At 32.4% G+C, this 65,763-nt stretch overlaps 7 protein-coding genes and 1 long non-coding RNA gene across 18 annotated transcripts; 6 read left to right on the plus strand and 2 right to left on the minus strand.

Annotated features, from left to right (window-relative positions):
• Positions 1-25,661: 25,661 nt before the first annotated feature.
• LOC140884972 (uncharacterized) lies at positions 25,662-31,348 on the plus strand. The gene is made up of 13 exons (XM_073291881.1): positions 25,662-25,908; positions 26,069-26,255; positions 26,432-26,504; positions 26,746-26,884; positions 27,141-27,250; positions 27,586-27,726; positions 27,819-27,960; positions 28,039-28,182; positions 28,713-28,864; positions 29,434-29,508; positions 29,667-29,805; positions 30,228-30,497; positions 30,891-31,348. Exons 1-13 carry the CDS (start codon positions 25,678-25,680, stop codon positions 31,041-31,043), a joined length of 1,956 nt encoding a protein of 651 aa, XP_073147982.1. The 5' UTR covers positions 25,662-25,677; the 3' UTR covers positions 31,044-31,348.
• A 4,943-nt stretch (positions 31,349-36,291) lies between these two features.
• Positions 36,292-37,719, plus strand: LOC140877188 (uncharacterized). Its single transcript, XM_073280720.1, has one exon. The coding sequence runs from the start codon at positions 36,292-36,294 to the stop codon at positions 37,717-37,719; it is 1,428 nt and encodes a 475-aa protein (XP_073136821.1).
• A 1,539-nt stretch (positions 37,720-39,258) lies between these two features.
• Positions 39,259-41,727, plus strand: LOC140884134 (uncharacterized). The gene is made up of 2 exons (XM_073290807.1): positions 39,259-39,672; positions 41,112-41,727. Exons 1-2 carry the CDS (start codon positions 39,340-39,342, stop codon positions 41,628-41,630), a joined length of 852 nt encoding a protein of 283 aa, XP_073146908.1. The 5' UTR covers positions 39,259-39,339; the 3' UTR covers positions 41,631-41,727.
• A 2,730-nt stretch (positions 41,728-44,457) lies between these two features.
• LOC140881893 (membrane-anchored ubiquitin-fold protein 1) lies at positions 44,458-46,442 on the plus strand. Of its 3 annotated transcripts, none has more exons than XM_073287544.1 (3): positions 44,458-44,488; positions 45,699-45,896; positions 46,050-46,286. In XM_073287544.1, the coding sequence occupies exons 2-3, from the start codon at positions 45,761-45,763 to the stop codon at positions 46,277-46,279; spliced, it is 366 nt and encodes a 121-aa protein (XP_073143645.1). In that variant the 5' UTR covers positions 44,458-44,488; positions 45,699-45,760; the 3' UTR covers positions 46,280-46,286. The 3 variants fall into 3 exon arrangements, with proteins under 3 accessions (XP_073143645.1, XP_073143644.1, XP_073143646.1); XM_073287543.1 differs by lacking the exon at positions 44,458-44,488 and adding an exon at positions 45,009-45,259; XM_073287545.1 differs by lacking the exon at positions 44,458-44,488 and adding an exon at positions 46,305-46,442 and having other exon boundaries at positions 45,386-45,896; positions 46,050-46,214.
• LOC140881890 (pentatricopeptide repeat-containing protein At3g29290) lies at positions 46,292-49,227 on the minus strand. 7 transcript variants are annotated; one of them, XM_073287540.1, is made up of 5 exons: positions 49,098-49,227; positions 48,890-48,987; positions 47,185-48,802; positions 46,850-47,019; positions 46,330-46,466 (listed from the first exon to the last, which is right to left on the minus strand). In XM_073287540.1, exons 3-5 carry the CDS (start codon positions 48,709-48,711, stop codon positions 46,448-46,450), a joined length of 1,716 nt encoding a protein of 571 aa, XP_073143641.1. In that variant the 5' UTR covers positions 48,712-48,802; positions 48,890-48,987; positions 49,098-49,227; the 3' UTR covers positions 46,330-46,447. The 7 variants fall into 7 exon arrangements, with proteins under 7 accessions (XP_073143638.1, XP_073143637.1, XP_073143639.1 ...); XM_073287537.1 differs by adding an exon at positions 46,568-46,639 and having other exon boundaries at positions 46,292-46,466; positions 47,185-49,212; XM_073287536.1 differs by adding an exon at positions 46,568-46,639 and having other exon boundaries at positions 46,292-46,470; positions 47,185-49,212.
• An 807-nt stretch (positions 49,228-50,034) lies between these two features.
• On the plus strand, positions 50,035-52,650 carry LOC140881891 (uncharacterized). Its single transcript, XM_073287542.1, has 6 exons — positions 50,035-50,126; positions 50,228-50,347; positions 51,039-51,112; positions 51,215-51,294; positions 51,804-51,955; positions 52,306-52,650. The coding sequence occupies exons 1-6, from the start codon at positions 50,123-50,125 to the stop codon at positions 52,383-52,385; spliced, it is 510 nt and encodes a 169-aa protein (XP_073143643.1). The 5' UTR covers positions 50,035-50,122; the 3' UTR covers positions 52,386-52,650.
• A 248-nt stretch (positions 52,651-52,898) lies between these two features.
• On the minus strand, positions 52,899-55,804 carry LOC140883031 (uncharacterized). 3 transcript variants are annotated; one of them, XM_073289325.1, is made up of 2 exons: positions 55,554-55,804; positions 52,899-54,763 (listed from the first exon to the last, which is right to left on the minus strand). In XM_073289325.1, the coding sequence occupies exon 2, from the start codon at positions 54,734-54,736 to the stop codon at positions 53,264-53,266; it is 1,473 nt and encodes a 490-aa protein (XP_073145426.1). In that variant the 5' UTR covers positions 54,737-54,763; positions 55,554-55,804; the 3' UTR covers positions 52,899-53,263. The 3 variants fall into 3 exon arrangements, with proteins under 3 accessions (XP_073145426.1, XP_073145425.1, XP_073145427.1); XM_073289324.1 differs by having other exon boundaries at positions 55,543-55,803; XM_073289326.1 differs by lacking the exon at positions 55,554-55,804 and adding an exon at positions 55,410-55,548.
• LOC140883032 (uncharacterized) lies at positions 53,999-56,651 on the plus strand. Its single transcript, XR_012150313.1, has 3 exons — positions 53,999-54,092; positions 54,226-54,390; positions 56,560-56,651. It is a non-coding gene; the product is annotated as an uncharacterized lncRNA (long non-coding RNA).
• The last annotated feature ends 9,112 nt before the right edge of the window (positions 56,652-65,763 follow it).

The following is a 65,763-nucleotide window of genomic DNA, read 5'->3' on the forward strand; positions in this document are numbered from 1 at the left end:
ATTTAAAAATCATTAATTATTTAGAAAAAGTTCCAAAGATTTGAAAAAGGTTTTAAGATAAATGTAAACACATATATATATATATATAAACATCATTCCGAAATTTATATATCAATGTTTAATTACGTATGAATATTTACATATATTTGAGGACCCACATGGATTAACACAACGCCTAAATAAATCGTCATTTTATGCATGTTCTTGGACAAATCACTGGAATTTCCATATGCATTAATTTTAAATTACCCCCGGTATCCCAACTCCCTCGGTACTGACTTCAATATTCTGCAAGTAATTTACTACGGTTAATAAAAATATTAGGGATCCTCAAAATTTCAATATCCCACCATACAAGAAGAGTGCTATCCGAAAACACTCGTCCTGCTAACATGATTTTGAAATACCGGACCTTCAGTCGTTTCAAGGCATACAAGAAATCCATGTCTCAAGATATTAGCAAATAAATTACTGGAGGACGATTAATAATTCCCCACATCATATCAGTCACAATTTGCTTGTCTGCGGAGTCTTTCCATAAGTTAGAAAATAAATAAGAGACAATTCATTAATAATTCAAAATTGATTTATTTGATTTAGAAAATATTGGCATACTAGGAGACATGTGGATGAACACAATACCTGCAAAAATTAGCATATTATGCATGTTTTTGGAAAAATGACTGGAATTCTCATACACGTTAAATGAAATTCTTCCCCGGTATCACAACTCCCTCATTGACTTCACTATACTTCAAATAATTTTCTGTGAATCATTAAAACTTTTGGGGATCCCCAAATTTTTGCTATCCCACTTACAAGACAAGTGTAATAAGAAAACACTCGTCCCGCTAACATGATTTTAAACTCCCAATGCCTTCAGTTATTTCAAGGCATACAAGAAATTCATGTCTCCATATATTAGCAAATTAATAATTTTGTTGAGAACGGTTTCTATGTCCCCATATCATCGTATCAGTCACAATTTGCTTGCGTATTTCCTTATGTTAGAAAATAAATAAGAAACAATTCATTAATAAATCAAAATTAATTTATTTGATCTAGCAAATATAGGCATACGAGGAGTCACATGGATGAACACAACGTCTGAAGAAATCAACATGTTATGCATGTTCTTGGACAAATGACTTGATGTTAGCCGCACAAGTGTACTTTATTAGAATATTTAACGGATTAATTTATTCCATATAAAATATGGCTTCACGTGCTAAATACTAGTTTAGAAGGAAGATATCTAGAATATTTTAGGATTCTCTAATATATTATAGAATGTAGTGTGGAGGGAGTTTTAAAACACTCTATTGTATAAATTAGTGCAAAATATTTTGTAGAATGGATCTCATCATTTATCTGGATTATTTTAGCTATCGATTCTTAAAGAAAATTTGAATATATATATATATATATATATATATATATATATATATATATATATATATATATATATATATATGTATTCATTTGTGATACTCAACAACTTATTATTTTCTAAAAAAAATACATGTGATACGTTTTCTCTACAAAATCTCCAAGTCACTTGTGCATATTTGTAAAAAAATGAATATTGAGGAATGTAAGGACGCAGGAGTTCCGATTTGGTGGGACATGGAAACTTGTCCGCTCCCTAAAGGCTCCAAACCGGATGATATAAAACATAATATAGAATTTTCCTTGAGACAATTGAATTATAGCTGCACGATTTCAATTTATGCATACAGAAACTTTAATAGAATCACCAATGCGATTGTTTAAAAACTACAAAACCACAACATAGAAATTATTGATATCCCTTGTGATATGTCGAGCTTGATTTGAGAATGCATATTTCCTTTCAATTTACTATTTGTGCTATTTTATTTTTTTGTAATATACTTTAATTGCAATATTATTTGTGTTATTTGACAAGGTGGGAATGATTCTGTCATCAAAAGGATTCTTGTTGATATGTTAACTTTTGACATGATGACAATGATTTACCACATCATCATACACATTAAATAAAATTCCCTTCAAAGTATCCCAACTCCCTTAGTGACTTCAATATTCTGCAAGTAATTTTTTATGGATCATTAAAGCTTTTAGGGATCCGCAAATTTTCAATATCCAACCTTACAAGACGAGTGTAAAAAAAACACTCGTCCTGCTAACATTATTTTAAACTCCAGGGCCTTCACTCGTTTCAAGGCATACAAGAAATCCATGTCTCTAGATATTAGCAAATAACTTGCTGGAGGACGATTAATAAGTCCCCACATCATCATATTAATCACAATTTCTTGTCTGTGACGCCTTTTCGCATGTTAGAAAATAAATAAAAAAACAATTAATTAATAAATCAAAATTGATTTATTTGATCAAGCAAATAGAGGCATACCAAGAGCCTCATAGATGAACAATACCCTTTAAGAATTTGTCATTTTATGCATGTTCTTCGAAAAATGACTGGAATTCCCATATACATTAATTAAAATTTCCCCCCGGTATCCCAACTCCCTCAGTACTAACTAGACTATTCTACAAGTAATTTACTACGGTTAATAAAAATTTTAGAGATCCGTAAATTTTCAATATCCCACCATACAAGACGAGTGTCATCCGAAAACACTCGTCATGCTACCATGATTTTGAAATTCTGGGTCTTCAGTTGTTTCAAGACATACAAGAAATCCATTTCTCCACATATTAGCAAATAAATTGCTAGAGGATGATTAATAAGTTCTCACATCATCATATCAGTCACAATTTTCTTGTCCGCGAGAAAATAAATTAGAAACAATTCATTAATATATCAAAATTGATTAATCTGATCTAGAAAATATATGCATATCACGAGCCACATGGATGAACACAACGCCTGAAGAAATCAACATTTTATGCATGTTTGAGGAAAAACTGATTTAAATTCCCACACAAATTAATTGAAATTCCACCCCCGGTACCCAACACCCTCAGTACTGACTTAAATATTCTGCAAGTAATTTTCCGCGGATCATTAAACTTTTGGGGATCCGCAAATTTTTGATATCCCAACAAACAAGACGAGTGTCATAAGAAAGCACTCGTCCAACTAACATGATTTTGAAATCCTGGGCCTTCAGTTGTTTCAAGGCATACAAAAAATATGTGTCTTGAGATATTAGCAAATAACTTTCTTGAGGACAATTATTAAGTCTCCACATCATCATATCATTCACAATTTCTTGTCTGCAACGTCTTTCCCTGTGTTAGAAAATAAATATGTAACAATTCATTAATAAATCAAAATTGATTTATTTGATCTAACAAATATAAACATACTAGGAGTCACATGGATGAACACAGCGCCTGATAAAATTGTCATTTTATGCATGTTCTTGGAGTCACATGGATGAACACAATTTGCTTGTTCGCGGCGTCTTTCCTTATGTTAGAAAATAAATAAGAAACAATTCATTAATAAATCAAAATTGATTTATTTGATCTAGCAAATATAGGCATACCCAAGAGGCAAATGGATGAACACAATGCCTGAAAAAGTCAGCATATTATGCATGTTATTGGACAAATGACTTGATGTTAGCAAGACGAGTGTTCTTTATTAGAATATTTAACTTATTAATTTATGTCATATAAAATATGGCTTCACGTGCTATATACTAGTTTAGAAGGAAGATATCTAACATATTTCAGGACTCTCTTATATATTATAGTATGTAGTGTGTAGGGAGTTCTAAAGCCCTCTATTGTATAAATGAGCGAAGAATATTTTGTAGAATGGATCTCCATCATTTATCCAGATGATCTTACCTATCGATTTTTGAAGGAAACCTCAATATATATGGGTAGGGATTAATTTTTTATACTCAACAACTTATTTTTCTCTCAATAAATACATGTGATACGTTTTCTCTACAAAATCTCCAAGTCACTTGTGCATACTTGTAATAAAATGAATATTGTGAAATGTAAGGACGCATGAATTCCGATTTGGTGGGACATGGAAAATTGTCCGCTCCCTCAAGGCTCCAAACCGGTTGAGATAAAACATAATATAAAATTTTCCATGCGACAATTGAATTACAGCGGCCCGGTTTCTAATTATGCATATGGAAAATTTAATAAAATCACCAATGCAGTTGTTGAAAAACTACAAAACCACGACATAGAAATGATTAATATCCCTATAGGTATGTCGAAATTTATTTGAGAATGCATATTTCTTTTCAATTTACTATTTGTACTATGTTATTTTTTTGTGATATACATTAATTACATATTTGACAAGGTGGGAATGATTCCGTCATCTAAAGGATTAATGGTTATATGTTAAATTTGGGACATGATGGACATTATGACAATGATTTACCACATTATCATATCGGTCACAATTTTATTGTCCGCAATACAATAAATAAGAAACAATTCATTAATAAATCAAAATTGATTTATTTGATCAGGAAAAATATATGCATACCATGCGCCCCATGGATGAACACAACGCCAGCAGAAATCAGCATTTATGCATGTTTTTTGGAAAAATGACTGGAATTCCCATACACATTAATTGAAATTCCCCCGGTATCCCAACTCATTCAATACTGACTTGACTATTCAACAAGTAATTTTGTGCGTATCATTAAAAATTTTTGGGATCCGCAAATTTTTAATATCCCACCATACAAGACGAGTGTCATAAGAAAACACTCGTCTTGCTAAATGATTTTTAAATCACGGGCCTTCAGTCGTTTCAAGGCATACAAGAAATCCATGTTTCCAATTATTAGCAAATAACTTGCTGGAGGATGATTACTAAGTCCCCATATCATCATATCAATCACAATTTCTAGTCCGCGACGTCTTTCCCAATTTTAGAAGGATGAATATTTAACTGATTAATTTATGTCATATAAAAGATGGATTCACATTCTATATAATAGTTTAGAAGGAAGATATCTAAAATAATATGCGTACCAGGAGCCACATGGATGAACACAACACTTGAAGAAATCAGCATTTTATGCATGTTCTTTGAAAATAAAATTTAATTCGTATACATATTAATTGAAATCCCCCCGGTATCCGAACTCTCTCAGTACTGACTAGATTATTCTTCAAGTAATTTTATGCGGATCATTGAAGCTTTTGGGGATCCGCAAATTTTTATATCCCACCATACAAGACGAGTGTCATAATAAAACACTCGTCCTGTTAACATGATTTTGAAATCACGCGCCTTCAGTAGTTTAAAGGCATACTAGAAATCAATGTCTCCAGATATTAGCAAATAACTAGCTGAAGGACGATTACTAATTCTCCACATCATATCAGTCACAAATTCTTGTCCGCGACGTCTTTCCCTGTGTTAGAAAATAAATAAGAAACAATTTATTAATAAATCAAGATTGATTTATTTGATCTAGAAAATATAGGCATACCAGGAGCCACATGGATGAACACAGCGCCTGATGAAATCGTCATTTTATGCATGTTCTTGGACAAATTATTGGAATTCCTATATACATTAATTGAAATTCCCCCCGGTATCCCAACTCCCTCAGTACTGACTTGATTATTCTGCAAGTAATTTACTATTGTTAAAAAAAATTTGGGGATCCGCAAATTTTAAATATCCCAACATACAAGATGAGTGTCATCTGAAAACACTCGTCCTGCTAACATTATTTACGAATCTCGGCCTTCAGTCATTTAAAAGAATACAAGAAATCCATGTCTCCAGTTATTAGCAAATAAATTGTTGGAGGACGGTTACGAAGTCCTCACATCATCATATCAGTCACAATTTCTTGTCCTCGGCGTCTTTCCCTATGTTATAAAATACATAAGAAACAATTCATTAATAAATCAAAATTGATTTATTTGATCTAGCATACCAGGCATATTTGTGAAAGAGTGGGTGCCCGGTGAGCCAACTTGTGGCTAAGGGCTTTGATGACTCTTTGTATAAACAATCTTTTGTTTAAATATAATTTACACTTTTATTAATGGCAATGACTTTATCTTTCTTCATATTGTTATATTATGATATACTATTGTTGTTTTGATAAAGACCTTGAATATACTATAGTGTATGTAAGATGTGGTAGAACATGGAGATGTCTATCATGAAACACATCTTATAGTCACTGTATATTCTAAACTGTTCCTAGTCGATTGAGCCGTCTGATAATAAGGATAAGGATCGCTCGAGTTTGAGACTAGCATTTGCGATGCAGAGTACCACGTTTCATTGGTAAGGAACATAGAGATGTTCGGAGCATGCAAATGGATATTCATACGATGAATGATCGAACTACCCTATCCGGACTTTCCAAGTGGTTATCACTTATCGAGTGGATAAAGTCCGCGGTTTTGGTTGTACACCATTAGTCCTTACTACTTGAAACATCATTGAGACTCTATATGCTAGTACTGTTCTTTGACTCGTTTACCGACTCTATTGGGGTCATCAGGTGTCGGGATTGGGTACAGTTACAACACATATAGGAGTCGATGCTTTGTTGTCAAGGATTCACCACATACTTGTGAGTGTGGATATCCTATGCGATCTGAGTAGATATTAGTGTGACGAATCTCTGGCCAGAGTACATGATGTGTTTTAAGAAATGGTTTCTTAGTAACACATGCGATGTCACTATTTGATCTTCAAGATGTATTGCATAGTTATCGAATCTCGAACGACTCTCGATATACCAATGGTTGTTGATTCGATCGGGATATTTGGATGAAGGGACCGTACTGTACGCTAACCAAAATCTATTGGTTCTTGCAGGCACTATCAGTGATACCTAGGGAATCATGGGGCGATGTTGCTAGGCGCTCATACCATGATTCGATTGGCAAGTCGGAAATTGTTGTTCCGAGTCACAAGGAGTTGTGAGCCCACGGCTAGCTGTATCCCTGAACCATTGAGGGTCACACACAGTAATGGATTTTTAATCCCCGTTGAGATAGTTAAATTTAAAGAGTTAAATTTAATGAACAAAGAAGTTGGACTTCTTAATTATGAGTAGAGGAGTAAGATTTCCTAAAATGACATAGGGATGGGCATTTTTGGAAATCACTGAATTCGGATTCAGAAAAATTTATCTTGACTTTAAAAGGTGCAGAAATGGTTTCTGTGCACATTGGTGAAATCGGTTTATCAATCGGAGTCATGATGAATTTTATATTAATTTTTGAACATGCGGGCTTTGCTTGTCGGGCTTGAACTTATGACTAATGGGTCCTAAGCTGTTAGTGGCCTACATTATAAATAAGTTATTGCAGTACAGAAATTACACACAACAGGTCACAAATTTTTCGAAAACCTAGTGATTTTCTCTCAGTAGTGGCCGCCCCCTTCCCCCTCTGCTCGGCAAAATCCAGTCTGTGAATTTTGAATTACAGTCTGGTTTAACGGATCAAATTCGTTAATCTCTTCGTAGAAACTTCTGATAGATTTTCTAGTGCAATCTATCAGAGGGATTAAATATCCGTTCGTGGACCTGATTGAAGAACAGTTCGTCCATCAGTTCCAGGGATATACAACAAGAGCAGAGCAATCTGTTGGTGTCCAAAATCTCGATTCGAGATTGAAGGTAAAAATTTATAATCGTTATTTAATTTTTACACACACAATTTAATCGTTAAGTTTTGATACCCATTATGGAATCGTTCCATATAAAATTTTTAAACTTCCGCTGCACCGAGTATCAATTCTGATTGATCTGATCGCCGCGTTCTCCAACAATTTGGAGCCACATGGATGAATACAACGCATGAAGAACTCGTCATTTTATGCATGTTCATGGACAAATGACATGAATTCCCAAATACATTAATTGAAATTGCCCTCGGTATCCCAACTCCCTCAGTACTGACTTGACTATTCTAAAAATAATTTACTACGGTTAATAAAAATTTAGGGGATCCGTAAATTTTTGATATCCCACCCAATGTTATTAAAACCGGACCGGACCGGCTGGTTAGACCGGTTCGACCGGGAACCGATCGTCAGTCCGGTCCGGAACTTCACCGGGAATCGGAAAACCGGTCCAACCGGTCAGAACCGGTCAAAACCGGTCAAGAACCGGTTGGACCGGTCAATAACTGGAAAACCGGTTCAACCGGTTTTTCAATGTTTTTTTTATTGTTTTTTTGAAAATTTGAATTTTTTTATTTTAAAAACTTTAAATTTAATATATTTATATATAGAGTTTTGCTATCCTGCCCACCCACCGTGCCCACATAATGTGCCCACCATGAGGTGGCACTCAACTATTGGACGCACAATTCATCACATCCAATAGTTGAGTGCCACCTCATGGTGGGCACATTAGGTGGGTACGGTGAGTGGGCAGGATAGCAAAATTATTTATATATATATACATGATTATTTGGAATTTGTACTTCATTAAAAAATTATTTTAATAATTATTGATTTTTTAAAATTAAATAATTTAGAAGTATAGTTGACATTTTGAATATATTTACATATTTATTTAACTTTCAAACTATGACAAATATATATATATTTTTTGTCTATTTATATATATTTTTGAGTTTTTAAAATTCAAATATATTATTTATTAGATTTTATTATATAAACGGTTTTCCGGTTCGACCGTCCGGTTAAAACGGCCCGACCGGTAGGACCATTTTTTTTAGATAGACCGGTTTAATCACCGGTTTGGTTATGAAAACACTGATCCCACCATACAAGACGAGTGTCATCCGAAAACACTCGTCCTGCTACATGATTTTGTAATCTTGAGCCTTCAGTCGTTCCAAGGCATACTAGAAATCCATGTCTCCAGATATTTTCAAATAAATTGCTGGATAAAGATTACTAAGTCCTCACATCATCATACCAGTCGCAATTTCTTGTCCGAGACGTCTTTCCCTATGTTAGAAAATAAATAAAAAACAAATTCATTAATAAATCAAAATTAATTTATTTGATCTAGCAAATATAGGAATACTAGGACCCACATGGATTAACACAACGCCTAAAGAAATCATCAATTTATGCATGTTCTTGGACAAATCACTAGAATTTTCATATACATTAATTTTAAATTACCCCCAGTATCCCAACTCCCTCAGTACTGACTTCAATATTCTGCAAATAATTTTTAGGGATCCTTAAAATTTCAATATCCCACCATACAAGAAGAGTGTCATCCAAAAACACTTGTTCTTCTACCATAATTTTGAAATTCCGGATCTTCAGTTGTTTCAAGACATACAAGAAATCCATGTCTCCAGATATTAGCAAATAAATTGCTGGAGGATGATTAATAAGTTCTCACATCATCATATCAGTCACAATTTTCTTGTCCGCGAGAAAATAAATTAGAAACAATTCATTAAATATCAAAATCGATTAATTGGATCTAGAAAATGTATGCATATATGAGTCACATGGATGAACACAACGCCTGAAGAAATCAACATTTTATGCATGTTCGTGGAAAAACTGATTGGAATTCCTCCCATACACATTAATTGAAATCCCCCCCCCCCGGTATCCCAACACCCTCAGTACTGACTTAAATATTCTTCAAGTAATTTTTTGCTGGTCATTAAACTTTTGGAGATCCGCAAATTTTTTATATCCCAACAAACAAGATGAGTGTCATAAGAAAACACTCGTCCAGCTAACATGATTTTGAATTCCCGGGCCTTCAGTTATTTCAAAACATACAAAAAATACGTGTCTCGAGATATTAGCAAATAACTTCCTTGAGGACAATTACTAAGTCCCCACATCATCATATCAGTTACAATTTATTGTCTGCGGCGAAAATAAATATGTAACAATTCATTAATAAATCAAAATTTATTTATTTGATCTAACAAATATAAGCATACTAGGAGTAACATGGATGAACACAACGCCTGATAAAATTGTCATTTTATGAATGTTCTTGGACAAATGACTGAATTTCACATATACATTAATTTAAATTCCTCTCGGTATCCCAATTTCCTTATTACTGACTTGACTATTTTGCAAGTAATTTACTACGGATCATTAAAAGTGTTGGGGATCCACAAATTTTTGATATCCCAACATAAAAGCGGGTGTCATCTAAAAACACTCGTCCTTCTAACATGATTTTGAAATTCCGGGCCTTCGATCGTTTCAAAGCATACCAAAAATCCATGTCTCCAAATTTTAGCAAATAACTTACAGGAGGACGATTACTAAGTCCCCACATCATCATATCATTAAGAATTTGCTTGTTCGCAGCATATTTCCCAATTTTAGAATATAAATAAGAAAAAATTCACTACTAAATCAAAATTGATTTATTTAATTTGGAAAATATTGGCATATCAGGAGGCACACGGATGAACACAACGCCACAAGAAATTAGCATATTTTACATGTTTTTTGAAAAATGACTGGAATTCCATACACATTAATTAAAATCCCCCCCCCCGGTATGCTAACTCCCTTAGTGACATGACTATACTACAAGTAATTTTCAGCGGATCATTAATGCTTTTGGGGATCCGCAAATTTTTGATATCTCATTCCCACCTTACAAGACAAGTGTCATACGAAAACACTCGTCCTGCTAACATGATTTTGAACTCCTGGACCTTCAGTCTTTTCAAGGAATACAAAAAATCCATGTCTTCATATATTAGCAAATTAATAAGTTTCTAGATGACGATTACTATGTCCCCACATCATCGTATCAGTCACAATTTGCTTGTCCGCAACGTCTTTCCCTATGTTAGAAAATAAATAAGAAACAACTTATTGATAAATCAAAATTGATTTATTTAATCTAGCAAATATAAGGATACCAGGAGCACATGGATGAATACAACGCCTGGAGAAATCAGCATATTATGCATGTTCTTGGAAAAATGACTTGATGTTAGCAGGACGAGTGTTCATTATTATAATATTTAACCGATTAATTTATGTCATATAAAATATGGCTTCACGTGCTATATACTAGTTTAGAAGTAAAATATCTAAAATATTTTAGGACTCTCTTATATATTATAGAATTTAGTGTGTAGAGAATTCTAAAAACCTCTTGTATATTATCGATTCTTGAAGGAAACCTGAATATATATGGGTAGGGATTCATTTGTGATACTCAACAACTTATTTTTTTCTCAATAAATACATGTGATACGTTTTCTCTAAGAAATATCCAAGTCATTTGCGTATACTTGTAAAAAATGAATATTGAGGAATTTAAGGACGCAGAAGTTCCGATTTGGTGGGACAATTGAATTATAGCGGCCCGATTTCAATTTATGCATATGGAATCTTTAATAAAATAACCAATGTGATTGTTGAAAACTACAAGACCACGACATAGAAATGATTGATATCCTTAGTGGTATGTCGATCTTGGCTTGAGAATGCATACCAGGAGCCACATGGATGAACACAACGCCTGAAGAAATAAGCATTTTATGCATGTTCGAGTAAAAATGATTGAAATTCCCATACACATTAATTGAAATTCCCCCCGGTATCCCAACTCCCTCAGTACTGACTTAACTATTGTGCAAGTAACTTTATGCGGATCATTAAAACTTTTGTGGATCTGCAATTTTGAGATATCCTACCATACAAGACGAGTGTTAAAAGAAAACAATCGTCCTGCTAAAATGATTTTGAAATCCTGGGCCTTGTGTATTTTCAAGACATACAAGAAATCCATGTCTCCGGATATTAGCAAATAACTTGATGGAGGCTATTACTAATGCCCCAAATCATCAAATTAGTCACAATTTTTTGTCCGCGACGTCTTTCACTATTTACCTATGTTAGAAAATAAATAAGAAACAATTCATTAATAAATCAAAATTGATTTATTTGATCTAGAAAATATATGCGTACCAGGAGCCACATGGATGAACACTACACTTGAAGAAATCAGCATTTTATGCATGTTCTTGGAAAATAAACTTTAATTCATATACATATTAATTAAAATACCCCCGGTATCCGAACTCCCTCGGTACTGACTAGATTATTCTTCAAGTAATTTTTTGCGGATCATTAAAGCTTTTGGGGATCCGCAAATTTTTATATCCCACCACACCTGAAAAAATCGTCATTATATGCATGTTCTTGGACAAATGACTCGAATTCCCATATATATTAATTGAAAATCCCCCCGGTATCCCAACTCCCTTAGTAGTCAGTACTGACTTGACTTTTCTAGAATTAATTTACTACGGATCATTAAAACTTTTGGGATCCGCAAATTTTTTATATCCCACCATAAAAGACTGGTGTCAAAAGAAAATACTCGTTCTGCTAACATGATTTTAAAATCACGTGCATTCAGTAGTTTCAAGACATTCAAGAAATCCATGTCTGCGGATATTAGCAAATAACTTGATGGAGGATGATTACTAAGTCCCCACATCATCAGATCAGTCACAATTTTTTTTCGTGGCGTCTTTCCCTATGTTAGAAAATAAATAAGAAAAAATTCATTAATAAATCAAAATTGATTTATTTTATCTAGCAAATATAAGCATACCAGGAGCCACTTGGATGAACACAACGCTTGAAGAAATCAGAATTTTATTCATGTTCATGGAAAAATGATTGAAATTCCCATACACATTAATTGAAATTCCCCCGGTATCCCAAATCCCTCAGTAATGACTTAACTATTATGCAAGTAATTTTCTGCGGATCATTAAAGCTTTTCGGGATCCGCAATTTTTTGATATCCCACCATACAAGACGAGTGTCAAAAGAAAACACTCGTCCTGCTGATTTTGAAATCACAGGCCTTCATTCATTTCAAGGCATACAAGAAATACATGTCTCCGGATATTATCAAATAACTTGATAGAGGACGATTACTAATTCCCCACATCATCAGATCAGTCATAATTTCTTGTTCGCGGTGTCTATCCCTATATTATAAAATGAATAAAAAACAATTCAGTAATAAATCAAAATTTATTTATTTGATCTAGCATACCAGGAGCCACATGGATGAACACGACGTCTTTCCCTATGTTAGAAAATAAATAAGAAACAATTCATTAATAAATAAAAATTTATTTATTTGATCTAGCAAATATAAGCATACCAGGAGCCACTTGGATGAACACAATGCCTGAAAAAATCAGAATTTTATTCATATTCGTGGAAAAATGATTGGAATTCCCATATACATTAATTTAAATTCCCCCCGGTATCCCAACTCCCTCAGTGCTGACTTAACTATTATGCAAGTAATTTTCTGCGGATCATTAAAGCTTTTTGGGATCCGCAATTTTTCGATATCCCACCATACAAGACGAGTGTCAAAAGAAAACACTCGTCCTACTGATTTTGAAATCCCAGGCCTTCAGTCATTTCAAGGCATACAAGAAATAAATGTCTCGGGATATTACCAAATAACTTGATGGATGACGATTACTTATTCCCCACATCATCAGATCATTCACAATTTCTTGTTCGCGGCATCTATCCCTATGTTATAAAATAAATAAGAAAAAATTCATTAATAAATAAAAATTTATTTATTTCATCTAGCCTACCAGGAGCCACATGGATGAACTCAACGTCTGAAGAAATAATCATTTTATGCATGTTCTTGGACAAATGACTGGAATTCCCATATACATTAATTGAAATTCCCCCCGGTATCCCAACTCCCTCAGTACGGACTTGACTATTCTACAAGTAATTTACTACGGATCATTAAAACTTTTGGGGATCCGCAATTTTTTGATATCCCACCATACAAGACGAGTGTCAAAACAAAACACTCGTCCTGCTAGCATTATTTTGAAATCTCGGGCCTTGAGTCCTTTCACGGCATACAAGAAATCCATGTCTCCAGATATTAGCAAATAACTTGCTAGAGGACGATTACTAAGTCCCCACATCATCGTATCAGTCACAATTTTCTTGTTCGTGACGTCTTTTCTTAAGTTAGAAAATAAATATGAAACAATTCATTAATAAATCAAATTCATTTATTTGATCTATCAAATATAGGCATAACAGGAGGCACATGGATGAAAACAACGCCGGAAGAAATCAACATATTATGCATCTTCTTGGGCAAACGACTTGATGTAGCAGGACGAGTTTTCTTTGTTAGAATATTTAACTGATTAATTTATGCCATATAAAATATGGATTCACGTGCTATATAATAGTTTAAAAGAAAGATATATAAAATATTTTATGACTCTTATATATTATAGAATGTAGTGGGTAGGGAGTTCTAAAACCCTCTATTGTATAAATGAGTGCATAATATTTTGTAGAATGGATCTCCATCATTTCTTCGGACGATCTTAGCTATCGATTCTTGAATGCAACCTGAATATATGTGGTTAGGGATTCATTTTTTATACATAACAACTTATTATTCTCTCAATAAATACATGTGATACCTTTTCTCAAAGAAATCTTCAAGTCACTTGTGCAGACTTGTAAAAAAAATGAATATTGAGGAATGTAAGGACGACTTGTTCCCTTCCTCAAGGATCCAAACAAAATGAGAAAAAACATAATATAGAATTTTCCTTGCGAAAATTGAATTATAGAGGCCCGATTTCAATTTATGTATGTGGAAATGTTAAGAAAACACTCGTTTTGTGATTTTGAACTGACAAGCCCGATTTCAGCATTTTATGCATGTTCTTGGACAAATGACTAGAAATCTAATACGCATTAATTGAAATCCCCCTCGTATCCCAACTCCCTCGGTGACTTGAATATTCTACAAGTAAATTTTTGTTGATCATTAAAGCTTTTGGGGATTCACAATTTTTTGATATCCCACCATACAAGACGAGTGTCATAAGAAAACACTCTTCCTTCTAACAAGATTTTGAACTCCCGGGCCTTTAGTTGTTTCAATGCATACAAGAAATCCATGTCTCCAGTTATTAGAAAATAACTTGGTGGAGGACGATTGTTATGTCCCCACATCATCATATTAGTCACAATTTGGTTATTTGCGGATTCATTCATATGTTCGAAAATAAATAAGAAACAATTCATTAATAAATCAAAATTGATTTATTTGATCTTGCAAATATATGATACCATGAGGTATGTGGTTGAACGCAACGTCTGAATAAATCAGCATTTTATGCATGTTCTTGGACAAATGACTGGAAATCCCACTCTCATTAATTGAAATTCCCCCCGGTATTCCAACTCCCTCAGTGACTTGATTATTTTTCAAGTAATTTTTTGCGGATAATTAAAGCTTTTCGAAACCACAAATTTTATGTATCCCACCATAAAAGATGACTGTCATAATAAAACACTCGTCCTTCTAATATGTCTTTGAACTTCCAATGTTCAATTGTTTCAAGGAATTAAAGAAATCCATGTCTCTATCTATTATCAAATAACTTGCTGGAGGACTATTGCAATGTCCCCACATCATAATATCAATCACAATTTCCTTGTCTGCGGCGTCTTTCGCTATGTTAAAAATAAATAAGAAACAATTCATTAATAAATCAAAATTGATTTATTTGATCAAACAAATATAGGCATATCAGAAGCCACATGGATGAACATAACGCCTGAGATCAGCATTTTATGCATGTTTTTGGACAAATGACTGGAATTTCAATAGACATTAATTGAAATTCTTCCGATATCCCAACACCTCAATGACTTGACTATTCTGCAAGTAATGTTCTACAGATCATTAAAATTTTTGGGGATCCGCAAATTTTCGTTATCCCACCATAAAATACGAGTGTCATAAGAAAACACTTGTCCTGCGAACATGATTTTGAACTCACGGGCCTTCAGTCAATTCAAGGCAAACATGAAATCCATTTCTCCAGATATTAGAAAATAACTTGGTGGAGGACGATTGCAATGCTCCCAAGATCATTATATCACTCAAAATTTTCTTGTTTGCGACATTTTTCCCTTTGTTATAAAATAAATAAAAACGATTCTTTAATAAATCAAAATTGATTTATTTGATCTAGCAAATATATACATAATATGAAGCACTTGAATGAACACAACTCCTGAAGAAATCGACATATTATGCATGTCCTTCGACAAATAACTGAAATTCCCATACTCATTAATTGAAATTTGCAACGTTATCCCAACTCCCTCAGTCACTTGACTATTATCCCACCATACAAGATCATATGAAAACACTCGTCCTGCTAACATGATTTTGAACTTCCCGGCCTTAAGCGTTTCAAAGCATACAAGAAATCAATGTCTCCATAAATTAGCAAATAACTTGCCGAAAAACGATTGTTATGCCCCCACATCATCATATATGTCACATTTTTATTGTCTGCGTCGTCTTTTTCTATGTTAGAAAATAAATAAGAAACAATTCATTAATAAATCAAAATTTATTTATTTGATCTAGCAAATAGAGGTATGTCCGGAGGCACGTAGAAGAACAAAACGCCTGAAGTAATCAGCATTTTATGCATGTTCTTGGACAAATGACTTGAATTCCCATACACATTAATTGAAATTACCCTCAGTATCTCAACTTCCTCAGTCACTTGACTATTTTACAAGTAATTTTCTACAGATCATTAAAGTGTTTGGGGATCCGCAAATTTTCGATAACCAACCATACAAGATGAGTGTCATAAAAGAAACACTCGTCCTACTAACAAGATTTTGAAATCCCGACCCTGCAGTCGTTTCAAGGCATACAAGAAGTTCATGTCTCCACATAAGATTTCAATGTCCCACCACACTGATATTTTTCCTTTATGCAGCTCTTTCGTTGCCATAAGATTTATGGCAAACAATTGACTGAATTTCTCAAAAAAAAAAAAAAAAACTCCAACACTACATTGGAGTAAGAATTTGTGATTGATTAACCATGAAAAAGTTAACACTAAAAATAAAAGTTACCACCACGAAACCGTATATTTGTTTAGGTCGTTCATTGAGATGAAAATTGTTATAATATTTGGATGAGTATGGAGCATCAGTTAACTTCTGGAAGCTTATTTAACTGTCATTGCAAACATAACATGGACAATAATGTAGAAATCACCTAAAGAACAACATGTATGTTGTATCCATTGTGTTTGCAAAATTATATTTGTTAAGAAAGATTAAAGGGAAAACTAAAACAAATATTATGCTAAACACATAATAATTGAAAAAAAGATGCGATCGAGTAAGAATCTGAAGAGAAAGAATCAAATCTCGAGCAATAAAATATAGTTTGCATCCGGATTTTTAATGATGAGAAAGTTTAAACTGATCAAATTAAAATTAAAAATTGTAAAAAATCTAAAAAAAAAAATACATATTGCATAAAATAATTTTGGAAAAATCGGCAAGGACAAGAACCAATAGATAAATAAACGTGTGATCTAAAATCTAACACAGTGGTGATAAAAAATGAATTTGTTGATTAGAAGTTAATAATGATTTTATATAACTATCGGAAGATACAAATATAACTTTGATGAGGTAAATGCAGAATTTTTGCTCCCAAAATAAACTTGAGAGGACAGATCCGGGTTGATTGGTCTGGAAAGTTATGGGAGAGGTAGGCTAAGTGTTATGATTATTATTATTATTTTGACAACTTAGCATTCAGTATTTGGTGCATATGTTTTCGCGACATTGCAATCACTATTTAATGAAAGCACAAAATAAATTCATACATACTCTATTTGTTTCCAATTTTTATCATATCGCTAATTAGTAAAACAATGCAACTCACATGTTATTTCAGCCCTAATATTTCACTACAAAAAAATTTGGTATTTAGCGACGCTTTTGAAGTGGGAAAACCGTCGCTAATTTCAAAATAACGATAGTTTTGTGACTACATTTAAAAGCGTATGTGTTTGCTTCATCGCTGAAATGAAACGATGATTTGGGGAAAAGAGTCGCGAAGAATTAGCGACGACTTACAAAATTCGACGCAATTTTTAATGAAGATCGTCCCTAATTTTAACAATTTTTTTTAATAAATCGTCGCAATTCAATGTATGAAGACCATCACTATATTTAGCGACCATTTTAACCGACGACATTTTACAAAAAAGCGTCGCTAATAATAATAAATATATATGCCTATATTACTCCTAGGTATATATACTTAGGAATATATATTATATTTATATATAATATATATAAATACTTACGTATGTTCATACATATATAGGTATTGTAGTATATACCGGAAGAACGCTAGCGATAGGTGGCGGAGCGGGTCGGCGTGCGGCGGAAGGCTGCGGTTTGCTGCACAGTTTTGGAAAACAAACTTAAATTTAAATACATATAATTGCATGTATATATAATATAAATATAATATAAGATATATTATATAATTATATTAATATATGTATATGTTTGTATATATCAGAAAACAAAAACGACAGCGGGAGACGGAGGGCGGCGACGGCAGCAGGCGAAAAACAAACTTCAAATCCAACACACAACACCACTATTAGCACATTTTTCAAACATACAAACACATATATATGATAAATATATACATATACGTATATCAATGTACATACCAATAGGCCGAGGCTGGCAAGGGATGACAATTTTTTCAACGGGTTCAAGGACAGCAGGAAAAATCCGAAACGGGGCGGGTATGGAGAAGCATTTTCGGGTATGGGTTTGGGTTCGGGGATTTTTAGAAATCCGCAAAGCATATTTTGGCGGGTATTGGGGATGCTATCTTCATCCCCAAACCTGCCTCGATGATAATAACAATAATAATAATAATAATTATTATTATTATTATTATTATTATTATTATTATTATTATTATTATTATTATTATTAAGTATAAATATTTTGTAATATATTATACTAAATATTAAAATTAAAAATAATAGTATTTATTAGTTCGTATTAATTTTATGCATTATATATAATGCATACACTTATAATAAAATAATTTTTATAATATAAAAATATTATTTGATTACGTAACATAAATAAACTGTTAAAATTAATTATGTATATTTATTATTTATTTGCAAAAATTTTGAGAAAAAATATATTCTTACTAAAATTTTGATATATAATATTCTATTTTAAAAAAATAATTTTAATTAACTTATTCAAGATATTGTGATTAATGTTAAATTTTAATTTTACAATCAAAATTTTTTACACCAAAATTTGTTTTATGTATTTTACAATAAAATTGACTAACAATATATATAAATAAAACTATATATATATATATATATATATATATATATATATATATATATATATTTGGAGATGGCGATGGAGATGAGAATTAAGTCCCCGCGGATATAGGGATGAAGAATCCCTGATTAAAAATAACGGGGAATGGGGCAAGGATGGGGATGGGTTTTGCAGTCAAAAAACAAACTTCAAATCCAACACACAACACCACTATAAACAAATTTTTTAAACTTACAAATACATACATATACGTATATCAATGTGCATGAAAGGAATTTTTAAACTCAGGGGGAGATTGAAAGGAATTTTATTCCTTGATATTTCGGCCCTTAATAAATTGAATATTATAAGATTTTACTTTCTAGACAAGTTACAATATTTGGTAAATATCTTGTGTATATCTGGAATATGTTAAGATATATATTTGTCATGCTAAAATCTTGTCTTGATAAGGTAGTTATTAGATATAATATTATTTGATATTATCAAGATTTGATTTGCAAGATTTGATAGAGTTTTATTCCTACTAAAACATGTTTCCTTATTCATGTAGGACTCTATCTAAGGAAAACTTCAAGACTTGGATGCTAATCTATAAAAGGGAGTTTTCAGTTTTCACGCACAAGATTAAAAAGACTTCAGACGTACAATTCTCGGTGCATAGACTGAAGAATTCTGTTGAAGAATTGAAGATTCTGAAGCAAGGTTTTTGCAACCTTCGTTGTTGCATGTCCCCGTGTTGCCGTTTGTGTTGAAGACATCAGAGACAACACTGTGGGAACTGTGTTGTTGAAGATCTTTACTGTATCTTCAAATTTAGGCTACGGGAGTTGCATCTGCTATATTTACTCTGATCTGTTTAGGATGCAAGTTTGATTTCTCAACTTGTTGAGAAATTTAGGATTTACAGACTTTTTGTAAAATCACTAGGATTATCTTTGTAAGACTGATTTTACGTTTACTAGTGATATTTAGCCCTATGGAACCCGCACGAGTTATTATACTCGTGCAAAATTAATTACTTGTGTTTTATTTACGTTTTAATTTTTCGATGAATTATGTTGTCTGTGGTATTATAACACGAAGTACAACACTGCCTATTTTACATAACGAACCACGTACACCGTTTCTTTTAGTGCATACCAGTAGGCGGCGGCTAGCGACGGAAGCAGCAAGCGGCGACGACAAGAAACAACACAAATCAAAGATCCGACACCCAATTAACACACTATCTAAGCGGTGGGAGGCGGTAAGCGATGGCGTAGGGCGGCGGCGACAACATGCAAAAAACAAACTTCAAATCCAACACATAGCACCACTATAAGAACATTTTTCAAATATACACATACATATACATATATATATGACAATACATACATATACAAATATATACACATACATATATCAATGTACATACCAGTAGGCGGTGGCTGGTGATGAAAGCAGCAGGCGGTGACGACAACAAACAACACAAATCAAAGATCTGACACCTAATTAACACACTATCCACAATATTAAAAAAAAAAATAGAAACCAAAAACACATATAAACACATTTATTTGAAGATAAAATGGAAACCAAACCCAGATTTGAAGTTTAAACACGTATATATGATTTAATAATTACCTAGGTACCGAAAAGAACTACCGGCAGCAGCTTTCGATGGTGGGGAGAGAACAAAATCGCAATAAATTAGGGGGTGGCGGCTACGGTTTGGCATTGTGGAAGAGAATTTTATATTTCAAATCAGTGGCAGTTTAAGTTTTCCGTCGCTATTAGCGACGGATTGTACTTAAACACGTCGCTAATTGCGACGACAGCTGATTCAACCATCGCTATTTGCGACAGTTAACTCCAGCCCGTCCCTATTTGCGACAATTTCTTTAAACTCATCTCTGTTAGCAAAAAATTTAAATATATCTGTCGCTATTAGCTACTAATTTTATCAAAATCATCGATACATGCGTCAGTTTGAACAAGAAACAATATATTGACGTTAATTATTATATGAATTTTGCCGCTCATAGCGACGAAATTAATATAAAAACTTGCCGCATTTAATTTTTACGACTAATAATCAAAGCATCTCTAAATTAACGGCACTTGTTTTAAAATGCGTTAGTAGTTTGCGACTAATAAACATTTTTCGTCTTTAAATTTTCCATATCTTTTAACGAATTTTTTTAAAAGATTCTCGTAAATAGCGACGGTTAATTGTAAATCGTCGTTGTGATTAGGAACTGATGGATACCGATTTAGAAATAAGTAAAATTAATTAAGATTAGGCTCCTTTAAATAAAAGGTACACACATCATGATATAGTCACAATTTTCTTGCGCGCAAAAAAAAAAATAAGAAAAAATTCATTAATAAATTAAAATTATTAATTTTATCTAGAACATGTATGGAGACCAGGAGCCACATGGATGAACACAACGCCTGAAGAAATTAGCATTTTATGCATGTTCGTGGAAAAATGATTGGAATTCTCATACACATTAATTGAAATTCCCCCGGTATCCCAACTCCCTCAGTACTGACTTAACTATACTACAATTAATTTTCTATGAATCATTAAAGCTTTTGGGATCCGCAATTTTTTGATATCCCACCATACAAGACGAGTGTCAAAAGAAAACACTCGTCCCGCTAACATGATTTTGAAATTCCGGGCCTTCAGTCGTTTCAAGGCATTCAAGAAATCCATATCTCCAGATATTAGCAAATAACTTGATGGAAGACGATTACTAATTCCCCACATCATTAAATCAGTCACAATTTCTTGTTCGCGACGTCTTTTCCTATGTTATAAAATATATAAGAAACAATTTGTTAATAAATCAAAATTGATTTATTTGATTTAGCATACCAGGAACCACATGGATGAATACAACGCCTGAAGACATCATCATTTTATGCATGTTCTTGAACAAATGACTGGATTACCATATGCATTAATTGAAATTCCCCTCGATATCCCAACTCCCTCAGTACTGACTTGACTATTCTGCAAATAATTTTCTACGGATCATTAAAACCTTTGGGGATTCGCAAATTTTTGATATCCCACCATACAAGACGAGTGTCATAAGAAAACAATCGTCCTTCTAACATTATTTTGAAATCTCGGGCCTTGAGTCGTTTCAAGGCATAAAAGAAATCCATGTCTCCAGATGTTAGCAAATAACTTGCTGGAGGACGATTACTAAGTCCCCACATCATCGTATCAGTCACAATTTGCTTGTCCGTGACGTCTTTCCTTGTGTTAGAAAATAAATAAAAAACAATTCATTAATAAATCAAAATCATTGATTTATTTGGTCTAGAAAATATAGGAATACCAAGAGGCATATGGATGAACACAACGCCTGAAGAAATCAGCATATTATGCATGTTCTTGGATAAATGACTTGATGTTAGCAGGACGAGTGTTCTTTATTAAAATATTTAACGGATTAATTTATGCCATATAAAATATGGCTTCACGTGCTATACACTAGTTTAGAAGGAAGATATCTAAAATATTTTATGAATCTCTTATATATTATAGAATGTAGTGTGCTGGGAGTTCTAAAACCCTCTATTGTATAAATGAGTGCAAAATATTTTGTAGAATGGATTTCTATCATTTATTCGGACGATCTTAGCTATCGATTCTTGAAGGCAACCTGAATATATATGGTATAATAAAAATAATGCATAAGAAAATTTATAGTAAGTCTCTCTTTAGATGATCGTACGGATCTATATTCGAAAGACATTGACTCAATCCATATTTGTAGCGAAAAGTAATATTTGACATAACAAACAATATTTTTTCATGGATCAAGTAGGATGGATATACATCTCACTAAATTGTCTATGAAACGGTTTTGTAGAGTTTTTGTGTACAATTTATTAACATATGCATTACACATGCACGCGCACGCGCGCACACACACATATATAAAATAAAGGTCAACTTGAGCTAAAGAAAAAATAAATTGGACCAATATTATTCTTCTTCTTTTTTCACGATATTATTCTCTTTTTTTTAGCACATATTAAAATTCAAAAAATCGTAATTTGTAAGGACGACCACAATGGTTGGGACATTTCTCTAAATTATTTGTGGGTTCACTATTTCACGCTATCATTTATATATTTCAGTCATTAAATATCTTGTATTTCACAATCAAATATCATACCAACCAAATATTTATGGGATCCACTGTCATTTTATCATTTTCACGTCATCATCTATATATACCATTGATAAGTGCATTTTGTGTGCATTATTTCTTGTTATTTTTATGTTTATTTTGTGTGCATTAATTTTATTTTATGTATTTTTATGTGTTTTAAGTGCATGTGTGTGTATTCCACTCCTCGTGTTGATTTTGTAGGAAAGTAGATTTTTGAAGTATGAATTATGGAGCAGCTTTGGTAGAAAAATCATATTTAATTTTAGAAAGATCCAAATCCGATCTCCACCGTTCAGAATAAAGTTCAAGATGTTTTGAAGCTGCTGTCCAAATTTCAGATCAATCCGACAACTAGAACTTAAGATATGAATTTTTCAGGATAACTGCGCGCTAAAAACTGGAGGCAGAACTTTTCAGGCTATGGCGTGATTTTTCCTGCGCCATGGCGTGAACTGGTAAAAATTTGAGAATCGAGACAGAACTTTTCACGCTATGGCGTGACTTTTCTGCGCCATGGCGCGACGCAGACTGAAAAAATATTAATTTTCTAACATTAAAAGTTGCGATTTTTTGGGGCTTTATTGGATGGGCTTTCAACCACATATAAAAGGGGACATATCAGACGTGAGAAAGGGTTCCGAAGTTCCACACATCAGAAACGCAAGGAAGCAGGCGGCCATCCAAAGAGAAGAACGTGAAGATGGAGGAAACTTGAAGAACTCAAGAATCGCAACACTAGTTTTCTCTTCTTTCTTTTATATTTGTTGGGATTTAGGGGATCCTACCCCCAAAACTTTGTTTTGATTTTTTCTTGAAGATTGAATTTGGTTTTTATGCATTCTTGATTATATTACTATTTTTATTGATTATTTGGAGATTGATCAACTTCGAATTGATTTTATGTGTTATAATTGATACTTAAAGGAGATTTATAACATGATAGGGTAATATAGTCCATGGATCTACAACTTACATAGACATATGAGGTTGGATACATGTTGATAGTCATAGTCCAATAGGTCGAAAGCTAGAAGATTTCACAAATCGTAATGCAATTGCAATTGTTAAATAACACAAGGACACTTGGTTATTGCAATTTGTTAATTAGATTAATATAACTCGACTGAGTATATTGATAGATTAGGGAATTCCGTCAAAAGCATGACTTGAGAACTGAATTTCAATCATTAGAGAAGAAAAAGGGGTAGGTGAACCGAGATCCTAACAATCGTTTATTTATTTTTTGAATTTAATTTTATTATTTTGTTTTTTTTCATCTTTTATTTTAGTTTATTAATTTATTATCATGTTATCTTAATTAACTAAAGAATAATACTTGAGTAATTTTGTCAGACATCAATCTCTGTGGGACGATACTCGTACTTTGTACACTATATTATTACTTGACTCGTGCACTTGCGATATATTCGAGCTTAATTGATATATATATTTAGGTTGATTTTCAGTGGTAGTATTTGCTCGACCAACCATCCTTCAAATTATTTAAAATTTTATTTTATCTATTTCTTACTTTAATTAATTTCATAATATTTTTTAAATTAAATTTATATATTTTTTTCAAAAATTTAAAATATTTAATATTGCATTTATGTATGTTTTAAAAATCATATAATACACTAAATTCATGATTAAAATTAATAAAAAATAAAAAATGATATTAAAATAGAAATACATTGCATGAAAATAAAAATTGAACACTCTAAATTACATGACATGAAAACAAAAATTACGAACTCCAAATTACATGGCACGGAAATATGAATTTTAAACCCGAAATAAATGAAACGAAAACACAAATACAAAACACGGATGTGGTACGTGTTCAAAGTTTTTTTTAGTCCAGCCGCTGCTCTCTCACACGCGCAAATTGCTACACCCCTATAAAACTTTTTTTTTAAAAAAAAAAAAAACAATCAAATAATTTTTTTTAAAATTAGAGTAATGTGCACGTCTTGACCAACATTGGGCTTATAGCCCATCTGGGGCCAACCCCTTTCTAATTTCCATTTTTAGCTATTCTCATTTCTCAAAGTAACTCCAGTTTTTTAGAATCGCTACTCGCTAGTCAATCCTATTTTGGACAGGGGTAGTTGACAATGGAATCCAAGAGATCAGGCCCATATTTGTTCCCTTACATTGGGCTTATAGCCCATTTTGGGAACTTGATGATCCATGTTATATCAGGATTCGAAAAAATTTTACCGCGCAAAAAATATCTCCCGCGCCACAAAAACCAAACGACAGATCCCCAATTCAGTTCTATCAACTATGGACGATTCTACAGATCAGGTTCCAGCAGCAATGGAAATCGAACAATCGAAGATCGTTTCAGAGGAGGAAGAGGACCCGCTCCTCAAATTCATCGGTTACGCCAAATCGACGTTGTTTCCTTGCAACCAAAATTCAGCTGAACTGGAAGAAGAGCCGACGGATGCGCCGGGGTGGAGCTGGATCGTGAAACGAATCCTCAAAACTTGCGTCGCGTATCCCACCGGTGTCACCCCCGCAGTTCTCCTGACGGAGGTTTTTCAGGTATCCGTACGTCATCTACAATTTCGTCATTTCTCGGCAACAAATACCGACCAAATGTCGATGCTAATGTTTCTCTAAGATCACGCGTTTTACAAATTCAAACACATAGAGGCTCACACTTTTTATAGTTTATACATTGGGCATGGATGCATGTACACAGGCTTGGAATGAGAAGAATAGGGGTGGCGCTCCTAGAAAACAGTCTGGATGTATGATCAAGTTGAAGAGGAAGCATAAAAGAGCAAAGTTCCGAAACACCGTTACAATTGATTCAATATACGAGAAAAAGTTCTTATCGTTGAACAGTGTAATTGAAGCTGTTATACTTGAAGCCTTTATTCTTCCCGGTATGAAGAATGCCTTCTCTGCAGTTTCAGTTTGTATCTAGTATGTTTACGTGGCATTAAAAACCTAGACTTTATTGGATATTGATGTTTGACTAGTTGGCCAGTTTAATCCCATTTTCAGAGATCTTCGTTGCTTCAGTTTGATTAACTCAAAATTAAATGTTACATTTTTAAAGGGACAAGTATCTTCATGGTCACCTTGGGGGATATTTGGAGCTCCAACACTATAGATCTATATCTTCACAGCAGGTTACATCACAATTCCTATTTATGAAGTCATAGCTATTGTTGAATCAGCTGTAATTCTTCGGATCTCAGTTCCTTTTACTCACTTACAGATGTAACCCATCTACCGGAACTTCCATTAATAAACAGAAATGTATACTGATTTACATAAGATATCGGATGATTTTCTAGCACTCCAAATTTACGTATGTCAAGTAATATTTACTTTTGTGGATATTCGTCCATCCAACTCCAACACACACAGGTTTAAAAACATAGCTGATTCAAAAAATGGGATTCTGAAGGGAGGCCGTGAAATTCTCTTAACTGGATGTCGTCTTCGGGCTGCCTCAGGGGTTACACGCCTTTTGCCAACTGAATATCTTGTTGTGCTGTTAGATGAGGTATCTCTGGCTTTCTTGTTCTTCCTATTTTCTGCATCGTAACTTTGTTAATTCCTTATGAATTTTGGCTGAAGTCTGAACAATGCTTTGCACAACATGCGACAGAAGTTTTGACCTTTCACGTTTTAGTCATCAAGCAATAATGAAACCTGTACACTCTTGGCTACATTTAGATGCAAAAATGATGGTTCTCCTAATTCAATTATATGATACTTGTTATGAGACTATCTTTTATCTTCTATTTCTACTGATGCAGGACGAAGATGATGATGCCATGCTAATTGGAGCACAGTTTTGTTCTGACTCTTTTTCTTCAATTTCTCTCGATGCAGTGAAGGAGGGAGCAATCTATTCATTATATTCAAGGTATTATACCATTTCTCTCATGTCTTTCTGTCGAACCAAAGTGGATCAATGCTGATTGACTCTTCTGGTTTTTATCATAGTTGGTTGTGTCAGGTCTTTCCCTGGGTTATAAAGAGAGCCTTTGGAACTATTTTGCTGCACCGTTTTGTCTTCCTTCAAGAAGTTTTATAGAGTATATGAGCTCCGAGTCATTATTTTGAAAGGATACCATTTAATACAATCAATAATGGCTCTTACATTTAGTAAGAGGAGATTAAACAAGCTAAAATTTGCAACTTTTGTGATTCTGTGGTATATTCTCCATGTTATGTCACCATCTTCTTGGTTTTGAACAGAATTGAACATATAGGATCACTGGAAACTCACGGGAGATCTGGTAGTTTGCAAAGGAAACAAATAAATCTGGTAGACAATGATGGCGTGAGATTAAAATTCTTACTCTGGGGAGAGCAGACTGCAGTTGCCAATCTACTCAGGTATACTTGGTCCTTCACTTCTTATTTTTATTCATAACTTTAATATGTTTCTTTTTGTTGAACATACATGTAATTGCATTACTGCTATGCAGCGTGGGAAGCATGCTTGCCATTGATAAACCATTTATCGCAAGTTCTATCGATAGTTCTCTTGATGCATGCAATGAAATTTGTCTGGAATATGGCAGTGCAACCCAGCTATATTTGGTGCCTATGATTCAGCATAGAGGACAAGTAATTAATGCTTAATGTATCAGTGTTTTAGTTTTGATTTTTTTAGAGTGTTATGACAAATCCACTCCATTTTTTCAGGTATGTCTTCCACTGACACAGGGCCATTATCAAGGATCAGGATTGTTAAGTGCATCAAATCTGACTCAGGGACCTATTGTTTCTCAAGTGACATTACCTTGTGATTCTCAAGGGTCCATTGACTTTAGAAATTATCCCTTTCGAGTAAGCTCTACCATCTCCACACTAGCAAGTACATGATACAGCCTTTTGCTGCAAGCCTGCAAAATATAATAAAAGTTAAAAGCAACTATTCTTCTCTTTCTAGAACTTGATAATCTGATTTCAAGATCTGTGGCTTAGGTAAATAGCTTGGTTTATTTATGAATGGCATAATGAAATGGTTGACAGTTTGCTATGTTCTCGACTCTAGACTTAATCAGAGATTGGAGTGTTATATTTTGTTGATATATAGTGTGTTCTATAGGCTCCGTTTGCGGATAACTTATCCGCTTTTTTTAATTATTACATGATCTTTTTAATATATATAATATTATCTCGTTCCATGTAAAAAAAAATGTTTGACAGTTGACTTCCCATATATTTGAATGACTCTGGCATATGACTTTGTCAACATCACCATACATGCAATCTCTTTCTGTGTATAATGGATCAACATTTATTATAATCTAAACATTCAATTTCTAGGATTTCTAAACTTATTATCCAAATCCTACGTGCTCAAAGTCTTTCAGCCATATGTTGTAGATCTAGCTGACAAGATGACTGGCATAAGTCTCTATGGCATTGTGAGAAACATAAGTAGAAACTCAGAGTCAAGGTTTTCTTTGAAGATTGAAGATGCAACTGGAGCAATATGGGCAAAGCTAAATTTCATTAGATCTTGGTATGTAAAGTTTTTTGTGACTCGCATGTGCATGATATATGTGATGTTACCCTTATAATCTATAATAGTGGATTCATAAAAGTTGAGTGATTACCAGATGCATTTAACAATCTGCTATGTGGTATGTAGTGTTTAAAAGATCTGAAATATGAAGTCTATGAATAAGAATGCGTCCATATTGTAGCAAAAGAATTTTGCAGAATCACAATATTTTTTTCCTTTTAAAGTCACTCAAGTGCCGCCTCTCGGTCTGAAAAACAAGATTAGTATTCATTTTTAGGAGCAAAAGAATTCTCGTGCTTCTGAAAATTAGAAGGAACAAGAAACACTAAAATTTAGCCATTAACCTAGTAACACATTTGGTTAAGGATTTAGTGGTAGCTTGGTATATGAAAAGAAATACACTTTGAGACGGATGATGAGATTTCTGGTGTATTTGATAGAAGGAAGAGAATCAGTTATTAAAACTTTCAATTGTGTACATCTACCATAAGATGTTTGATTGTACACTCACTTAAGATGCCAAATTAAAGGAATGACCTGTTTTTTTTCCCTGTGATCGTCCTCAGGTCATTGGGGAGATTAGGAGTTGGTCATACAGTCTACATATCTGGTTTAAGCTCTTCAATGATGCGTCGGAAAAGGTAACTGTGAACTGACTTTATTTTGAGTGATGCAAGCACTGGAGATATTTAAGTGATTTCTTTTCCTTTTCTGGATTTCTTTACTTTATCTTTTTGGTTCGTTCCATTTCAGAAGTTTCTATGAATAAAAAATTGTGCCATGAAATTTTTTTGATCAGGCTTGAATTACTATGGAATGAGAATGACACTGAAGCATCAGTCATAAATACAAGTTGCTTGCTGGCTTTTCTTAATTCATCTTGTCTCCACAAATTATCGTGCCTCTCTGATTTATCTCTCCACATGAGTGGTGCACAGGTTTGTGAACTTCATTTGCATTTAGCAGTAAGCAACCTCAGTGTACATTGACAAGTTCCCATTTTATTCTTTGGTAGGAAAAATTCGTTTCAATTACAGCAGTTTTCCAGATAGTTTTGTATGATTTTCCCTGGAAGCATAAGGCTGAACAATAAGTTTGTGCGATAAAGTATGGTTTTGGTGGTGTTAGTTGCCTAGTTTAGGTTTCTTGGCTATTTTGGAAGACTTGAACCATGCCGGTGATACTTCGTTTAGGTCTTGTCTACTTTTTTTATGCATAATACTGATTTGGTCTGGAGGATTTACCTTTTTATTTTTAGTAATAATTGTATCCAATCTCATTATCTTTCTGGCATTCTGACTCTGGTCTTGGTGTGTAAGTTGAACTCAAGAGCATTTTCTTTTCCTGATAAACCATTCAGGTATGCCGAGTATGGATAGATCAAATTGACCATTGTCACATAAACACAAGATTTATGCATGTCCCTTGCGGTCATCTTGTTGACTTGGCATCGGGTGGAGATCTTGAATGCAAATTCTGCTGCCATATTTGCAATGCTGAAGTACAACGAACCTTCGACTTAAAAATCACTCTTGCAGATGATTCGGCAAAGTTATTTGCTTGGTGTGTTGGTAGGACTGCTGCTGAGTTGCTGCAGATAACTCCAGATGAGTTCTATGAACTTCCTGATGTAAGATCAAATAAATGTTTACACGTTTTCACCTTTCCTATAAAAGTGAATAAAAGATTCGAATGTTTACTCTAGTCTTAGGTGTACGGTGTACCGGAGGACAAGAAAACATAGTCTAAACTGTAACTTTTAACACAGTTATGAATTTCAAGTACTTTATTCGGTATCATGGAAAACCAAAGAATAAAGTTGACGTTCGATTTATATCAACCTTTCTTTCCTATTTTCTTTTGAGGTTAATGGCTATATAATTGAAAAAGTCTTTTTCCAGTGTTTATTTTGCTTTGATGCAGAATCAAGTATGTGCATAGCATGTTTGAACATGCCGGTTGACAAAACATTCCAGCATGTACTAAGAAATCTTTTGTTTTTCCTGGTGTTGCTATCCTTCAGGAAGAACAAATTATGTATCCGTCTGCACTTGGGCTGGAAAAGTTTATTGTAACAATCGTGAATTGCGGAAGGCAGCAGGACCACAATGTATCGGCTGAGCAAGGCGCTGACATGGTCGATTGGGAAGTCACTTGCGCGATGAAATGTGAATGAAGTTTTACGCGATAGTCCTGGTGCTAATTTTTAAATCTAGGTACGTGATGAACGAGTAAGCGTAGTCTGCCTAAAGAAATGTGCTAATATTTTGAAATCTCTCAACTCCTTCACAATATTTGTAATGAATAATGTTGTGGCATCTTGTTACCTTGTAAACTCAGAGTTGGAAGGCATCTGCACTTGATTTCTGTCATTTATGTGATTATGTCTAGTCATGTTACCGTAACAATATAAGTCAGGCATATAGGATGGTGTAAGCAGTAAGTGTGTTTGTTCAGTGATGTAAATGAAATATTAGAATAAGAAAGACAAATCTTTTAACATACATTGTATTTTTATTTTATTTTTTTTTTGTAGAGAATTTAACATACATTGTAAGTAATTAGTGCATTTGCTAGTTAAATTGTATTTCTTCGAATGAGCTTCATATCAAGAAAATATGCATTGGACATTATAGATTATAGACTCAACGATATAAAAAACATTTTTTTATATATATAAAAAATAGAGATATCGTGATCAAGAATTTTTCAGTATATTGTGCATATAACTCATGCTAGAGGGATATAATTGTAGATAAATCAATGCCATGAATAGAGCTGATTATTTCTTTTCATTTAGTCAATATAAAGAAAGTCAACGTGGTGACATCATGGGTTTGGAAGGTCCAATTTCCACTTCCCAGGCTAAGATCCGAAGAAGGGGTTAAACTAATAAAACCAAACAAAGGGCTAAGATGAAAAAAAAAAAAAAAACAAAGAAAGGAGGGATGATGAAAGGGGTAGCCAATTGTACCGAACTTTAACGCTCTAGCCCACCAATCAAGTCTTTTTTTTTTAATTATTTATTTCATGTAAAGAATACTTGCCAATGTTAAACTCAAGTAATAAATTCCACGACAAAGTACTTTATATCTAGTCAAATGGTTACCCAAATTATTAGAACTGATCATATAAGTTTAAAAATACTTTCAAATATCTATATACAAATCAACTTGGGATACATATATTGCGAATACTTATAAAGTAAAATTGTTTTTTTTCGACATGAGAGGGAGACGTTTATCAATGGGACACCAAATGTTATAAAGTATCAAACTTTACATTTGAATCTAAATGTAGCCTTTATAAGTTAACAATTTTTTGTATGTGTCGCCATGTTTCCAAAACTAACTAGCACCGACTATTTCGATTCCAATGAAAGGCCGAACTAATTAATTTGAATTAAAATGTATCTATTCTATTATAAATATGTAGGTTTTATTGTGAATTTACATTGGTGTCCTTGTGTGTTTAATGACACTAATTAATGAGTTTTTTTTATTAATTTCTAATGAATTTAATTATATAGTTTATATTTAAACATTACTTACATAAAACATGATGAAAGAATTATTGAGCTATTTTTTTTCTCATTTCATTTCATATTTCTTATATTATCTCTTTAGTTGTGATTGTTAGCTAAAATTTATGATTTCAAATATTAAATTTTTTTTATATACATAATCTATTCTATTATAAATATGTAGGTTTTATTGTGAATTTACATTGGTGTTTTGTGTGTTTAATGACACTAATTAATGAGTTTTTTTTATTAATTTCTAATGAATTTAATTATATAGTTTATATTTAAACATTACTTACATAAAACATGATGAAAGAATTATTGAGCTATTTTTTTTCTCATTTCATTATATTTCTTATATTATCTCTTTAGTTGTGATTGTTAGCTAAAATTTATAATTTCAAATATTAAATTTTTTTTATATACATAATTATGCAAGTTCTATTATGAATTTACAAACATCCTCTTATTCGTTTAATGACTTTAATTAATGTGTTTCTTTTTGGCTTTATAATTAATTTAATTTATATGGTTTATTTTTATACATTAATTGTATAAAAATGGTGAAAAAATTATTGTTAGTTATTTTTTTCTTTATTGCTTTCTAATCAATTTAAGTTATATAGTTTATGTTTAAAAATTACTTGCATAAAACATGATGAAAAAAATTGTAAGCTATTTATTTTCCGATTTGAATCATTATTTCTTACCTCTTTAGTAGTGGTTGTTTGCTAAAATGTATGTTTTCAAATATTAATTATTACTATATTATATATAATAAATATGTAAGTTCTATTGTGAATTTACAAATATTACATGGTTGCTCTTGTGTGTTTAATAAATTTAATTAATGAGATTTCTTTATTACTTTATAATGAATTTAAGTTATATAGTTTAGGGAAAACTGCAAATTTGGTCATGTATGTTTGTCACTTTGCGATTTTGGTCCTCTATGTTTTCATATTTCAGTTTTAGTCCTGCATGATTCGATTTTTGGAAATTTCGGTCTTTTTTATTCGAAAATGCTTACGTGACATTGTACACGTCAGCTCCACATCAGCACTGAATTGGTGCCACGTCAATGCTACGTCGGAAAAGGACTAAAATTGCCAAAAAATAAAGATAGCGGACTAAAACTGAAATTTGAAAATATAAAGAATTGAAATCGCAAAGTGAAAAACATACAAGACCAAAAAAGCAATTTTTTCTATAGTTTATGATCAAACATTACTTGCATAAAACATGTTAATTTAAAAAATTGTTGTAAGCTATTTATTTTTCTATTTGAATTATTATTTCTTATATCTTTAGTAGTGGTTGTTTGCTAAAACTTATTTTTTAAAATAAATTTTTTATTTTTATATATAAATATGTAAATTCTATTGTGAATTTATAAATATACTCTTGTTTGTTTAATAACTTTAATTAATGAGATTTCTTTTTGTTTTTTCTAATTAATTTAATTTATATGGTTTATGTTTATACAATACTCTTATAAAATATGGTGAAAAATTATTGTGAACTATTTGTTTTTTTTCATGCATTTGTATTTTTTTTATCTCTATAATTGTGGTTGTTAACTAAATTTAAGTTTCAAATAAAATTTTTTTGCACCCATAATTTTTTAGTTTAATTTTACAAATTAATTTAATCGTGTAAATCACAATTTCGATACAAACTCGGTAGCATACTGCTCTTTGCTAGCCCTCGATAATATGGTTATAAACACTTAAATATAAACTGAATGACTTAAGAAACTTTGCTACACTTAGAAAGAATCTCGTGTCTATTTAAACTTATGTGTTTAAATCAAAGTTTTTTGAAAATAATATTTTTATGATTTTACTTATAAATTAATTAAATAAAACAAAATAAAAGATCATTTTGATATATTTTTTTAGAGTTTTTAATTTTATAATTTGTAATAATTTTTTCCGACCAACGTTTTCTTGTAGATTATATTTATAAATTATTTTAATAAAACATGATGATAAATCATTGCGATAAGAATATAACAAAAGAAAATGATACGATAAAATCAAATATGAGAAAAAAATTGTGTATTCCAATGTTTTAATTTTTTAAAAAAATATTTTTCAAATTATTCACATATGAGTAATTAACATGAATTTTGAAATTTAATGCTATATATTTTCATTATCTTCTGTTAAGTTAATTAATTTTTGAGTAGGTATTTTGTGAAATGGTTCCACAGATCTTTATCTTCCGTTAAGTCAATAATTTTTTATATGTGACCTAAATAAGAAATATATCTCATAAAACACTTATGAGTTTGTCTTGCATGAGTTGTTCTCTTAATTTTCTTTCAAATCTAATTACTCTAACGTATGTTCTTCATGTCTGAAATCCACTACTAGAATTCAATAAACATGTAATTAATTTAATTAAATTATTCATATATAAATAATTGAACATAACAAAAACTTGAGAATTAATCATATAATACAATCAAATTACAATAAAAAAATAGAAATATCCTGAAACTAAAATCAGTGGTGCCCTATACGCTTAGTTCATGGTAATTAACTGAAGATTGATTCACATTCTGTCTGAACCACTTGTAAGTTGCACCATTGAATGTGGTATTCATGATAGAATCAAGAACGTGAGTAAAATTTCCAAGTACGCAATGTATGAGGACACATGTTTACATGCAATGACTCATTTGGTTAATCGGGATTAAAAAATTAAAACTCATGTTTAGACTGTAAGAATCTCAGTATGAGGTCGGTGTTCCAAAAATTCATTGGATACCACAAATACCGAGCATGCTCTTCGACCTACTATGTCCTAGATAAGTACCACACACAATGTTCTATGGATCCAGTAGATGTCACACGGTAATAAAAAAACAAGAGCTGAAGCGACCCTATTAAACTTACTATCTCAAGTTATATTAGGCTCAACGTGATTATCACATATTCATACATACATTATGGATAATCATGCATCATCTCACATATATCTCAGTCAATACTTACGTATCTCAAAAAGTCGTTTTAGTCCATACAACTCTAAGATAACCAAACGAAGTTAATTATTTACAATTATATTACAAAATAGTGTTAATAGTTAATTTTTTATTATAAAAATAATTATTTTAATCATATGAGTTAAGTTGGCTTTGTAGACTACAAGATCTTAAAATTTTAAGATTTATTTATGACCACGATGTTTCATGTTAGTTTTGGTTTTGGTTCTGGTTCGGGTTCAGATTCGCGTTGCAGTTCGAATTCCGCTTTGTTATTTTTAGAAACCGGAATCAAAGTGTAAGTACTTGGTTCGAGTTCGGATTCAAGTTAGGGTTCGATTTTCGGTTCCAATTCCGGTTTACATATTCAAAAAACGATGTGTTATTTTTGGAGTGTTATTAGATACAACTAAAATGTTGCTAGTCAGCGACTTGTATCTTTTATTGCATGCAAGTTTTTCTTTACTCGATTGGTTAGGTTAAAACCATCATCGACATTCAAGGAATTCCACTGAGTAGTTATTCTTCTATCAACGACTCCCATTCACTTCCATTCTGCTAGAGAAGAGTATTCGAAAAAGAGTTGGGAAAACGCCATTTTCAATTTCAAGATCTTGTTTTTGCTCAGAACCCGAGATGGGTTCATCGTCAATCTCTTCAGCATTTGCTTCTTGCTGCTCGGAATACACCTTCTCGAAAAGGCTTTACGTTTTCTGATCGTATATTTCGAGTGACGCGCTGTTTTTTTTTTTTTTTTGATTGATTGGTGGGGTTCTCTTTGAATTCAGCAAAATCAAGCGGGTAGTGGATGCTGGAAGTTTCTTGATCGACTTTTTAGACTGGGTTTTTCTTTGGCTTCTCTTTTTGTGTTTGCTTTTTGGTTCTTGGGTCAGAGAAATTGCGGTAGCGATGGAGGAGTCGCAAGAACAGAGGTACATATGCAGGATATGCAGCAAAAGTTGCGTCAGTGGGAAGTCTCTTGGAGGTCACATGAGGGTTCATTTAGCCCAGATTTCAGCTTCGAAAAAAGCAGCAGAATCAAAAGTAGCAATTGGAATGGATTCCGAATCCGGGTTTGATCAAAACGGTGGGGTTCAACTCGAAACACCCTCTAATGATCAATCGAACAGTACGTTTCCGAGCGTAGAAGACATCAAGAATGGCCACGGTAACAAAGATTACGAAGAGTGTGATCCCAGTAATAGCTATGAATTAAGAGACAATCCTAAGAAATCTTGGAGAATTTCCAATCCGAAACGCTGCATTTCAAGAAAGGCGAGCTGTAAAGTGTGTAACAAACGGTTTCCATCATTGAGAGCTCTGTCAGGTCACATGAGATTCCATTCAACGAAGAGTAAAGGTCTGCATCAGTGCGCGACATGTGGGAAAGCATTTGATTCTATCAGAGCCATGTTCGGTCACATGAAGAGCCACTCCAAGAAATCATCAAGGGCTCGGGGTGAATCATCTGATAATTCAGTAGGCTTGGGGAATTTATGCCCGGTTCGTAAAAAAAGGTCAAGGGTCAGGTATAAGACTGAAGAAAATCCTGAGGCATCCAGTTTCAATGCATCCCCCTCCTCCGCAGTTTTCGAGTTTGAGGAGGAGCAGGATGCAGCTGTGTGCTTGTTGATGTTGTCCGTAGGTGCCACTGAGTCTTCTTATGATGATTCTGTATATTTTGGAGCAGGATCATTCAGTAAAAGTAGGGAAATTCATGGAATTGATGGAAGTTTTGTTTGTGATGGTGTTAAAGCTGGGATTCAAGAAACAGATTCAGAATCCTTGAAATCCATGTCTTGCAAGAAACCAAGACTTTCTGTACATGACTTGGAAAAGAGTTCTCCACTCGAGGATTCTGAGAATAAGCATGGGAACAGGCAAACAATGCTTGATAAGAACTCTAATTCTCACCAAGCGATAGGAAGCCACATAGCAAGGCCTACACTGCCCAGTAACATATCCTCAGTGGACAAAAATGCTGGCCACTTATCTCTAAACGAAGATCGTATCAAACATGATGATCAGGTTGAACATAACGGCGTTCGACTAGAGCAAGGAACCAAGGATTACCAGTGCTCGACATGCTTCAAGTTCTTTGGTTCGGGTCAAGCTTTAGGTGGCCACAGAAGGGCTCATTATACTGTATTTGCTGAAAGCAAAACAGAAGAGAAAACAGCACAAACTCATGGTTCTGGAATCGTTGACAACTCTCTTGATCTTAACGTTCCTTTAACTGCTGATGAAGACACAAGCAGCGCAACTGGTCATGTTGGACTCAATCTATGGCGGGTCGAGAGGGGCCATGAGCATGAAGCGCTGGTGCTCACTAACTGATGACTGAGATGATATCTCAATCGTTTCTCTTCCAAGTGATTTTGTACAAGCTAGTTGGCCAAATCTCAATACAGATTTATACCTAACAAACATACAGATTTATTGCTTTGTGCATTGATATCCTTAGTTTTTTTTAGTCTGGACTAAGACTTTGTATAGAACTGATCCAGTGAACAATGTTGCATTTCAAATTACCAGCTCTGATTCAATTTTTGAAACAATTTACTTGCAAAAATGGAAAAATATGGGGTCTCATCTTATCTAAGATTGGAGGATGCATAAGTTGGAAGATTCAATAATCTTTTTTTGACAATATTATTCGGGAGATTCAGCCTGATTAGTATTTACAAAAGAAGCTAGCATTGCATATTTAGAGCATAGACAGTGGCAGCCATTTCATTGAAGATGTGGCTCAAGTATTTGCTGGTGGTGGACCTTGTCATTGAAGATCGATGTTAAGGGAAGCACTTCGTTACTTGGTACAATTTTATTTAGACCACAGAAAAGGACAAACATCTCAATATACTATATAGTTGCGTTGCTAGTTCAGATATGTTACATGAGGTATGTTATATTTGATGTGGTTTAATGGTAGAACATTAATTGATGTTTCGGTACACTCAATTGATGTTCTTGTATAAAATCATATCAAGTATAATATAAATTGAACGTAATTTCTCGATCCATTGCTCATCAAATTTCAAAGAGTATTTTGCTAGGTTAGTACAACTTTGTGTTGTAGCATTTTGCATATTTAGAATTTCTAGTGTTTTCGGTTCTTTCAATCAAAATTAAGCATTTATGTATTTTTGAAATCTTTTAAATTCATCTCTATTTATCATAGTCAACCAGTTAATAGAAAATGGACGCCTTCGGTTTTTCAAGCGAAATCCCAACAACTTTGTTCACTGTATTGACTCGTGGGACGAGACTATAAAGAATGTATGATCAAAGACGATAAATCAATATATATGTATAACATAAAGATTCATAATTTCAATGAACTTGACTCAAACATTGATTTTTATGCATTTTTGTGTTTTTTTATAGATACGAAATTTCTCCTCTTTTATTTTTTATAATTTTGTAATGATGAGTTTTAAAATTTCATAAATTCAATAAAATCCTTTTTTTAAAAAAAATTCATCAAGTAAATCCTTTTGCACATGATTTCACTTTATTAAATAAAAGAATAATTATTTTTTATTTTTGAAATTCTTTAATTTGAAAAAAAGTATGATATAATTAGAAAATATATTTAATGATAAAAAATTTTAAAAACAAACAAAATATAGCTGATTAAGTATATTATTTAGGTAGTGTTTGTGAGAGATTTTTAAAAGCATTTTTCAGCATTTTTATTAACAAAAATTTGAAATCTTGTAAAATTGTATTAACGAAAAGCTCAAAAAAAAAAAAAAACTAATTATTCCCAAAGGAAAATTGAGAAATTAACCATGGTCAACAAAAATGACTTCCTGCAATATAATATAATTAGATAATAGAAAATATATAAACAATTAAAACATCCCCAAACAACACCGTTCACCGCCAACGGGGTATTTGTTGCAACCGCTACTCCACCGTCCCTCCGCTTCTCCGCCGCGTCCCCGTCGACAAATGGGCTCCGCTAACCCTAATTCAGATCTATCGTCTTCCCATTTATACAACACCGCCACCAGTTACGCTGCGTATTACACTCAAAACCCTAATTTTAATCAACACCAAACCAGCTTTTATACCCAGCTGCAGCCTCCGGGTGTTGAAACAACTTCGTCTGTTTCGCAGTCACCGATGGCTGCGGCTGCCGTGTACGCACCGTCGCAACAGACCCTGGCCCATGATCCCAATGTCGCTGTTGATGCCGCCTCCGCGTCTTATTATGGAGACCAAAATGTTATTTTGCAGAATTGGATTGCTGCTCTTAAGCAAATGGAGGTTCCTCATGCTTCTGTACGTGAATTTTGCGTTTCTCTATCTATTCAGTAATGCTTTCGTGGGAAAAATTAACGTTGGAACTTCCTTATGTACTGGATTGAGTAATTTTATTGGTCACTGCTCAATGTTGGTGCATGCTTAGTTTTCTAAAGCTCAAGATTTCTGAAGCCAATTTAGAATGTTGTTGATTCGCATTCTTTTTTCTTTTTTAAAAAAAATTGTTGATTCGCATTCTTGAGTAAAGTAATCGTTGATAAGTGTGTGGGTGTTTGTCTGAGTACTGTGCATTTAATAAATGTCGGCTTTAAATTTTGTTGTATGTTCTTTGATGAGCGTTGCTATGTTGAGGTAACATGAGAATTTAGAGCCTGAGGTATTTTATGTTTACTTGAATTCAACTTAAGATGACATTAACAATTGAGGAAATTCTAAAGGCATTGGTCCTTGATGTCTCTGATATACTGGTGAAATATTTCTGTTGCAGGACCGAATGAAATCTTGATAACTTTGGTTTGTTTGCAAATCTAGAAGAATTGTTGACAAGGTTGTGAAAAAAACCCTATTAAAAAATAAAATGTCTTCTTTCAGAACTTTTGCAATCAGCATTTATGCATGCATAGGCAACTTAAAACAGGAATGATGGGTTAAGCTAGCTCAGAAAAATTCTAATAACATAAATAAACTAAGGCCCATGAAAAGTAATAAATGGTGAATTAAATAATTAAAATTTGTGATATTAGATTTGATTGTACAGATACCCTCTTAAATTTCCAATTGTGATCTTTGCAATTTTGGCTTTCCTTGAACTCACAAATAATTGATTTTGAATTGCTTTGATCCAAGTGATGAACATCAAAACCCTCAGTTGGTCGTTTAGTATTTTGTTTGTAGATCATGGTGAGGGAGGATCACATCAAGAAGCGATGGCATAGTTTACGTATTCACGTTCTATTTTCTAATTTAGAAAGCAATGATAAAATGCTCCAAAGATGTGAATACACTTGATGATAGGATAAAAGTTTTTAGATAAGTGTGAAACATGTGCAGTGTGTCTATACTAGGTTTTAAATTTGTCATCTTACAAATCATTTCATGTATTGGAAAGTTGTTTTCTTTTCTAATGGTTTGGAGCTTATCATATGGCATTAAAACATGGGGCTCTTTATTGACCTAAGAGTTGGTGTAACATGGTATTTTTTAACCGTGGATGATTTGGTGATTTTGCTAATAGATAGATCATAGAAGTAAAGCTATCACCTCATGTAAGTGTAGGTGTCCATAGGTAAGAGCATAGTTTGTGTACTGTTTATATATCTGTATGTATCTAATGTTCATGCACTTAGAGTTATACATGGTGATTAAAATTTGTGTTTCGAGGTTGAAGTAAGAGATCATTCTTTTTTTTTTCTCCATTCTACTAAATATGGAATACTTGGTGGCTTCCGTGTTTTTAGGGCATACTTGCACCTAATCCAGTCACTCAATCTAAAAAAAGCAACGCTCGGATAAAATACCCCAAGAAGACGAAGATTGTGCAATCTGCATGGTGTGAAGTTTGCAAGATTGATTGTAACAGTAAGGGTGTTCTTGATCAACATAAATTGGGGAAAAAACACCAGAAAAATCTTGAAAAGCTAAGGGCAGCAACTGCACCCACACCCGCCCATGCCAAGCATGCTGCTTCAGCATCTTTGCTTGCTCCTACAGTCGCCCCACCAGGAAAACCAGTAATTGGACCAGAAGAGAACCCAAACAAGTCAAAAGCTGCCAAGGTAGAAAAGACTGAGAATTTGGAGACCAAGAAACGAAAAGTTTTGGAAGGAGGGGCAGCAGCTAATGCTGTGCGTACTTGCACCATTTGTAATGTGGTGTGCAATAGCGAGACGGTCTTCAACTATCATCTTGCTGGTCAAAAACATGCTTCCATGATTAAGAAGTATGCGTCTATTGCAGAAGTTACTTTGTCGGTCTGAAAATGGGGATGTTTAATGTTGATTTGGAGTGAATTGTACATTTTTTCTTTTCCTCTACTTTCAGTAACTGTTAAAAGTTTATCTTGCCAAAAGAAAAGGAAGGGAATTGTTTAAGTTTATTTCGCATTCTGCTTACTTGCTGTTCGGTTTTCATATCCAGTACCAAGTTAAGAAATGTTCAATCCTTACGGTCTGCTCTTGAATCTTATTATAGAGCTAGAGTCATCCTTCAGAAAAGGATGATCGTTTGAGTCCACAATGGAGCGTAGTAAAATCCTAGAAATGACATGATAGACCAGAAGCACAACGGGCTGCACTCAAAGAATCTTTGGCTGTCTGTTGATATAAAGTTAAACGAGAACAAGGGTAACTCAGGACCTATCCTAATCCTAGCATGTGAATCGGGATTCGCTGCTCACCACCAATTCTTGAAGAACAGAACATGTATTGGCAGTATGCTGTGATGGTATGCAGTTCATCCCTTCAATATTGTATAATGTGGCGCTCTTTCTTTATTTTTTGTTGGTTGGCGTCCAGTAATATTATTTGACCCGATAATGGAGTCATAGTTCGTGGTTCTTACCAATGTCTTGGTGCTTAGAAGGGAGTCTTGATATCTTTGCAACATTGGTGCCTGAAACAGCACAGCAAGGATCAAGGATGGAAGTACTCTTACCCTGTTGGCTATTCGTTCTTTGCTTCTTATTCGGTTCATATATTCTGCTCGAACGTTGTTTCAATACCATCCATTTTTCTTTGCTCAAGTTAAACTTTCATGGCTAATCTAGCCGGTAGTTGTTGAGATCAAGGTTCTAAAAAGCGCGAAGCGATCCGAAGCGTGAATGGCAAGCTCCAAGCTTTTCACGCTTAAGCAGGATTAATACGGATTTAAGCGTGAAAAAGCGTTTTTGATTTTTATTGTAATTTTAATTATCTCAATCCAATAAATAGGAATTATTGTAATTTTAATTATCTCAAACCAATAAATAGGTAAAATAATTCATAAATATGATAAATTTAAGTCTAATGCATTTATTCTCATATTTATAAAATAATAAAAATCTCAAAATTACAATCTTTAATTGTTTTTGCAATTAGACCATATAAAAAATGTTAAATATTGACCAAATTATTGTTAAATACGTTTAATCATAATTAAAAATTAAAAAAATAAACATCTAAATTCTAAAACTAATTTGTTATTTAAAAAAACATATATACCTTCAAAATTAAAAAAAATTAAAAAGCGCGCTTAATCACGCTTAATTACGCTTAATCCAGTCAAACTATGATTTGACCGTTTTTTTTTTCCGCTTTGCTTCAAAGCGCTTTGAGCTTTTTTTCCACGCTCCACGCTTAATCGGCGCTTAAACGCGCTTTTTAGAACACTGGTTGAGATGGTTGAGATAGTTATCGAGCAGATGAAGTTAGAAAAATGATGGGCCATATGCCTAAGCTGCTTTTGTGCATGATTCTTTTAGATGGTTTCTTTTGCATGTTTTTTGAGGCTCGTGACCTCATTTTAACTTGGGTGGATCCAGTAATTCTGGTATCTGGATATCTTAGGTAGTGTTTGGGAGAGCTTTTATGAAGCACTTCTCAGCTTTTTCTTGACAAAATTTCATTAAAAGCTCTTCTCGCTTTCCTTTAACAAAATTTCAAAATTTTGTTAAGAAAAACGAGAAAAGCTTCCTAGAAGCTTTCCCGAACACTACCTTAGTATACTTTGGAGCATAACTTCTATGTGTTGTATCATATTTTACTTGTGAAATTCAAGAATTCTTGTGTTCGACAACTTGGCTTCAAGAAATCCCATTAAAAAACTAAGATTTGCTGGGATACACCATACTTAAAAGTTTAAATTCCTATTATTTAAATAATAGGCCAACTAAGCCGAAATGGACTTGGCATTTTGCTTTTTCTTGGATTATTCTTTTCTTGATAACATAATCAAATTAAATGACTACCTCTTACCTAATCTTAATCAGTTTGCACATATTCCTTCTTTTTCCTTTTTTTTTTCTTTTTTGGAGTTGTCTTATTTCATTTTTCTGATTACCACTTGATTAATCTGATCATATGATAAAATGATTAATAAGTTGAATTATACTTATTTGATATGTAGGATAGTCATTAATGACGTGATTGTAAATTTATTTAATTTTAATAAGATAGTAAGATTAATAAATAAAAAAGTAATATGATAAAAAAAATTAAATATGGATCAAATAAATGGTTTTAAAAGGTGATATAGTATTTTTTTTGTTTCTTTAATTGAATATAGTAATATTATAGTAGATTGTTCTACGTGCTGTTAAAAATCACACTAATAAGAGGTTGATTCACAATCACATCAAATCAATGGGAATTAAAAATATCCAACCATCTTCCTAAAAATAAAATAAAAATCCTACACATACTCACTTATTTATAGTTTATTATTATTATATTATTATATTATATTATGTGATATCAAAATTTTATGTTTGAGATAATGTCTAGCTGAAAAAAATTTTAGCTGTCAAGGAAATCATCCCCATACCAAACATATTAACTATTATATATATTTACCATAAACAATCATACCACGTGGATTCAGAAGAACTTTTTATGTGAACTTTTCAAATATTTAAATGATGGATTATGGTCTTTTTTTTTGTGGGATTTACTTATTAAATTTTAAAACACATTTAACAAAATGTTAAATCATTAAACCAAAATTAAGCACAATTAAAGCCCACAAATTCTCCAACCCATGTCCCATGTTAAAAATATCCATCTATAAATAGATCTATCATCTTCATATTGTGGTAACTGCCGCAAGTGACAGTCTCGCTCACGATTTGTTTGTGACGCAGGTGACGATCTGATGCCTCATCCTTACGATTTGCAGATAGTCATCTAGATAAATCAGTGTAGTATTCCTTTGCATTCTCATATTCCTAATTCAGGTAACGATTTTCTTTGATTAAATATAATTTTCTCAAGACGAATCGAGTTGTCGGCTTGTCGCATCAAATCGTCAGATCGATCAAGCTCAAGGCGACATCTCTGGTCTTGAATTCACCTTGCATTGCAAGGATAGCTAAGAAGTCGAGGAGTCAGATCACAGATGTTCAGCAAATTAATTATTTTATAGTGATTAGTTGAAAACCCCTAATTAATTATTCAAATCAAATACACCCTTATAATTTCGTGATTAACAATCGAGCCAAGATTGTCTTAAATTTAAAAAGGAAAGTTGAGTATACCTAGTTTTGTTTTTGATTGTTGGTTTGTTTTTTTTTGGCTAAATTTACATAAATTGTTCAACTGTCCTAACTACTTTAAAATTTCTTCAAAAAAAAAAAGAAAGAAAGAAAAGAAAACTACTTTAACTTCCGCCGGTTAACCGATGAGAAAACATTGTCTTTTCCCGTTTATAATTAGCAGAATTGATAGGGGGAAAAAGATTAATTAAAGTCATTAAAATTTTAAAAATATATATATAGACTTTGAGAAACTCGAATCAGATTTGTTTCTTTTTGAAGCTTCTTTTTGTTTCTTCTTCCTCTTCTCATCTTGGGTTAATCCTTTTTTTTCCCCTTGGAATAACAGAAACTCGTAGATAGGAAGAGAACCCAGATTGAGTAAGCCTGTTTTTGTCAAGATTTCTCTTCTTTTATTTGGAGTGAGCGTTAAAAATCTTGATGGGTTTTAGTTTTCATTGGTTACAAATAAAAGGTTTTTTTTTTTTAAAACTCAGTAATATTCGGTAGTGCAGATATATATCAAGATTCTACTGTCACTTAGTTTCTTTCTATATATGGCTTCAGTTTCGTTATCTTTTTGTATAAAAGTAGTGTTTTACTTTATCAATCTGTTCTTGGATTGGTCCAAGCTTTGATGTTCTTATTCCTCGCTAATGGGTATCAAATAAAATGTTTTGTTCTTAAATGCGCTTAATATTGTAAGATGTTTGAATTTATCATTATACGTAACTTCCACCATTAGTGATGACTCCAACTGTAATCCAAAATTTTAGACTCGACTGATTCTGAGGGTAAATCATGTCTCATATATGCACAGGGGAGAGATAGTTGAAGATCATTGGTGTTTTGTTCTCTTTAGTTTCTTGGAAAATTTTAAAGATGTCTTCTACAGCAAAAGATCAGCTAGCAATCAAGTTTAGGTTGAACGATGGATCGGATATTGGCCCGAAAAACTTTCCCGCGGTCACAACTGTGGCGGCCTTGAAGGAGAATATAATAGCTCAATGGCCTAAAGGTTACACAACTCTTGCTACCAGCTACCAAATATGATCTTGTTTGCATTTGCATCTGACCTTGTAGTTAACAATCTATGTTGGCTTTTGGACCACAATAGCTGTATGTAATCTTGTTTTATTTTTCCTAAATCAAATATGATACATTTTAACAGAGAAAGAGAACGGTCCGCATACAGTAAAAGAAGTCAAGTTAATCAGCGGAGGAAGAATACTAGAGAACAGCAGGACTATTGCGGAGTATAGCAGCCCATTGTGTGATATTCCAGGCGGAGTCATCACCATGCACGTTGTCGTTCAACCTACACCGAATGAAAAAGGTCTGAGTTTTACCTTGGCGCAGTTGCCCTTTTCCTTTCCTTTTTTCTCTTTTGTAGTATTGTGATAGTTCCATGTCTTGTATGGAGCAGGAAAGAAACCGCTAAGCGATTCCAAGCAGAATAAATGCGTCTGTGTAATATTATGAGATACAGCTTCAGAAGAAGGATGGCCCCTGTTTGCTGGCTGGGAAATTCTTGGCTCCATTTGCATGAACCAACCAGATGAACGGTTCTCATCTCTTGTTTCTTGCCCTATCTTGGGCAAAAGAAAAAAATACGGGTTGTTGAAATCGGGGATTTTCTTGAACTTATACAGAGTACACAGTGAAACAAATAATTGTTACAAAATATACCTTGACGGAGCTCACATACACCGATTGGTTTCACATCCATTTACATATCTTTTGTTTAGTGTTACTGATTACCTAGAAATTAAAATAATCCACTCAATTCATTGTCTTTTTCCGGTTTAAGATCGAAATGAAAACAATTTCATACTTCACAATCTGATTTATAGCTTCAATATATACAGTGATAATGAGTCTTGATGTTGTTGTGTCTGTATTACAAAGTTTTGGCATCTCATATGAACTTCAATATCTCAAGAGTAAATGAAAAATAAGAACTACGCTCACCTTGCTGGTAAATCTTTAGGTAAATTCTGCAGCATTAAAGCCCGTGTCTTCCCATCTGGCTTGAGGCCAATCTTATGCATTTGCATGTATAATTTTCTAGCCATATCACCCTGGTTCCTCAAACACATACCTTGAATAGCTGCATTATAGAGAGATCCATCTGGTCTACACTGCAGCGCGACAAAAAAATAGAGTAAAAAACTATACCTTCGTGAACATGAGAACCCGCCACTCCTCCACACACATACATCAAGAAATGAAAAAATCTGACAGACAAAAATGAAATTTTTTAATAGAGGATCTTAGAAACATAAGTGACTGGTTGGAAAGCATACATTTAGAATGTCTTCTACTTTACTCCAAAGCGAACCCCAGATAAAAGCTCTTATTAGTGACAGCAAGGTGAATGTGTTGGGAGATATTGTTCGTTGGACCATTCGTTCGTAGACTTGTAATGCAATCTCTGGCTTTCTTGCACTCTCACAAGCTGCAATGACAAGGTTGTATGACATAACAGAAACAGGAAGCCCATTAGTTTCCATCTGCCAGAGTAGCTGCAGTGCTCTGTCCCATAGCCCAAGCCTCTGGCAACACATCAAACCGGTGTTGTAAATGTGCAAATTAAGAATAGATTTATGCTCTTTTCGGATGCTTTCAAATAAGCGAAGAGCATCAGCATGTTGATCCGAGTTGTACAAAGCACCAAGAAGTGCGTTCCATGAGTATGCATCAGGAACATGGCCAAACGATTTCATTAAACCATAGACCTTAAATGCTCCTTCGACCTTCCCAGCTTTCCCAAGAGAGTTTATAAGAGCATTACACGATGTTAAACTTGGCTTCTCCCCGTTGTTTATCATACTATGAAAGGCACTCAGGCCCATTTCCCACTGCCCTTCTCTCACGCATGCTCCAATGATAGCTTCCAACGAATCTTTACATGGATTCAACCCATTTTGAACCATCTCTGTATATGCATCAATAGCCAGCTCATTTTGACCAGAGCGAACAAATATGCAAATCAGCAGGCGATAGGTAACAACTGTCCCTACATGGCAATTTTTCTGCAAAATTCTCCACATTCTTTCAGCCTGAACCCAGTTGTTAACTTTTCCAAAAGCAGCTATCATTGTGTTATAGACAACTACATCCAAATATTTCTTGGCGCCATCCTCCCGTTCTGCTTCCTCAAACATAACTATCGCCGCATCACAGCTCCTGTAACTGGCAATTGCTTTTAAAATCAAGCTATAACTATGCCCACTGACAGTGTCCTTTGCTTTCATAAATTCAAAGATTTTTAAGGCATCATGAAGTCTACCATTCCTCAAGAGACAAGAGAGAAGTGAATTACAGGCATGTAAATTAGGGAAGAGACCACAAAACTCCATTGATCTGTACAATCCTAACACACTTCTAACTTTATTTGATCTGCTGAGTTTAATTATCCTTTCTGATAATATTTCTTCATTTCTTTCCTCCAAATAATGAATCTTATCGTGCCCCGCATATCTTGTTTCTCCATGAAACAGTGAAATATCATCAGTTGGGGATTGATCTTCCAAATCTTTATCAGCCATACCCCGAGTTGGCAGCATGTGATGAGCAGAAACTTCAGCAAAATCTCCATTTTGCGGCAGAATCAATACTTCATCCTCTTCACAAACGGACTCAAACTCAAGTCTCGTAGCAACCTTACATGGGCTAAAGCAAGAACTCTCCATTTCTACAGAATTAGATAACAAAACCACATCTGGCATCCTCCATACTGCACTTCTAAACCATTTTACCGAACCATCGGTCGAAGTTACCCGACTACTGCCAAAACATTGCCTGCTGCTGGTTCTAATTTTCAAATCCATTTTGAAAAACGCACACCACTTAACAAACTGATGATGAAATCCAATATCACGCCTTCTTAAACAGCAATAGAAGTGATTTTGGTGGCCAGTCCTATATAAAGAAACACTATTTGCTGGTGAACTCTTGGGTATCTCCATCATCATCATATTAAAACCCAGAAAGCACAAAATATTGTACCTTTACTGCCTCCGCCAAAACTATTAAAACCGCTAAACGGCGCCTTAAACATACCGAAATGGGTTCATTCACTAAAGAAACTTCATAGAAGCCACAATCTTGTTGAAACAAGAAAGAGTTGGTTCTTAATTCCAAAACATTTAATATTTTAAGATTCCGCCAACATGGTAAAAAAGTTCAAAAACTGAAAAAAAAATCGAATCTTTACCTCGATAGAATGGATGAAATTCCACGAGCAATCAAATTTGAAACAAAAACATTATGGGTTCAAGGGACGGGATTAAGTTAGAGCGAAAGCTGAGCGGTAGGACCTTGAAATGAATTCATCTCGCGTAAAGATATTATGATAATGATGTTAAACTAAAAAATCTACTAAAATGCTTGTAAATGTTTTTTATATATATATATAGAAATACATCTTGTAATTTATCGTATATTTTTTTTAAATATTAACTATTTCTTTATTTATATGGATTATAATTTTTTTCTCCAAAACACCACAAATTTATTTAATGTCTAAATAAGTTATTATATTATGATTTTAATTTTAATTTTAATCAATTGTTTTGAATCAAACAGTTGATGGAATCCATGTTAATTTAGTATCGATATTAAATTTATTTTTCTAGTAATTTAAAAATAACGTTATGATATAACATTGATTTTAACATTTATAATAAGTTAGAATCAAATAATTAAGGTGAATTGAGAAAATAAATTATTTAACTAATCTAGAGGTAATCTAATATATATTATATATTATTTTATTATATTATTCACGGCATTTTTTTAGAAGAATTATTCATGGAATCCTATTATTAACACCAATTTCGTGAACTTTTGCAATTTATTTATATTTTTATATTAGTATTTTAAATTAAGGTGGTGATCATATACTGATAAAATAGGATTTTAGGATGAAAATTAATTGATTTTTTTTGTAGGAAAAAGATAATCTTTCATAATTTTTTATGAAAAATTATTTTCAATGTGTGCATTTACTATCCAAATAAAAAATTTATTAATCCTTTTATCTCAATATTATTTTTATATAAAAAATTGGTGCAAAATTTATAGTAAAGAATTAAATAAAGATCGAATATTTATAAATTGCTTTTTTAATTAAACCCTCGTATAGCAATGAACCAAAACCCCATCCCATCCCCTGTTGCTACTTGCTATTAATCTCTTTTGGCCTGCAACGATCCGGAAAAGATCCAAAAACAACATCAAATGGGTAAGTTTTTGTTCTGGGAAATGTTCATGTTCATGTCAAATCGATCCAATGTGTTAGCCGATTTTTGTGATATGCTGCTTCTTGATGCTTTGTTGTTACAGACGAAAATGGAGAAAATGTCATGGAAGGTGTGGCTTCAATGGCTCTTTTGCCAAATGGGTCTATTTCAGGCCATTTTATCCAGATTCCCCAGTCCATCTGTTATGGATTACATGGCACCGGTACTCTCTTGTTCTTGAGCATTATTCAAGTGTGAAACATTATTTTAGTCATGGCTCTATGTTTGTTCTGTTTTAGATGCTGGATGTGTTGCCTTGAATATCTTGATCTCTCTGTCCGGTTTGTGGACAGTTGATAAGGTTCCAATTGATGAATTTTATGGAGGGTAGCTCGCTATGGTCTGAAATTTGGTTCTTTTCGTTCAAGTATCGCCCTTCCCTTCGGTTTCCATTTGGGTATACCTGCCCTTTTGTGCAGCCAAATACTTGGTTTGAGTAACCCATGTTGTAGATGTTGAAGCTGGAGGGGTTATGGTGGAAATAAATTATTTTATTGGATGGTTTGTACTATATGAATGTTAACTAGCATTGTGGTTATGATTATGAAAATTCTGCCATATAACTAGCATCGCTTGTTAACTCATTCAACATGTTTCTGCCAACTTGCTTTTCGAGTCTTGAGGATTCTGTGGGAGTTTTGGTGATGTATATCGATATCATCACGGTTTAGGTGTACTGCTTTCTTTATAAATCCTATCATATACATGGAAATTTCCCTGTGATGCAGACAAAGCATTTTCGCTAGATGCTGATGTATACCAATGGTTTCTTGTTCTCAGTTCTGTATCATATTCATCATCTACAATGAGTTTATGTCTTTGTATTTCTCCATCCATGTTTCCATGGTAAAAAGAGATTGAATGTGAAAGGGAGTGCAGCCGGGGTGAGGATTACCGTCTGATCAAGCTCACTATAACAGATTACAATGTAATCATCATTCTTCTCATGTGAAATTGTTCTTTTCTTTCAATTTTGTTGGCAATAGTAGGCTCATATATGCTGTTTATTCAAAACTTTGCAACAATAAAGAACAGGAGTGAAAGGGATATAGTTGTGGAGTGCAGAGGACACGATGCAGCCAAGATTCGTAACGTTGACCATGCTCATGGGTAAGCCATCAAATCATTTTGCTGCCTTTCTGGTGTTCAAAACTCAGTGTTTTCGGAAAAAAGTGTACTTCCATTGTAATTAAAATCGTATCCATGCATAATGCTACACCAGAACGGTTTAGTACCATCCTCCAGTAATCCTTGTACAAATTATGAAGGATAACACATTGATTGATTAATAATCATTGTTGTCCAATGTTTAGCTCAAGTTCTTCTAAGGATTAGTGTCATGCACCATTGTCTAATCCATGTATATTGATTTAAAATCCTTACATTATTAATTCATCATCATCCAATCCATGAACCAAACAGTGCCTAGTCAATAAGTGAAGAAGAAGATGAGAAAAGTTATCATATTGCTGTGAAATATATTTGAATGTTCTGTTTTCGCATGATCGGCTCTTGAGCCATGGTTCTAACATCTGCATAGGTATTGGACTCGCCCATGACTTTTGCAAGGTTCCCTTGTCCTGAGTTGACTGATTCTCAGGTATTTCAATTTATAATAGGTGGCAGGATGATGTTATGGGAATGCTTGAAGAGAAGCATGGGAAAAGTAAGGTTTCCATTTCTTTTGAATGCGAGACATTAAAAGCTGATGAAGCAGCCGAGGATCACATCAAGAAGTTCATGCCTAAGTTAGCTGGAATGGATGCTATAGGTAATTTCAAGTTCTTCTATTTCTTGAGCTCATTTTATTCACAACTATTTATTTTCGGACAACAAATACTAATTCGGAAAGAAGGGTAAGGTAAAAACTGCTTGTTTCCTCATCTCTTGGATGTTTAATAGCAAAAGGCCATGATATTAAAAGTCCATGGTATTAAACATCATATCTCAGAGCTTCCTCAGTGAGCTGAGTTTTGAATGATAAGATCCCTATATTCTTTTCAACTTTCCATATCCAATGCATTTTGTCTTGGGATCTTGTGAATACATCTTTTTTATTTTATTTCACAAGTATGGATCATTAGGTCGTTTACCACATGTAACATCACTTGGAATGTGCAGTAAACATCGGCAAAATGAGAATTGTGGGGTTGGACTTTGAAGCAGAAGCGCAGCACGAGAGTATTGAGAAGAACGAATGAATTTGTTATGTTTACAACAATACCACCTAGAGGAGTGTCTTTTTAGTTGGATTAAATCTCATAGATAGTGCGTGTAATTAAAGTTCCATTGTAATTGACTATTTTACTTCTCTTTGGTTGTTAAGAATAAATGATTCCCTGTTTTCTTTGGTCATATTTCTGGAGGAAATTTCTACAAATGGTGGTAAAACATGAAATTGTTCGTAGTGGTCTCGTGTAGCAGCTTTGGTGTAGTGTTACTATGAAACATAAAAACAAACTATGACTCAACAGATGATATCAAAATATAAAGAATCAGTTAAGTTAGGTTTCTCTGTGATTTGCTTACCTAAGAGGTCTTGGTCGAATCTCGTCTCATATGTTGTTTTTTTTAAATAAAGAGGTAGGAATCGGTCAAACCTCCAAATCCCTGACTTCGAGTCAAGGAAAAAACGTAAAAGGTCTCAAATAGTGGAAGATCCTTCAACCAAAATGAAGTATCCTCAAACATCAGAAAAAAATAGCAACCAATAAGCCATTGTAACTAAAATGTTTACAACAAACTTCATACCAACAACCGTTTAGAAACTCGCATGAAACATGCGTTTGTATCGGTATCTGAACAAGCAATCAAATACTTCAAATATGTAATTTTGCAACTCCAGGATGACAACTCAACATGTCCAAACCTTATCTTCCTCTCCTAGCAGTCTAAAGAGTTTGACGAAGAAAGATCAAGCATACCCTGTAGGCACAAGCACACAAGGAGACGATGTATCCCGCGCTTTCCAAAACTAAACTCCATTTAACAAACCTACTTCATGCACTTGCAAAGGTCACTCTTATATTCACAAGTTTATATTATTCGCCTAAATTTACTTGGAACTGTATATGAGAAGTTACTCGGCAGTCGACTTGACAGTGTGCGAAGATGGTTTACCATCTTGGAGGGAGATCACGGTTTCGAAAGCTCCCACCAAGGCTTTAACCTTACTTTTCCTGCTCTTAACAAGTTTACTGGCTGTTTCTTCAATAACATTGTTGAACAAACCTTGAGTGTCTTTCCTCCCCTGCACATCTCGGTGCTTTAAAACAACCTTTAGGGAGGAAATTCCCACATTTGTTGTATTGATCTTTGCCCGCCTAAATTTGAGTCTTCGAGGAGTGTCTTTATCAGACTGAGTGTCCACTACCTTTCCACTCTTGAACTTTAGTTTCACAGGATAGCGATACTTATCATCAGAAACAATCATCCTACTCTTTCTCGGAGTCTTGATGGCATTCTGTGTCGGAGAAGGTGCCTTGCCGGTCTTAACAAGTTTATTCTTGTCAAGGACAAGTTTACGAGTCGCCCTGTCAACGTCTTTTGTATGAGTGGATGAAGGTGGTGCCTTTGCATTTGATCTCGTCTTGATGACATGCAAGGTTTTCCCAGAAACCTGCTCGTTTATAGATGTCTTGGCCTTTGTCCCCTGTATCTTGTTTTGTTGATTCGGTAGAGGCACCAAGTTTCTAGCTTGTCTTGATTGAGTGGATGTTGTCTTGCTCAGAGAAATCTTGGAGGACAAATTAGAACGAAGAGGTGCCGTTGCTTTCTCTGCAGATGCATTGATTCCTGTTGCCGTTTTCAATGGCATGACATCACTGTTTCTCCTCAATGTTCCATAAATACCATCCAAAGAAACAGAAGGAGATTTCATTTTATCCTTGACTGATTTCAAATGCAAGGTAGAATGTTTCTTTGTTAAAGAACCTGTTTTTTTCTCAGGTGCCAACATTTCACTATCACTCAAAGAACCATGTTCTATTGGAACTTCAAAACTTCTACTTGGCGATAATATTTCCCTCTTGATAACTTTAGGGGGATCTGGTGAAGGGGTTTTCTTGCGGGGTGAAATCTTGTGCTTTGTCAAAGGAATCTTGTTTCCAGACGATGCATTTTTCCTCGAGGAAACGGGGTAACGATCCAAGGATGCCTTAACTTTCGGTGAAACGAATTTAATGTCAGGAGAAGGCTGCAATCCAGGTGAGTTCTTTTTGCCAACACCATTACTCTCAGTAGCTGACATTTTTGCAATTCGGACTCGTAGAGGAGTCCTAGCCTTCTCTTCAAATTCATGCTTTGTTCCATATTTACATGAGTCATGGCAAGAACCAGTGGAAGCTCTGAGATAATGGGGAACCTTTTTCCTATTCTCAGACTCCAACTTTTCAGGGTATATCCCTGCGGAAGCTCTGTCATGAAGGGAATCAGTAGAGTCCCCATTATTCAGCGAGCCCGAGTACTCTGCAGAGTTTTTTCCTGTGTTCAGGGAATCCAGTTCATTTTCTTCAGGTGTTAGTAGCAGAGAATCAGTACTTTCTTCAGCCATGACAGAAAATTGGATACCTCAAAACTCCTGAAAACAAAAGATGAATACCGTGATCAATCTTGATGTCATTGTATAGGCTTTGTGTGCGGGGTACAAGACTACAAGTTCGAACAATATCTATACATATATGCAAATTTCATCTTCCCTATAAAAAAATTCTCGAAACTTCATGCATTTTAGATGATCGAAACTTAATGAAATTCGAAATCGGTTTCATTCGAGAGCAACCATTTCTGCTCACCCCAAAGGGGATAACTGGCTCCCTCTGGGGCTGGAAAAAACCAACAGAATCATGCCTCTATGAAATGCTTATGAATACTTTCCAACCCAAAAACAATGATGAGAAATTCATATCAATTACATAGCATTTCTTAACATGACTTGGCAAAGGATCGATCTTCTGAAAAAAATCCAGAAACCTTCATCAATACCGGAACACAAAAATCTAATCAACAGATTGATCAAATGCATTGAAAGAGAAAAGGAAAACCCAAATTCCCGGGAAACCAAGCTCGAAATCCATTAAAAAAAAGCTTGCATAAAGAGATTATCAATCACCCACACGATCATAATATTTGGGATAAAAACCAAAAACCCAATTCAGAACAAGGAAAAAGCACACGACCCACAACAATTTATACAAAATAAAAGAACACAAATTAAAAAAACACACCCACGCACAAAAAGCTATTCCTGAAACCAGAAAATCTTCGTTTTTTATGCCCATTTTCCTCTAAAGAACAATCAGATAAAGAATCTAACGAGGAATTTTCAGGAAACAAGATGAATTCTTGAAAGAACCCCACCTTCTCTCTACCTGTCTATTTTGCGGGTTCAAGAAGATCGTATATGCATAAATAAAATACGGGAGAAGATCAATCACAAAGCCCCACTTTTCTTTTACGCAAGTTTCTTCAAGAATTTTTTGCCATTCATATCGCGTTGTTTTGTGTATATATATATATATTCAGGGGTGATAAAGAGAGAAATAAGGTGACTGAAAGATCATGCAAATGGTTAAAATCATAAATTTTTTGTGCAAATTTTGATTTTATGCTTATTTTGTCCATTTTTTTTCCATTTATTATCTACGTGACGACAATAACTATTTTGAGATCATTGTATACTAAAAATACTTTTTCAAAATCATAAAAAAATATTTAATTTTCATTTAATTAAAAAATATGATAAAATTTTGTTTTAATACATTTGTAGTTTATCTCTAACTAACATATCTAGATAATATTTTCTTTTAACTTTATCGGTGCTTTTGAGTTTTTTTAAAAAAAGATCATATCGCCACTGGGATAAAATATCATTGCCAAAAAAATATTGTACATTTTAACCTAATCTTTTAATATTTTACATAAACATTATTTTACATTAAAGAAATTAATAGGTATGCACGTATCGTGTGCGAATGAAGGTAATATTATATCATTTAATATGTAAATTTAATTCATGAAATGGAAAGTATATATGTAAAATGGTCAACTTTCGCGATGTTGATTATATTGCTTGTTTGGTTCTTAAAAATTAAGGTCATTAACGTCTCATTACATTTATATAATTTTTTGACAGCTGATGTTTTTAGTATCATGATTAAAATTGATTTACTTGCATTTTTGAATATGTACTATTGGTTTGTAATTATATCCCCAATTATTGGTATCCCAATTTTCGAAGAATTTTATTCATTAGATTCAAATTTATTTTCTTTTTGCATGAATTTTTTATATAATGTTAAGACTAATAATATTATAAGTTTACTACTGACTTTTTTATGGCGGTGCAAACAGTCACTAACCCATCAAAAATTTCAGCTACACAGGTGCAATTGCTTCAGATGTTCGAAACCTTCTTGACAGCTTTCATGGCTCAAGTTATTTCATGTTAGAAGAACGGCAAACGAGATTGCATACTCTATTTTTTTTTTTCTATTTTCTCCTCTCCTAGTTTGTTTGGGAGATTGAAAATTTTTCTATTTGGTTGGTAAATATTGTAATGCCGGATTTATCTTTGTTTTAATAATATTACAAGTTATTACCGTAAAAAAAAATTACTACTTTGTTTGGCTCGTTAAAATACTGCTTTGTTTAGTGTGTGTTAGGATAGGAAAGTTATACGATATTTTTAATATATTTTTTTTTCAAAAATCATAATTGAAAAAAAAAAATATTAATTTTCTTCAGCTTCTCCCTGAAAAAATTATTTTAAAAAAAATCAGTTTAATTGTGAAAAAAATCATTTCTACTGTTTTTTTAAAGAATATTGTAAGCCAAGACTAAGAAGTAGTTTTTAAGATATGATAATTGTATTCAAACTGATAGTTAATTTCAAAAAGTGTACTCGATATATAAACAAGGTTGTGGATTTAGACATACAGTTAGGTCAAATCGTAAGTAAAATATAGTTTGAGGGTGTCTACGGAAATTTCTTAATCTTTACCATCGGGGTCGATCTAACCCTATAGCATTAAATAGTTAAACGGTTTTTTTATTATAAAAAAAAATTGGTTTTATTAATTTTAAGCCACTGAAATTAGGTAAGCCAAACTATTCTTTCTCGAATCCCCTTCTTCATAATTACATCTTACCATATTATTATTAATTAATTAATTAAATAAAAATGTTAAAAAAGTGTATCACTTACAGTAACCAATTAGAATTGATTTGGTGAAACCAAAAACAAAATATATAAAATACCTTTAAAAACCCAAAAACAAAAAAAGATAAAAAAAAAAATTCTATTTCTATTTTAAATTTCGTGTGTCCATGATTTTCTCCATTTTTTGTGTCTTCATTTTAATTTTAAATTTAAATTTATTAGAAATAAAAATATAACAACAACAATAATATTCAAAATGCATGCATTGTGTGTGTGGATGCAACTAGTTATATATATGTTTCATTCATTATTAATATTATAAAAATACTCGTCGCACTCTTCGGATATCACAGTAGTTGTTACACTCATAACATATTCGTATTGCATGCATTTCATTTTTTTTAATACATTTTCATGCTTTTTGCATTTATCCGACTGTATTGTTTATGTATTACGCGTACATCTTTTACATATTATCATTTTTTGTACTTCAAAAAGGATATAAATGTCAAACACATTAAATACAAGATATTTGAATTCCAAAATCAACAATTTTTTGTTAAGTATATTAATTGAATTATTTCACATTTAAAATTGGTTTAAAAAATTCTCATTTTTTTAAAATAAAATCGAATTTTATTTTAAAACGTAAGTCACCTCCATTCACTAATCTCATTTGAGTTGGCCTGGTTAGTGAATAGTGGATGATGGCCTAGGCCTGTCTACTAATGGTTGACCCAAAACCAAACAATATAGGGCCTACGCCCTACACTATATGAACTAGAGGCTCCTTCCATGATGAATCAGATGAATTATACCCGAACCCCATAAATGGTAGATTCTGCATCGAGTGAAATTCACCCGGCGCAGCATAGAAGGAGCTTGAACTAGAATTGCCAAAATGCGAAAGAGAAAGACTAAAACCATTTTTAATAACATATATGATGGACTTACATTACAAACAAATAAATATACATGAGGAAAAATAAAATTTTAGGGAAATAAAACTCACCAAATATTGTTCATCTTTTTTCCTTTCTTCTTCGTTATATTTTTTTTTTCACTTTTCGTGTGTGCAGGGACGGAGCTAGGATTTTTATGTAAGGGGGGCGAACTTAGTATATGTAATTAATGATTATTAAAAAATTTAAAATATATATATATATACATAATAATATAAAAAAAAAATTTGGTTCATATCATTGAGAAAATTTTATTAAAATTTTGAAAAAAAAATTGAATTTCTTATAATGAAATTTAAAATAAAAATTAAACATGTGGTTTCATATTAATTAAATTATATAAAAATTAAAAACAACTATTTTAAAGTTTTTCAATATTTAAATGCTAAAATAAAATTAAAACTTTAATCACCGCAAAGAAAATATTTAACATGCAGATTAAAAATTAAAATAATATGTAATTTTTTTATTTACATGTATATTATATTTAGATAAATTACAATACTTGATTTTTTTAATACAATTTCAAATTAAGTAGTGATTAAATTTATTATGAAATTTTGAAAAAAATATGCATAAGTGTAATATCAACGAATAAATGTTAAAACATTAATATTTCATATTTAATTAAAAATTTAACACCTAAAACTCCCTGCTCTATGAAATTAAAATTGAAATAGTTAAATTAATCTAATTAATATATATATATATATATATATATATATATATATATATATGACATACTAACATATATATTATTTTTCAGTTTTTTAGAATAGTGATATAATTTTAGTAGTTTGATACATTCAAAAATTAATAATTATACAAGAAATCAAATTAAAAAATATAAATACTTTAATTGTTTTTTATTTGTTAAATCGTCAAATACATTTATTTCAAAATATTTGCAATTAAATATGATTTATATTATGTGAATTTTTGTATCAGAGTTTGTTCTTACAGGATTAATGAAAAATATACATTGATTTCACAAATATAAAAAAGCTCATTTTAATTGTTTTTTATTTAATTAATTATATAATGATATATATATATATACATACAAAACATTTGGAAAAATTTGAGAGGGGGGGGGGCCACTGCCCCCCTAGCTCCGTCTCTGCGTGTATGACACAATATATGAATATTCACTATATTTAAATACAACTATTCTCTCATATATTTTAAAAATATACAATCATTTTCAACCATTCATATATCAATTCGATATTTTATCAATAGTTCGTGTAACAAAATAAACTATATATACATACTCACATGCTATGGCGTCATGATCACGTCTCACGCTCCAATCCAATTGCCTGATCCATTCTTTAATGGGCCACCACTTTCCAGGCCTATTCAGCTATTCTCTACTTCCCATTGGATTTCTTTTAAAACCAACTGCTCATTTTGGGTCGAACAAAATGGGCCAAACAGCTGCGTAATTGGCAAATCCTCAAAATTACTCAATAGCTCAGTAACGATACTTATAAGATAAATATCTTTTTTTAAAAAAAACTTATAAGATAAATCACACTGAGCAAGTCGTGTTTTGTATGATAGAATCATCAAATATTGGTTGAAAGAATCAAACACGTGACAATTATTCAATGAGCATTTTAAATCTACATAGACGTTTTTTTTTAGAAGAAAATCTACATAGACACATGTTAACATAAAAGAATGTTAAGTAGCAACTTGTAAATTAGATGCCATAAGCTAATATTTAATTAGATAAAACTGGATATACATTTAAGTCTCAATTTCCTATATTGAAATAAAATTACACGCATCTCATTGATTCATAACTTCAGATTATAAGTGAGGAAATATTTAATTATATATTTCGTCTCTTCTAAAAATCAAGATTTTAAAAAAGTCTGTAGCGTAAAATCAAGCTTCAAAATTTTCAATATTAAACGAGATTAGTATGAGATTAAGTCCAAAAAATATTTTCATTTTTTACTTTGATTTTAATTATATTAAATGAAACATCAAACATAAAATGACAGAGGAAAGTGTGTTTTCGATATTTCACATGGTAGTTTTAATTTATGAAAAAAATCTCTTTTTTATTAATGCCAAATAATCGATAAATTTTCATGATTTGTTTTAATTCTTTTATAATATGATATTATATTTGTTGAATTGGTTTTATAATACCGTACCTTAGCCCCTAAAGGACGGATTTTCGGTATATCGTATCAATTATATTTGTATGAAAAAAATTCATACCGGTATCGATATCAAAATTCTGAAATTTTGGTATGAAAAAAATTCATACTGATACCATACAGATATCAAAAAAAAATTCGATATACCAAAAAAATGTCTATATCGAAAACATTTCGGTACGATATCTCGAAAAGTCAGTATTTTGGTTCGGTATCCCAGCCCTATGACCATTTAAACTTTTCGATTATATATAGATTTAAATTCCTTTTTAATTATATATGTCATTGTTATCTCAAAAATTTTGAAAAAAAATCATGTTTAATATGTCCAAAATATGGTATTTACATTTCGATTATATATAGATTTATTTTTTCACAATCACACAGATAAAAAATAATAATTGAAAAATCAAAGCACACTTAAACTTTTTATTTTATCTGTATTTAATTCTTTCAAAAATGTTAGCACATTTTGCAAAAGATATAGTGGATATACTAGTAAACGAATATAAAAAATATATATTATCAAATATAGGTTCCGTTTGGTACCATTATTAATAATCTATGTATAAAATTATTCTATCTAATCACACGTTCTTTTAATCATATTATTTATTCATCTATTAATTATAATTTTACATCAATCAAATCATTAATTATTTATCTTACATCAATCAAATCATTGAATTAAAATTACTATATTACTCATTATAAATAATATTATTTATATTTTTTTATTATTAAAAAAGATAATATGATAATTTATCATTTTTATATAAAATTTAATCAATCAAATCAAATAAACTATAATCTATCAATCAAATCAAATTAAATATTCACTATCCTTTCTTATTTATTTTTTATTACATTACGTTACTTACCTATATATTATTTATCTCATCACTCGTATCAAAGTCATAATGTAAACTTATATATCTGAAACAAAAAAAAAAAGAGTACTAATCTAATTATATTCATGACAAGAGTAGTTTCTTTTTTGATATAGTTTAGATTCGATAGCGCAAATCATGACAAGTATGCATTTCGTTTTGACAAACCCAAAAAATTAGGCGCCTCGATTTCCTTAACATGACGTGTTGTTCTTGATGAGAAATAGACACCAAATTTGAGCTTGTCGCGTGTGTCACATTCTGTATTTATTACACTTTCGATTCTTTGACAAATTACAATTGTCTTCTTGCAAAGGTAATCGTGGGCCTTCTTCTCGACGACTCTCATGTGGTCCAAATAAATTTCAGCCAATTTCGGTCATGTCTTACGTGAACAAATAAAATAAAATAAGTATCTTGTAACACGATATCACGAATCCATTTTATTGCATGTGTCGATTATCAAATTAGTTCTTTTATAATATCATTTTATATTTGTTGGATTGGTTTTATAATACTATCATAGCCCCTAAAGACGCAAAGGCAATAATATTATTTTCTAGTAATGCTATATTATATGTAGATCCTAAATTCCTGATTAAATTGTGCTCGTTGGGTAGAATAATTGAAATTTAACCCATGAACCGGTGTACGATATAAAAACATTTGAGTTATATTGTTATCAATAGCTATGATTTTTAGTAAAACGACAAGCGTCTCGATTATTTTCTCGTCAAAGTTAAATTAAGTTTTTTTCTTTCATAAAACTAAATATACTATGGATCGAAAATGAATGTGTTTTTAATCATTATATCGTTTGAGTCTCGAACATGAAACTTGTCTCGATATTTAGATACTTGACGTCACTGGGTCAAGTAGCCTGCATTAAATCAAAATCAAAGCGTCTTCGATGTTAAAATCAACGATGAAAGAAATAATATGAGTCGCAGTCCAATTAATGGTATTAATGAACTTAATTTGAAAGACAAGCAAAGATTACGATCGAATAACAACACCAACTTATATATGTATTCATTCCATTTGGCATAAGAATATTCTATGGGCGTGTTTACTTAGCTTAATAACAATAGAATAAGCTTATTAATCCAACTTAATCCATTATTTACTTTTAAAAAAATCAAATCTCTCAAATCTCAATACCCGTCATTTAACTCTAATTCATGATATTAGACATTCTTAATTACACAAGGAATAACACATCCTAACCAATATTTATGAAAAAAAAAAAAACACATAAATCCTAATCTATCCTCTCTCAATTCTTTTGTTTTCCTCCCAATTTCTTTCCGTCTCCCTCTTTTTTATAACTCGATTTATCAATTTTATTATTTTTGAAAAAATACATATTTTTATACCTAATAATTTTGATAAATGAAAATGCTACCATGTGAATCAATAATAATTTAGTTCAAAAATAACTCAATCCAAATTATATGAATACAAAATTAAGCATAAAATTGTATATCATAAGTGGAGGGTAAACTATCATTCATTATTCAATCATTATTTCAATTCCAAAATTAATAACTCTAAGTAAACATGTTACTGTTTATCCATCATTATTCTAAATCCTTCAAAATTATTTTAATAATCCTAATATGATTTATCCGCGTGTAATCTCATCACACTAAGTAGATGCAGTCTATGTAAACTTGCACGCATGATTTTAATTTTTGGATATACAAGAAACCATTACACACGAGAAGATTCTACGACACCCAAATTATCCAAAACCATTTATCGAAATCTGTTGAAAACGAAACCTGATTAATTTTGTAAAATGAATAAATTACTTAATATGACTTTAATTTTCGTCCAAACACGTGTCCTATCCTTTAAGTTAATTCGGTAATTATATATTTTTTTAACGAAAATGAAATTAAAGTTCAGGGGAAAAGATGCAAATAGTGGAAGGTTGATGAAAATCAGCATAGTACTGATGGTTAGTGTGTGGTTAAAAGGTTGATGAAAATCAGCATAGTACTTTTAATTCGAGTGTTCCTGGTCTATTGCTGGCTGGCAAATTTTTGCACGTAATTGTGGACAAATTAAATTTTATATGAGATATATTGATGTTATATTAATTTTAAAAATTAATATTTGATGTTTTATTTTCTTGAATTGTGTTTTGTTTGAATTGAAAAATAATAGAGTGGCGCGGAAGAGGTATATATTCTGGGAACAAAAAATGGTATTGAAATCTCTTCCATTATTTTCTTTTTAATTAAAATTGATTTGATACGTTTTGGCTTTCTTAGACTCTCTATTATCCTAAATTATAAAGATTGTTATTTTCTATTTAAAGTTGATGATTGATATCTCACTTTTGATTTAAAGAATTGTTTCCATCTTGTAGGGCTAGGAAACAATATCATCTATTTATAATGTGAAGATTGTGGCGTACATGAAGAGAGAGAACGAGTCAGAACGAGCGAGAATCACAAAAAACATACTCTGATAATCAGAGAAGAATTTTGAAACCAACCTATCAAAGATCCATCATTTTGGTTGAATAATTCTAGCCGCAGTTCGGTGTTGCCTGTAGTGTTGTACAACATCGGTACACAACAACGTGAACACTGCCTAGTGAAGTCCCTTCAAGCATTTTACTTGCGGTCTCAATTCTCCTATTATACCATTTGATTTTCTATACTTGTTTTATAGTTGTTATGGTGTGATTTTAATATCTCAATTGTTTTAGATATTTGATATTTTTTTTTACACTCTTTTGTTTTTCTTTACCATCTAGGATTGAGTTTAGAGTGTTTGGATTTCTTAACGTGGTGATAGATATAAATTTTAAGGAATTACTAAGATTGATTTTTGTAATTGAATATTACTTTGTTATAGTAAATGTTTTTGCCATGAGACATCACACAAGTGCTTGCACTCGCGTCTTGCATATGTAAAACATAATTTTTTTTATGTGTAGTTTTTTTTTTAAGCAGAACATAGAGTGAGTGAGAGTTTTTTAGTGGGATAGTGGATATGAAGGAATAATTATGTGTAGTGAGTGAAAGGTTTTTAGTGGGATAATGGATTATGGATATGAATGTGTACTTATGTAATAATATATTCTGGTGTCCTAAAAAATAGTTATTATAATAAGTACATCTATTATATATAGAATATATAATAATAAATTTTAGATGTACTCCAACTTGGGAAAATTATAGCTTTGTTAATGTAATTTGTATTTTTTCTATTTTTAGTTTATCAATGGTGAACTTGCATTTCTAGTCATACAACTTGCCAGTGTTTTCAGAACCGGACCGGCCGGTTCGACAGGGAACCGATCGTCGGATCGGTCCGGTCCGACCCCAAAACCGGAAAACCGGTCCAACCGGTCAGAACCGGTCAAAACCGGTCAAGAACCGGTTGGACCGGCCAAGAATCGGAAAACCGGTTGAACCGATTTTTCGAATTTTTTTATTTTTTTATTTTGAAAATTTAAATTTTTTTATTTTTAAACCTTAGATTTAATATTTTTATATATAAATACATTATTATTTGAAATTTCTAATTCATTTAAATTTTTTTTAATAATTATTGGTTTTTTAAAAAATAAATAATTTATTATTTAAATAATTTATAACTATAATTGATATTTTAAATATATTTACATATTTATTTAGCTTTTAAACTATGTTAAATATATATTTTATGTCTATTTATATAATTTTTTAGTTTTTAAAATTCCAAAATATATTATTTATTATATTAAATTATATAAACGGTTTTCCGATTTGACCGTCTGGTTAAAACGGTTCGACCGGTTGGACCATTTTTTTAAGTAAATCGGTTCGATCACCGATCCGGTTATGAAAATACTGCAACTTGCATATGTTTTTCATTTTTTATAATCTCATGGTGAATTTTTGTTTTTGCTCATGTAACTAATCTATATGCGTTTTTAATTTTATTTTCATTTAAATTATAATTTTTTCTTTTATCATTTTGACGGGCAGACATGATAGATTCCTGTAAAAAAAGATCCAAAAAAAAAAAACGATACAATTGTTACATTAAAAAAATTTGATAATTCACTATAGCAAGACAAAAAAAATGAAAATAAAAAGAGTAATGCTCAGGTACAACGAAATTTATACATTAATTTGTACAACACAAAAAATTTAATACAAAAATTTCACTTATGAAAATTTCATGATACATTGAATACAAAATCTCGCAATATAATAACAAAATATCACTAAATATTTCTTGTAAATATCGTTGTACAAGATATTTGTTGTACCTTTAATATTATTCAAATAAAAACTGGAAGCTAACTTGGGCTGAGAAGTGAATTTGAAAATTTATATTAAAGAAAAAACTTAGCTGACATAAGATATTTCAAATCTTTTATTCTA

This window comes from Henckelia pumila, chromosome 2 (assembly GCF_033568475.1).
Source record: "Henckelia pumila isolate YLH828 chromosome 2, ASM3356847v2, whole genome shotgun sequence".
NCBI lineage: Eukaryota > Viridiplantae > Streptophyta > Magnoliopsida > Lamiales > Gesneriaceae > Henckelia > Henckelia pumila.

What these genes read in the sequence shown, in the direction of transcription:
- LOC140884972 (XM_073291881.1), top strand. Translation starts at nt 25,678, where the DNA reads ATGGAAATCGAACAATCGAAGATCGTTTCAGAGGAGGAAGAGGACCCG. An exon ending in TGAAGCCTTTATTCTTCCCG is followed by an intron (nt 26,256 to 26,431) that starts GTATGAAGAATG and finishes ACATTTTTAAAG; the next exon opens with GGACAAGTATCTTCATGGTC. An exon ending in GCAGTTGCCAATCTACTCAG is followed by an intron (nt 27,727 to 27,818) that starts GTATACTTGGTC and finishes ACTGCTATGCAG; the next exon opens with CGTGGGAAGCATGCTTGCCA.
- LOC140877188 (XM_073280720.1), top strand. Translation starts at nt 36,292, where the DNA reads ATGGAGGAGTCGCAAGAACAGAGGTACATATGCAGGATATGCAGCAAA.
- LOC140884134 (XM_073290807.1), top strand. Translation starts at nt 39,340, where the DNA reads ATGGGCTCCGCTAACCCTAATTCAGATCTATCGTCTTCCCATTTATAC. An exon ending in TGGAGGTTCCTCATGCTTCT is followed by an intron (nt 39,673 to 41,111) that starts GTACGTGAATTT and finishes CCGTGTTTTTAG; the next exon opens with GGCATACTTGCACCTAATCC.
- LOC140881893 (XM_073287544.1), top strand. Translation starts at nt 45,761, where the DNA reads ATGTCTTCTACAGCAAAAGATCAGCTAGCAATCAAGTTTAGGTTGAAC. An exon ending in AATAGCTCAATGGCCTAAAG is followed by an intron (nt 45,897 to 46,049) that starts GTTACACAACTC and finishes ACATTTTAACAG; the next exon opens with AGAAAGAGAACGGTCCGCAT.
- LOC140881890 (XM_073287535.1), bottom strand. Translation starts at nt 48,858, where the DNA reads ATGATGATGATGGAGATACCCAAGAGTTCACCAGCAAATAGTGTTTCT. An exon ending in AAGTAGAAGACATTCTAAAT is followed by an intron (nt 47,020 to 47,184) that starts GTATGCTTTCCA and finishes GTCGCGCTGCAG; the next exon opens with TGTAGACCAGATGGATCTCT.
- LOC140881891 (XM_073287542.1), top strand. An exon ending in AACGTTGACCATGCTCATGG is followed by an intron (nt 51,295 to 51,803) that starts GTAAGCCATCAA and finishes AATTTATAATAG; the next exon opens with GTGGCAGGATGATGTTATGG. An exon ending in AGCTGGAATGGATGCTATAG is followed by an intron (nt 51,956 to 52,305) that starts GTAATTTCAAGT and finishes TGGAATGTGCAG; the next exon opens with TAAACATCGGCAAAATGAGA.
- LOC140883031 (XM_073289325.1), bottom strand. Translation starts at nt 54,736, where the DNA reads ATGGCTGAAGAAAGTACTGATTCTCTGCTACTAACACCTGAAGAAAAT.